The sequence below is a fragment of the Notolepis coatsorum genome (assembly GCF_963971535.1).
Source record: "Notolepis coatsorum genome assembly, chromosome: 3".
Taxonomy (NCBI): Eukaryota; Metazoa; Chordata; class Actinopteri; order Aulopiformes; family Paralepididae; genus Notolepis; species Notolepis coatsorum.
Genome location: NC_140167.1, coordinates 186302911 through 186374999, shown reverse-complemented (window position 1 = coordinate 186374999; position 72089 = coordinate 186302911).

Here is a 72089-nt window from a genome sequence, read left to right as displayed (position 1 = left end):
GAGGGAGAGAAATGGAGAGAGAGAGAGAGGGAGATAAATGGAGAGAGAAAGAGAGGGAGGGAGAGAGAGAGGGAGAGAAATGTAGAGAGAAAGAGAGGGAGGGAGAGAGAGAGAAAGAGAGAGAAATGGAGAGAGAAAGAGAGGGAGGGAGAGAGAGAGAGAAAGAGAGAGAGAGCAAGAGGGAGAGAGAGTGCGAGAGAGGGATACTAATATGAAAGCAGTGCAACACTGACAGATGGTATAAGTACGATAAATGCATAACAACATGAGAGAAAAGAAAAATAGAGGGAGAGAGAGACACATACACACAAACACACACATGCACACACACACGCACGCACACACACACAAACAAAGACTGAGCTTCTGGCTTCTCTGCACATTACTCAAATAACAGGAAATGGTTTTAAGGGCTTTTTTCCCGTTGGGTTCACTCTGATTCCCCCCTTTTCACTTCATTTAACTGAATTAATGAGCAGCTCCGGCCAGACCGCGGAAAATCACCATCTTGGGTACCAGTGTTTTTTTTTTTTTTGACGAGGGATCGCATTTGTGTTGCATGACAGGTTATGGGGATAATTTGATTATGAATAAGCACACTGACTGACTGTTGTTACCTTTCAAAGGGAATCGAATCAATGTGATTTTCCAAAAGCTTTATTCTCGCTAAGAAATAAGTGAGCTGATAAAAAAGATAATTATAATAAGACAAAAAACAGGAGATGAAAATCTAAACATCACCCCCCCCCCCCCCCCCCTACATCTGTGCATTCCAGTCTGGACATTGATAGCCGGGGCTGTGAGTTTTATGAATGAACGTGCGTCGATGTCTCCGCAGTACTCACGCGTCCCAGTCATGTGGGCCTGGGATACTCCGCTCTCTCTTCCCGCGCTGATGTGTAAGAAACTCAGTGGGACAGACATGGCCTCGCAACACGACACTGGCGGACTGAGAGACACCTACGACATCAGAGCAGACCCAGAGCTGCGTACACACGGTTCATCTCAGGCCAGGGAAGACCTGCACGCGGCGCAGGATTCCCTCTGAGAGCGTGCGGTGTGACGGTGGAGTATATAGGCAGTGCTCCTATAGCAGGCTACGTCTGTAGGCTGTGACGCCAACAGAGGATGGAGAGTATTCAAATTACCCATTTTATTTAGCAGGCTGGCGATGAGAATATGCTTGCTTATTGCCATATGTCGCACATCCCTCCCGATTTATGAATAGATATGAGTTCATTCATTATTCATGGCCGTGCTGGTGTTATTACCATTTTTCTTCCCCGTCAGGCCTGCCGCTGACACCATAAGCATTATGAAATCACACTCCGCCCAAGGCAGCGCTGCTGCTGTGCAGAATGGTCACAATTGACTAGTTAGCAAGGGCACGCAGTACACTGGAGACCAGCACTAAATGCCATACAAGTGACCCGTGAATTTTTAATACAGGCAAGAAGTGGGACAGTAAGATAAGTGACAAGGGAGAAAAGCAACCGGGGGAACTGGATCTCACCGAGGCCTCCTCTGTTCACGACTCCAGCTCAAGTCTCATACGGTGCTGCTGCTTCCCGGGAACCCGACGTCTCATCGGTTCAGCCCAGGAGAACATAAGCCTCGGCCCCTGCCGCATGGTAAATGGACTGCATTTATCCAAAGCGCTTTACAACTTCTGCCTCACATTCACCCATTCACTCACACATTCACACACCGGCGGGCGGCAAAGGCAACCATGCAAGGTGCCGACCTGCTCATCGGGAGCAGTTAGGTGTTGAGTGTCTCGCTCAAGGACACTTCGACACGTTTCCCGGGAGGAGCTGGAATCGAAGGAATCAAAATGGAATCTTCCGATTACCAGAGGACCTCTGAGCCACTGTTGCCTCCCACGACGCCATGCAGCTTCAAACCACGCCATGCACTCCGGGAACAGAATGGACTTCAGCCTCGTCCATGAGCCAACGAGAGGAGACGGACACGGTTTCAAAAGGAACGCACGGCCTCTATCGTTCCACTCTGACACAGCGAACAAGGCCCTCGCCACGACGACAGACTCGGTCAAGGAACGCACAGCCTCTGATGCTCCACTCTGACACAGCGAACAAGGCCTCGCCGCGACCACAGACTCGGTCACGGAACGCACGGCCTCTAACGTTCCACTCTTGACACAGCGAACAAGGCCTCGCTACGACCACAGACTCGGTCACGAAACGCACGGCCTCTAACGTTCCACTCTTGACACAGCGAACAAGGCCTCGCCGCGACCACAGACTCGGTCACGAAACGCACGTCCTCTAACGTTCCACTCTTGACACAGCGAACAAGGCCTCGCCGCGACCACAGACTCGGTCACGGAACGCACGGCCTCTAACGTTCCACTCTTGACACAGCGAACAAGGCCTCGCCACGACCACAGACTCGGTCACGAAACGCACGGCCTCTAACGTTCCACTCTTGACACAGCGAACAAGGCCTCGCCACGACCACAGACTCGCCACGACTACAGACTCGGTCACGGAACGCACGGCCTCTAACGTTCCACTCTTGACACAGCGAACAAGGCCTCGCTACGACCACAGACTCGGTCACGAAACGCACGTCCTCTAACGTTCCACTCTTGACACAGCGAACAAGGCCTCGCCGCGACCACAGACTCGGTCACGGAACGCACGTCCTCTAACGTTCCACTCTTGACACAGCGAACAAGGCCTCGCCACGACCACAGACTCGGTCACGAAATGCACGGCCTCTAACGTTCAACTCTTGACACAGCGAACAAGGCCTCGCTACGACCACAGACTCGGTCACGGAACGCACGTCCTCTAACGTTCCACTCTTGACACAGCGAACAAGGCCTCGCCACGACCACAGACTCGGTCACGGAACGCACGGCCTCTAACGTTCCACTCTTGACACAGCGAACAAGGCCTTGCCACGACCACAGACTTGGTCACAGAACGCACGTCCTCTGACGTTCCACTCTTGACACAGCGAACAAGGCCTCGCCACGACCACAGACTCGGTCAAGAAACGCACGTCCTCTAACGTTCCACTCTTGACACAGCGAACAAGGCCTCGCCACGACCACAGACTCGGTTACGGAACGCACAGCCTCTAATGTTACACTTTTGACACAGCGAACAAGGCCTCGCCACGACCACAGACTCTGTCAAGGAATGCACAGCTTCTAACGTTCCACTCGGACATGGCGAACAATGTCCCGCCCAGAACTCATTTGTCTGCATAGCTTATCAAGACCTATTCATCACCAATACAGTAATTACCAGACCGAGCCTCGGGACAACGAGATAACCTCTCCTTCCTCCCCCCCTCCTCCTCTTTCCTCAAGCGACGGTCAGCCTGTAAAGCTAGGATGTGTTGGCACCTTTATGATATAAATACCGACGACACCCTGGGCATAAGAGACTGTCAGCGGAACATTTGTTTTTCATTTTTCACCCCCCCAAAGCGGTTCGAGCCAAGCGAGGGAAAGGAGACAAGGCGTTAAGAATGTACCCCAACACTTTACAGTTTTGCCCCTTGGTGAATTTTGGCAGCTTAACAGATGGGGTTCCCTTTTATTTAGTGTCGGAGCATCGTCAAACATTCCCTTCAGCGAGCTCTCACCTCCGCACATGCTTGGTCGTCTGGCAACACATTAAATGCATACTGTAAACACGCAAATAGCAATTAATTCACACATCCGCCTTAGACGCGCACGTGCGTGGGAGGGGGAATGTAGTAGGTACACGGCGGCTGCTTGCCGCTCAAAAGCGGTCCTGAAGATGCCCCAAAAAAAAGCCCCGTAGGTTCATCTGTAAGCGACGTCGTTGAGAACTTCTTTTTCTAACCGAAGAAACACTCACAAGTGCATGTCAAATGAACGGACTGACAGGGGATGTCAGAGGTGCGTGATCTGACCCACGCATAAGCTGTTACGAGCCCCCCCGCCCCTCCCCTTCCATCCTACCGTAAATAGATCAAAGCACATCTGTTTCCGCGACCAGCAGCCACACATCTATAATTGCGGGCCGGGCTTCTAATGGCTCAGAGCGACCCGACCCGATCGGACACTAAGCAGTTCGGACACACGGGAGATGCTAAAGCGAGTACGAGTGGAGCTCTATACCGTTAGTAATCACCGGGCAGGGAGTTCTCTGGAGCCACGTCTGTGTCTCTCCGGCCGACCTGAAATAGATATCACAACTCCGGCCTGCGGACAGAGAGAGAGAGCCAGAGGGGTCAGAGCTGACCGCACAGCTGGGGTTGAGGAGCAGGGATAGACCAGGAGTCGGGGGACGGGGATCGGGGGGTGTGGGGCGAGAGGGAGAGCGCTATGGGAATAGAGCCGGGGCTATGGGAGATCTGGGATTATGGGGATTTGTTGATGTTGTTATGTCTGGACACGGAGATGTGTACAGGAGGATTCGGGGGGAAATGGTTTAGTGTTCTGGAGTAAAAGATTGGACCGGAGACACAGGGAGGTACACCTGGGATAAGCAATAGCTATGGGTGAAGGCTCGGCCCGTCTTGGCTGAGTGGAATGGGTACTGGAGTGACCGGAGAAGCCTCAAGTTGGCCAGTTGTCACAGCGTGATGCTAATTCGGCCTAATGAGCATAGTCCTGTCACCACACATCTGCCCCTCGTACACTTGTATGATCTGGCAGCCCCATAACTTTCTGGAGTCACTTCCAGACACTGGAACTTCACCACATACTGCAGCCCCACTGCATTCACACTGCTTACTGGGGCAACCAAGACAGAGAGAGAGGCAGAGGGGGAGAGAGAGAGGGAGAGAGAGAGAGAGAGAGAGATAGATAGAGAGAGAGAGAGAGAGAGAGAGAGAGAGAGAGAGAGAGAGAGAGAGAGAGAGAGAGAGAGAGAGAGAGAGAGAGAGAGAGAGAGAGAGAGAGAGAGAGAGAGAGAGAGAGAGAGAGAGAGAGAGAGAGAGGGGGGGGGGAGAGAGGGAGATAGAGAGGGAGAGAGAGAGAGAGAGAGAGCGAGAGGGAGAGAGAGGGATAGAGAGAGGGGGGAGAGAGAGGGGGAGAGAGAGAGAGAGGGGAAGAGAGAGCGAGAGAGAGAGCGAGAGGGAGAGAGAGAGGGAGAGAGAGGTAGAGAGAGAGAGAGAGGGAGGGAGAGCGAGGGAGAGAGAGAGGGGGGAGAGAGCAGAAGTTAACCTCTTGACCAACAGACTTGCACTGTAAATTAATTTAGTAAAATCAACACAAATGTAAAAATATTTAATCATGCTTTGTCATAATCATTCACATTTTATTGTACTACTACTACATATCACTGCAGCCCAATATAAAGGATGAAGGAAAACAATTCTACCACTACGTGAAGATTTTGAAGATTTATTTTCAATTTACATTGAAAAAGATGTAGGCATTATTACATTATATGGAGGCGGATTCAAGCCAGCTAAGCTAAGATAAGATAAGATACAATATTCTTTTATGGATCCCCTTGGGGAAATTCGGGTGTCATAGCAGTATGGGGGAGAGGAGGTACAGGTATGGTCAGGGTAATAGAAGAAAGACATAAATATAGGCAATACAATGTAATCTGAATATACAAAATATAAAAAGCTAGCTTTTTAGTCAGTACTGTAACATTGTGGGGAGCGCTTTGAGTCTTGAGTCTAGACAAAAGCGCTATATAAATGTAATGATCATTAATTCATTAATTTAGCTAACTGTCTGAAGCTCCTAGTCAACTGGTTTGGAAAGAAATATTTCACATAACATGATTTCACATAAAACTAGAAAGGTACATTCAGTGGAGCGCAAATTGCCGCCAGGCGGCACGATATATCTTAAGTCAAGTCAAGTCAAGTCAAGAGTTTTAATTGTCACGGCATACAGGTATACAATGAAATGCGGCTGGTCTTGCCCGCGACGATGTGCAATACAGTGGTACAACATATAATAGAATCCAATAAAAATACAGTGGTACAACATATAATAGAATCCAATAAAAACAACAGTGCAATAAACAGGTACATGGTGTGCCATCTCGGTATCTGTACATAGTATTTACAGAGCATATAGGACATGCTAGGTAGCTTTAGTAGTGCAATACACTGTTCCTGATGTTATACTAATTTAAAGTGGCCTTTCCTCTGGCCATAAGTGTGCGTGTGTGCGGCATGAGTGTTAAAGTGGCTGCTAGTGTGTGAGCGTGCTCAGCGTGCGTGTCGTGTATGTGCTTGTGTGTGCTTGTGTGTGGATAGTTCAGTTTCTGTGTCTTTCAATGTTCATTGTTCAAGGCTCTGATGGCCTGGGGGAAGAAGCTTAGCCTAAGCCTCTCCGTCCTAGTAGCTGGGGTTCGCAGGCGTCTGCCTGACCTCAGCAGCTGGAACAGGCTGTTATTGGGGTGGTGGGGGTCTTTCATTATCCTGCAGGCTCTGGATTTGCACCTCTAGTTGTATAGAGCCTGCAGGGGAGGTAGCGCAATACCCGTGGTACGCTCGGCTGAGCGCACCACTCTCTGTAGGGCCTTCTTGTCCTGTGCCGTGCTGTTCCCATACCAGGCAGTGATGTTTCCGGTCAATCTTAGATCGTGAGTGTATTCTAAAGGTTTTTCTCTGGTTCCATAGGTTATGGTACTGGCCTGCTTTGGTTTGCATCATAAAGGAATTGGCAAATGCCTGCCTGCTATCAGAAATGCAAGCTGAGGCCACATTGAGACACAAAAAGGATCTCAATTATAATTCCAAGTAAAATTTTCAAGTTTTGTTTTATTTGTCACATATAAAGTACATGTACATTACAGTGAAATGCTTGGTTCTGTATGAGCCTCCTGATAATTGCTTCATACAAAAAAAGTAAAAAGAATAAAGTCCAAACAGTATACAAAATATACAATATACAAACTAAAGTACAACCTAAAGTACAGAATGAAGTACAAAATGCAAACAATGAGTTTGCACATTTACATTTAGTCATTTAGCTGACGCTTTTATCCAAAGCGACTTACAAGTTCTGTAGGACAAGTCATCAGGAAGGGCACAACTCTATCAGCTGAGTAACAATGTTCATCAAAGTGTTGAGTGCTACAGTGGTTAGTTTATTAGGACAAGTGCATGACAGTAAGGTTAGTTAGGGTTAGATTTTTTTGTTTTGTTTTTTTCATTTCAGATAATGGTTGAAGAAGTGCGTCTTTAGTCAATGATGAAAGATTGGACGGGTTTCGGCTGTCCTAACTGCGTGTATGCTTTCTACAACGCAGTTGGGTTTCCGGGTTCCTCTGATTGGCCACTAAGCCCACGTGACCCTACGCTATTACGCCCCCTTATCGCCGGCAGTTATCGCTTACGCCCGCGCATGCGCATGAGCCGCAACAAGCCCCTCAGCCAGCCAGCAAGCTCCAGTTAACCTAATTTATACCGTAACGAATCATTAAAAAAATATACCCTTAACTGGAATATGTTGTTTCTTTACACATATGTTGGATTATGTACAAATCTAATCATGACATTTAAGACATGCATGACATACAGATATATATTATATATATCTCTGACTCTGAGCACCTGAAGACTGTGCTATTAAACCAGGAAGTGCAGCACTATGTCAGCAGAGTAGAGCCTCCACTACTGCAGTGCAACACACAACTAACACAAGACTAGAGTGAACAAAAACATCATTGAATGCTCGCGTGTGTTGTTCATTGGATTTGTTTTGGATTATTTGGCCACCAAAACAACTATCAAAACGTACACATCGATTTATCATCGATTACTAACTTCCTCATATGAAATCCTCCACCTAGACTCAGTCTGGAGGAGGGATATACCAGACCTGGAAATAGATTTTGATTGGCAAGAAGCCTGGGCAAATGTTCGACTTGCATCACGGAACCCGGACCATCAACAAATCAATCTTAACTATATTCATAGGACATACTTGACTCCTATAAGACTGAACAGAATGGGTCTTAAACAAGACTCCAAATGCTCCTTATGTACAAATGGGGACGAGGGTACATTTATGCACATGTACTGGGACTGCCCACCAGTTAAGATATTCTGGAAAGAAGTGACCCAGCAATTATCAAATCTCTTAACTCTGAATATACCTGTACACCCCCTGTATTACTGTTGAATGATGTTTTTGAGTGTGCAGTACCTATACAGCTAAAGAGATTGGTTTTATCTGGTATCACAGCGGCTAAAAATCTGATAGCATCACGATGGTTTCAACCGGAAAAAATTTGCCGGAAGGTCTGGATTCTTACATATCTCGATGTGATTTATCTAGAAATATCTACAGCAAGAATTTTGGGTCTCAGTGAATCCAAAATTACAATGTGGTTAGAAGTGGTGGAGAGAATAATTGTAGTGCCTGGTTAGGAGCGAATGATAATGGATGGATTATCCAAGGGGGGGCCCGGGGGGGGGGGGGGGGAGCGAGCGAGCGAGAGCATATGTGTGTAGGGTATTAGATAGCAGGTATTAGGTGTATATCTTGTATAAGACATTTATTTAAATGGTGATTTCATTGGATGTGCACTGTTAATTTATGCTTGTATATCAAATTTTATGTTGTCATGTTTGTTTATGTGTTTGTTTAAAAAATAATAAAAAAAAGAAAATACAAAAAAAAAGAAAAAAAGAAAAGAAAAGAAAAAACGTACACAGACCGCGGTCTCACGTTGACTGGCTTGTGTTGTCGCGCTGTGTGCAGACACTGGATGAACCCGCCCACCTCTACCTTCGATTGGCTTACCATGGCATTTTACTCAACCTCAGCCAATCGCGCGCTGAGGTTGGCTGAGAAGGACTAACCTCGTTCCCAGCTTTATAGAATGCATAGAAACATAAAGACGGACAACACGCTCATAACAGACAAGCTGGATGTAGCCAATTACTTAAACATCTTCTTCACAAACATAGCCACAACACTGGTAAACAAACTACCCTCCCACTCAGGGCATTATGGGGTAGAACACATAGTAGCATACTACAAAAACCTAGGGGTCCACAAAGACGACTTCAAACTTGAAATGGTAACAACCGATGAGGTACTCAAAAAATTGAGCGCCCTCCAACCTAACAAGGCCACTGGCCATGACAACATCCCCTCCAAATTCCTCAGAGACGCAGCAGCCGCCATCACCCCAGTCATCACACACATAATAAACCTCTCTATAAAACAGGGGCACGTCCCCAAGGACTTCAAAATTGCGAGAGTGACCCCTCTGCACAAAAAGGCCAGCAAATTAGACCCAGGCAACTACCGCCCTGTTTCTATTCTTACCTCCATCTCGAAAGTCATGGAGAAAATAGTCTACGAACAGGTCGAAAAGTACCTGGCGGAAAAAAATCTAATCTACGAATTCCAATCTGGCTTCAGAACGTCCCACTCCACTGACACATGCCTCCTCTATTTGAACGACCACATCAAACAAGAGGTGGACGCGGGCAAATACTGCGGCATGGTCATGCAGGACCTACAAAAGGCCTTCGACACTGTCAATCACTCCATTCTAATGGACAAGCTAAAAGCAATTGGTTTTGATAGCTTATCAGTGAGCTGGATGCAATCCTACCTGGAGGGGAGAGAACAGATGGTAGAGGTAAACGGTACTCTACCCCCCCCCCCTCACAGTGAGCTGTGGTGTTCCACAAGGAAGCATACTAGGACCGCTACTCGTCCTAATTTATGCAAATGACATGTCGTCATCCTGTGACTGCAACTTGTTCCTGTTTGCGGACGATTCAGGCCTGCTGGTCTCTGACAAGAACAAGTTGCAGGTTGAAAAAACCCTCAGCTCGGAACTAGGCAAAATCTGCATATGGCTCGCTGATAACAAACTATCATTACACATGGGCAAAACAGAGTCCATTCTCTTCGGTTCAAATAACAAACTCAACAAGACCGACGGCTTCTCAGTTACAGTGGGTGACAATATTGTCACAAGGAAAGACGAAATTACCTACCTGGGTTCCATCCTAGAGGCAAATCTTTCCTGTGACAAAATGGCATCCAATGTAATCAAAAAAGTCAACCAACGAACTAGATTCCTGTACCGGATCTCCTCTCTGGTAAACAAGAATACCCTGAAGACTCTGGCAGGAGCACTCATTCAAGGGTACTATGACTATGCGTGCACCTCATGGTACCAAAGCACCTCAAAGGCGCTTAAAACAAAATTACAAACATCACAAAACAAACTGGTCAGACTACTACTTGACCTGAACCCCAGAACCCACCTCACCCCTGCCCACTTTGACAACCTAGGATGGCTTAGAGTAGACGACAGAGTACAGCAACTTGCAATGGGCCTGGTCTACAAGATACACTATACGACCGGGGTGCCCATGTACATGTCAAAATACTTCCCAAAGGTCAGTGAATACCACAACCACTACACCAGAGGAAGCTCAACAAATCATGTTAAACCCAGATTCGGCTCAAACAAGGGACTAAACACGTTTCGCAATTATGCCACAACAATGTGGAACGCCCTACCCAAAGCTGTAAAGGAATGTGAATCCCTGCCCACATTCAAAACCGCTCTTAAAGAGCACCTACGGGAGGCTGCAATTCGAAACTGGCCACCGTAAATGCCCAAAACCCCCACCACCTCCTAATAGACAGTCTCCTCCCCACCGCATGTATATATTCCCTCCCCGCCGTATGTATATTTCTCTCCCACCCACCCCCCCCTAATGTACAGTCCCCTCCCCATCATATGTATATACTCTGTCAGGATCTAGGGGTAACAGTACTGTATATTGGAATACCATTTATGTCACAAATGTATCAGTACTAAATACCTATATGTCCCTATGCCATAAATGTCATGTATGTTGTGTATGTCATAAATGTCTATATGAATTGAAAATGGGGGACCCTGATGGAAACAAGACAAAAACGTCTTTCTCAGGTCTGCATCCCCTTAACAATTGTATGTATTGAGCCGTACTGTATTGTACCCATTCTGCAATCTGTTTCATTCATTCAATGCCTCTCGGCGCAGAGATCTTTCTGATGAAGCCCGAGTCGCACGATTTTTTATTGGTTTGTCATGACAAACCAATTACATAATCCAACATATGTGTAAAGAAACTGGAAACATATTCCAGTTAACGGTATATTTTTTTAATGATTCGTTACGGTACTACTCTGCTGACATAGTGCTGCACTTCCTGGTTTAATAGCACAGTCTTCAGGTGCTCAGAGTCAGATATATATATATATATCTGTATGTCATGCATGTCTTAAATGTCATGATTAGATTTGTACATAATCCAACATATGTGTAAAGAAACAACATATTCCAGTTAACGGTATATTTTTTTAATGATTCGTTACGGTATAAATTAGGTTAACTGGAGCTTAGTATTGCTGGCTGGCTGAGGGGCTTGTCGCGGCTCATGCGCATGCGTGGGCGTAAGCGATAACTGGCGGCGATAAGAGGGGCATAATAGCGCAGGGTCACGTGGGCTTAGTGGCCAATCAGAGGAACCCGGAAACCCAACTGCGTTGTAGAAAGCATACACGCGTCCTAACTGGGGTGGGCAGTTCATTCCACCATTGTGGGGTAAGGACTGAGAAAAGGCAGCTTCTCCTTGATGACCCTCCCGGAGCTTGGATAGGAGTGGGTCTGAGATGACCAGAAGATGAGTGTAGGGGTCTTGAGGGTGTGTATTTAGAGACCATTGACCGGAGGTAGGCAGGAGCGGTTCCCTTTGCCGCACAGTATGCCAGGTCGAGGGCCTTGAAGTGGATTTGTGCAGCAATGGTGAGCCAGTGCAGGTCCCTAAGAAGTGGGGTGACATGGGCTGACTTTGGTAGGTTTGAGATCAGGTGGGCCGCTGTGTTCTGAATGAGTTGAAGGGGCTTGGTGGCAGTGGCCAGGAGGCCAGCAAGCAGTGTGTTGCAGTAGTCGAGGCGGGAGATGACTGTTGATTGGACGAGGAGTTGGGTGGCTTCTTTTGTCAGGAAGGGGCGGATCCTTCTGACGTTGCTCAGGAGGAATCTGCAGGTTCTGGTTGTCACGGCGATGTGAGCGGAGAAGTTCAACTGGTCGTCGAGGACAACACCAAGGTTCTTGGCGGTCGGGACACGGTCACAGCTGCATTCTCGACTGTGATGGAAAGGTCGGTCAGGGGGGAGGATTTGGCCGGCAGGTGGAGCAATTCTGTTTTGCTTAGGTTCAGTTTGAGGTGGTTGGTCGTCATCCAGGCGGAGATGTCGGACAGACAGGCAGAGATCCGCTCAGAGACGTGGATATCTGAGGGAGGGAAGGAGAGGAAGAGTTGAGTATCATCGGCATAGCAATGATACGAGAAGGCATGAGACGTGATAATGTTACCCAGAGATTTAGTGTAGAGGGAGAGGAGAAGAGGTCCTAGGACCGAGCCCTGGGGGTCCCTCTCCATGACACTTGGTAGGAGTGGTCATTGAGGTATGATGTCAGCCAGCGTCTATACTTTCCGTAGCCGCATTTCTGGCAAGACGCTCTCTGATTGGCAGACGCCTGTTTCTACACTGGTTAAGCTTAGGCACTCTTTCAAAGTTGGTTAAGGTTAGAGTTTGTCTTAGATCGTGACGGCAAGTTATTTCGACGGTTAAGCTTAGGCACTCTTTCGAAGTTGGTTAAGGTTTGTCTTAGAGCAGACCTGGGCATTGTACGGCCCCGGCCCGCGGGATGATTCTGACCGGCCCGCGAAAGATTACATGATAAAAAAAAAAAGAAAAAAAAAATTTAAATTTTTTCTTTTCATGTCAACGTTCACACACACAATGTACGCTTACCTAGGATTTGACTTGATTCAACAACAAAGCAGTCGGGGCAATGGCAAGCTGAAAACTGTCGAAAGTGTTTTTTTTCTTTTTACAACTGAATCTAGGTCGGCTTGAACACATCTGTGTAGAGCAGAGAGCAGTCAGAAAAATGCTCTTGCAGTATATTAAGACCTTCTCTGTGCTGGGTCCCTTAAGCATGTGTTCTTTACAGAGCCATGAGAATGTCTTGACTGGATCTGACACCACCCTCTTTGATGCCAGCCTGATATTGGTCCCCAACCAGTCCACACCACTTTTCCCCCTTGCCCCTGTTAGAAAAGAGAAATATTAAGCCGTGTGCAAGGAATACTATGAAAATGTGCCATTGAATAGCCTGTAGCTAGATATGACATTTGGACATGACATGTTTGTCCTCCATAGATACAGTACAGTAATTGATTGGAAATTGTATTAACAGATTGCAGAATGGGTACAATACAGTACGGCTCAATACATACAATTGTTAAGGGGATGCAGACCTGAGAAAGACGTTTGTCTTGTTTCCATCAGGGTCCCCCATTTTCAATTCATATAGACATTTATGACATACACAACATACATGACATTATAGTGTATCTTGTAGACCAGGTCCATTGCAAGTTGCTGTACTCTGTCGTCTACTCTAAGCCATCCTAGGTTGTCAAAGTGGGCAGGGGTGAGGTGGGTTCTGGGGGTAAGGTCAAGTAGTAGTCTGACCAGTTTGTTTTGTGATGTTTGTAATTTTGTTTTAAGCGCCTTTGAGGTGCTTTGGTACCATGAGGTGCATGCATAGTCATAGTACCTGTAACTGAGGGGTTACAAAACCCTGACTGTATTAAAGATTGTGATAGATTAAACCACTACTACATATTATTATTATTATTACTTGCCAGACAGTACAGTTAATTATGGCAGACACTCAGAATAGACGGCACGGTGACAAGGAGATATCATTTACAGTATTTATTATTATGCAGAAGATACAACTGTCAATTACTGGGTCGCTCTTTTATGGCGAATGATATTAGAAAGTCAGCAAGTAGCAAAGTCAGTGGGAATGAATAATTCCTAGGCTAGGTATACTAGACCAGACGCCGCCTGGCGTGGGATGGCAATATAGGGGGGCAAAACGAGGGTACAGCTGGAGACTGGTGATATCCTCCCAGAGTTGTAAGCTCCAGAGAAAGGAAGAATGTACGGATACTCAGGCTGTTCACTTGAAGAAAAAGGGGTTCTCATACGGATCCGGTCTTTATAATCCAAGTGCTCGGCAGCAAGGTAATAGCTGTAATCCAATGCCCGATAGCAATGATGATAGCCAGCCAGCTTCGTCCACGAAGCTAGCCCGTGGTCGAATCTTCAGGGTAGTTAAATCCAAACGACAGTGGGTATTAACGATGCTCTTCTCCACGGTACTACGTTTCCACAATCACTATAATCCAACCAATAATGGTTCTACAATATCGCCGCGGTAGGTTCCAATGCGCACATGTCCAATAGTTCTGCTACTAGGCCCACCTCGTGTGCTGGCACTAATTACTTTAAGTCCACACACACTTGCTAAGGTTCACGCTAGTTACTAAACGAACAAACTGCTTGTTAATGCTGCACACCGAACGAACTGCTGTAATACGATTCACACTAAATGACGACTCTTTACTTCACATTAAGTTAGGTCGAACTTGACTCTGCTATACGCTAGGTTCCACTACTGCTGTTGCATTACTCCGGACGAACTTCACGTTACTGCATTAGGTTGAACTTCACCGTTGTACTGACGAACGAACCAACCGCTTACTTCACCGAACTGCTACTGTTCGCGCCTTCCACCATATATATACTTAGAGGGCTTTCTAGTGCGCAGCCGAAGCTCTTGTCTGGGATCAATGTGCTGGCCCCAGGCATGTCCCAACATGTCCAGACTCGTCTTTGAACTTGTCTCAGGGGCGCGATTCTAGGCGCCGCCGACGTCAAGGGCATTATCCAATGAGGAAAGCGAATAATGCTATGATTCAAACGGAGGCTTAAAGGGATATAGCTTATATATATATAAATAATATACAAGTTATATAAAACAATAAAACGTAGATTCTCAATGTTAATCTGGCCCTTCAGAACAGCCGCCTCCTAATTAGTCCGCACCTAATTAGTAAAGGGAGCACAGATTAATATTAGGGTCCAGTCAACTTCTCCATACTTGTTGTGAGGAGTAGGGCAATCTACAAAGTCAGTGGGTCATGGTCGTCATCAGGGGAGTCAGGGATCTCCGGCAGCTCTATCAACTTCGCCACAGGTCGGGTGTAAGTCCGCCCTTGGACTATGACTTCTGCCGCTCTGACCTTCCCATCGGCACCAGTAATCACTCTGCTCACGCGGCCGGCTGGCCACGTAGCTCGGGGTAGTGACTGGTCTATTATCATGACGACTGTGTCCACCTTCAGGTTGTCCCTGTCCTTTACCCACTTCTGACGGGCTTGGAGGGATGGTAGATAATGGAGGAGGAAGCGGGTCCAAAACTGGTCGGCCAATACTTGGCTGTCTCCACATTCTCCGGCCGTTCATCTCATCTTGTCTGTACACCGCCTGTGGAAGGGCAGGGTCCAGCCGCTCCATCAAGAGATAGTTTGGGGTGACTGGGTCGACGTCTGCTACATCACTCGAGACGTAACCGAGGGGCTTAGAGTTCAAGACGCCCTCGATCTCCGTGAGGACTGTCATCAGGACTTCCTCAACCACGGTCTGGGCCCCAAGTACGGTGTACATAGCAGTCTTTATAGAACGGACTTCTCTTTCCCAGGTTCCCCCGAAATGAGGGGCGTTCGGGGGGTTGAACTGGAATGTGATCTGAGCGGGAGCGAGGCGGGTCTTAAGTTCTTCACCCATAGCCAGGAAGCTCTCTCTCAGTTCTCTGTCTCCTCCTCTGAAGTTTGTCCCTTGGTCGGACAACAACACAGATGGGGTTCCTCTCCGGGCTTGGAATCTCCGGAAGGACATGAGGAATGAGTCCGTACTCATGGTCTGGAGGATTTCAATATGAACAGCTCGGGTGGTCATACACTTGTACACAATGCCCCACATCTTCTCTGTCCCTCTTCCTTTCTTGACGTTGAATGGGCCGAAGCAGTCCACGCCCGTGGAGTGGAAGGCCCTCTCGCCGAGTCGGAGGCGGCAGGGAGGCAGGTCGGCCATCATCGGGATACTAGGCTGTGCTCTCCACTTGCGACAGGTTAGGCAAGTCCGTTGGAAGCGACGTACTGCTTCTCTCCCTTGGAGTATCCAGAAGCGTCGTCGGATCTCAGCGAAGACTCTCTCTGCCCCCGCGTGGTGCACCACCTCGTCGTACTTCTGGATGATCAGCTCGGTTATCTTGTGTCGGCTGTTGAGGACGATAGGATGCTTAGCATCGTCAGTCACGTCCGGGGCCCGTCTCAATCGACCACCCACCCTGATGAGGTGCTGGGCGTCGAGCTCTGGGGCCAAGGTGAGAAGTCGGCTGTCTGAGGGGACAGGCTTTTCCCCTGTCAGGCAGTCTAGTTCTTCTGGGAATGAGTCTCTTTGGGCTCTCCTTAGCAGAAGAAGTTCGGCTTCTTTGTAGTTCGATGCGTCAAGGTCTGTGGTGGGGGGGACCTCAGGGTGGTGCCACAAGAATGTCCTTTTCTGTGCACTCTCAAGAGTTAAGCAGTCGTCTAGGTTCGGGTCCGTTGGAGCCGGGGCGTGCGTCAGCCCACAGAACATAGACTTCTTGATCTCTGCCTCCTCTTGACTCGCCTCCCGTGGTGTGGGGGTAGGCCACTTCTCCTCCGGGAGCTTGAGGAACTCAGGACCGTCACTGTAAGGGTTAAGACGTGTGAGGTCGTCTAAGGACATCCCCCGTGTGATGACATCCGCTGGGTTCTGCTTGGTGTCAACGTATCTCCAACATGCTGATCCTACCAAGTCTTGGATCTCGGTGACTCGGACTCAGACGAAAACTTTGTATCGACAAGAGTCGGACTGGATCCAAGTGAGCACAGTCATAGAGTCTGACCACAGGATTGTCTTTCGCACCGTTATGGTGAGTTCACTTTGTATCAGCGTGGCGAGTTGCGCGCCTACCAGAGCTGCGCAGAGCTCTAGACGCGGGATCGACTGCTGCTTGCTATCCTCGAGCGGGCCAGGACGAAGGCTATATGTACTTCTCCTCCCTCTTCTCGGGCTCTCAGGTAAGCCACCGATCCGTAAGCCACTTCGGAGGCGTCACTGAAGACATGCAGGTCTATCTGACACGTCTCCAGCCGCATTGTGGGGGTAAGTAGCTCCGTCGAATGTTCACATCTTGGAGTGAGTCGAGTTCTCCCTCCCATTCTCTCCAGGTGGAAGCCAGGTGCTCGGGTATGGGGTCGTCCCAGCCCTGCTCCTTGTCCCACAGTTCTCGCACCAGCATCTTCGCCCGAGTGGTGTAAGGTAGGATACACCCCAGCGGGTCGTATTGGCTTCTGTATACACTCCGCCGAGTGGTCGGTAGAGGGGTCGACCTTCCCTGCTCCTTGGTCAGGGGTGTGTGCTTGTAATGGAGCGAGTCTGTTTTGAAACGCCAGACGAGGCCCAATGACATTTCCTGTGATTCACCTGGGGTGGTCGCCATCCAGGTCTCGCTGCTTGCTGCCTTTGTCTCTGGGGGGAGGCTGCAGAGTACGTGAGGGTCACTGCTGGCCCATTGCCTAAGGTCGAATCCGCCTTTGACCAGGGAGGCTCGTAGCTTCAGCAAGATGCTCTCAGCTTCTTCTGGCGTAGATACGCTCTGTAGGCAGTTGTCCACGTAGAAACTCCTTTCCACGCTGTGTCTGACCTCCTCGTCGGCTCCAGGGTCTTCGGCCACGTGCTTCTGTAGCGCGAACGTGGCGCAGCATGGGCTGCATGTGGTGCCGAATGGGAGGACCTCCCATTGATAGATTGAGGGTTGTTCATCGTCGATCCTCTCTCTCCACAGGAACCGCAGCAGGGGCTTGTCTTCCTCCATCAGTCGCACTTGTAGGAACATTCCTTTGATGTCGCCGCTGATGGCTACTTTGTCCTGGCGGAAACGTAGTAGTACGCCGAGGAGGGAGGGGCCGAGTGTCGGGCCGGGCAGGAGCAAGTTATTCAGGTTCTGTAGTCCGATCTGATAACTGCAGTTAAATATAATGCGGTTCTTGCCGTTGTGGTGGACCTTGTGATGGGGCACGTACCAGGATTCAGTCGTCTGGTCTGCCTCGTGGTTGTCGATTTTCTTTATATGTCCAGCCGTGATCAGCTTGTTGATCTCGGCGCGGTATATCATTGCTTGAGGGGGGTCTTTAGCGAGACGCCGCTCTGTGTTCTGTAGATAGCGTTGTGTCACTTCTTTTGATGCGTGCAGGGTGGGCATCCCCTCCCGCCTCAAGAGTGGAGTCGTGTATCTCATCACTCCGTCGACCTCGACCCTCTTGGTCTTCTGCTCGAGGAGAGCTATGGCGTACTTGTCTTCCTTGGAGCGAACTAGTTTACGTTCGTTCTTGAATGGCAGCGAGTCTAATGTCCATAGTCTCTCGACGTGCTGCAAGAGGGTAGTGTCTTTGTCGCTCACCTTCGTGTAGAGGCAGCGTGTGGACGTTGGTCGGTTGGAAGGCCCGGAGAGGGGGCCTTGGAGCGTCCAGCCCAGGCGGGTCTTGACCGCGGCTGGGCAGCCTCTGGGTCCGATGTGGACCGCGTCCGTTGGGACGATGAGGTCTGCGTGGTCGGAGCCTATGAGCAGGGTCGGTGTGGCGCCGTCGATGAGCGGTATAGGCAGTCGGCGTAGGTGCGCGTACTTTTCCATCAGCTGTGGGATGGGGTAGTCATAGCGTGACAGACCTATGTCGTGGCTTGTAAACGCCTTGGTGATGCTGTACCGCTTCTCGGGCTGCTCGACCGCTGCTATTGTGAATGAGACGTTTTCACCCTTTATTGTTTTTAGGTCTCGCCGAATGGTACGGATTGTCATTGTTTCCTTGGTACCCCGCAGGCTCAACTGAGCTGCGGCGGAAGCGAGGAGGAGAGTCTTTTCTGACCCGTCGTCGAGGACGGCGTAGGTGTCAAGGACCTTGTCCTCATAGCTCAGGAGCACTCGGACCACCTTGAGGAGCACTCGGGAGCTCCCGCTCTTCGCAGGGTCTATGTATAGGACGTCTGCTCTCGAGCTGCTTTGTGGTGCGGGTCTCCACTTGTTGCTCTCGTGTAGGACCTCCAGGTGGGCGCCGTCACACTTGCTGCATCTTTTCTTCAGGCGGCACTCAGCTGCCATGTGGCTGCGCGCGCAGCGGAAGCAGCGGCGGTTCGCTTTAATCCACTGACTCACTTCTTCAGCGGTCAACTTCTTAAAGGTGTCGCATTGAGATAGCCAGTGTTCGTGGTCACAATACTGGCAGGCGATCTTCCAATTTCCCTTCGCGGGGGGGGGTGTTATGGCTCTTGTGCCGCGGCACTGACTCTGCCTGGTGCATCACGGTGACGGACCGGCGGTTGTCGTTGAACCTTCTCGGTCCATCTTTAGGGTTAGAGCCACCCCACGCGAATGTGTCTATTCGTAGACTGCTGACCTCCCTGGCTAGGAAGTCAGCAAGGTCTAGGAGGGATTGTTCTGGGCCGTGGGGGTCACGGTGGTCTCTCTGCCGCCGAAAGCGCTCTTGGCGGGCTGGGGGGAGCTTCTCCAGTATCCGCTCCACGTTGGAGTTGGCGTATAGTTCATATCTCCCCTTCTCCTTCTGTGACCCGAGCATCCCTACCAGGGATTGTACTTTTATAGATAGGTCATCTAGGGCTCTATTGTCTTTAGCTGGGGGGAGGCGTTCAATCTCCCGTATCTCTTGAATTACATAGTCCCATTGTAACTGAGGGGTACAATTCCCTGACTGTATTACTAGATATGATACTTACTACCACTACCTTTGTACTTAATATTCGGCCACCCAGTACACGGCATAAATATATTATCATGAACACTCTCACGTAGATGAAACGGATCCAACACAAATGTACGAATTAGAAACAGGTCTTTATTTCTACACAGCGATGGTGTGTAGAATAAGCACTTAATCACTTAATTACATTTATGAATTGAAATAGTATGCACTTTTATTGCAAGGAGTATTCGTCGGTATATCAATAGAGAATGTCCAATCTCTGAAGGCGCAGGTGGTAAATATACGACCTGGAATAGTTAAGGAATAACAGCAATGATACTTTAATGATTATACTAGATACACTAGAGGGGGTTAATCCGGTCGCTTGTAAGCCGACAGGAGTAGGAGGGGGGGGGGGGGTAGAATCCGGCTGCCTCGTCCGGCCAAGGGTATCCCAGGTGAACCCACTGTAGTGCCGTTCAATGCGCCGGCGATCCTTGGACCACAGATGAAAGCAGGTGGACTCTTTGTGGGCCGGCTCTCTCCGGTCCACGGGGGAGAGACGTGAAGCGACCTCGTCTTGCAGAGCGTCTCCTCACCTTGCGTCCTCTCCAGGGGGGGGGGGTTCCAACACACGGCAGTGTCGGGGGTCTTTATCCATGGAATAATCAAAGTATCCAAAGCATAATCCGTGCCTGGGAAGGCGGGCTGTCGTCGGTAGAATAATCCGGTATACAGGTCCACTCGCTCGTCGGCTCTGGGGCTCCTCGGGTGCAGCTTCACATAGGGTCAACCACCCTGGGTAAGCAGCCAGTTCTCTGCCCGAAACGATGGGGTACTGACTACGGTAGTATTCTCACCGCACGAAGCACTATATATTAACAGACTATTATTAGCTTAATAGACTACGTCCAACTCGACGATATAGTGCCAAATATGACTATTCAAATATTAATATACACGATGTCTCAATACCGATGGTAGGCGAACTTGGCCTTACTCCCACACGTGGCGTCGCGGGGAGGCTTTACGTCGGTGACTCTATTGGAGGGTAAGAAACTGGACTGAAAAGGAAAGTCCTACTTTAGTAGCGCAGTATATATACGCACTATGAACAAATAGTCCCATTAGTGGTGCGGTAGCCAAATTCCTACGCGGAACTAGGACTTGTTCGTACATGTGGAGCGGTACGTTTGAACTGGGTCTGAGGGGTATGGCAGCCTGGCACCAAGGTCTCGACCAATAGTAGAATGGAGACTATTATGGGATGTTCAGTAGGCTAGAATGGATATTCAATGCATATTGTACAAGGAATATACAAGGGATATCAGGGAATATTAGAGAATATACAAATACAATTAAATATATATATATAAATAAATATATATATTCGGTTTAATCTGGCCCTTCACAACACCCATGTACGTCCATAACGCGCGTCGAGGGCCACCAGGGCATCAGAGTAGGGGGTTCTTGAGTTAGAATATGCCAGCGCTATGTTGTGCGCTCTGGGTACTTTAAGGTGCTTGAGGAGGATGGCATATTTGTAGGACTCGTCCTGTACTTCGGACATAATAGTCTCTAAACACATGCATAGTTCAGTATACTGTGCTCTGTCCTCACGCGTAAAGTCTGGGAATGTGGGTGTCCCAATGTAAGATGCCATGGATGGCTGTGACACCGATGCGCGTAGGGGGAGAGGCCTCCTTGGCGAGTCTCCCCGTACGTGGGGTCGTGGGTTAGTGCTGGGTGGGAACCAGAGGCCGGGCCCCCAGGTACTGCTCCTCGGTGCTGACTGTTGATTAAACTCACCCCTGGGTTGGGTCAGGGGTTCGTAACGCAGAGTCTCGGGCCTGAGGTCGGGGCTGTACTGTGCCTCCTGGTCCGAAATAGGTTCGTGCTGGTGGGCTTGATGTCCTCCCTCGTCCTCCGCTAGGCCTTGAAGTCTCTTAGTTAGTTTCTTGGCGACGTAGGCGGGATCTTCCCGTTGGCTGGGTCCCGTATAGATTGGTCGGGGAGGGGAAGGTGCCCTCGACCCGTGTCGTGATGATCTCCGGGAGCTCCTGGTGGAGGAGTGGGGGGTCGCCCTCTGGAGCACTTGCTCTATCATCTGCGCCTGCAGACGGTCTCTTTCCGCCTCACGCTGTGCATTGGCGCGGTCTCGCTGGATGTTTTCTTAAACCTGGAGGCACCTCTCTTCCAGTCTGATGGTCATCGCGGCGTCAGCCTGGAGGCGACTCTCTTCCAGTCGGAGGCGTTCGCGTTCACTCTGTAGGCGGTTACGCTCACTCTCTTGTTGCGCCTGGAGACGTTCACGCTCACTGTTACAAAGGGTCAGATTAAACCGAATATATGTATTTATTGATTGATATATATTGCATAATATTTGTATATCGTTTGATATCCCTTGTGTATTCTTTGTACATATACACGGAATATCCCTTTAACCTAGTATAGACCATAATATTTCGTTCTCTTATTGGATGGCGTGCCACCAGCGCCAGTGTCTTACCCCCAGAGTCAAGTTCAAAGCTACCGTCAAGACATGTCTGTACATGCCCGGTTCTGCCCAGGACTACGAGACAGAAATAAGGCTGGTACTAGTTTATTCGCCCAACATATAAATATGGCGCAGGTGAATACAGAAGTAGTTCAGTTCAGTTCAGTTCAGTTCAGTTCGAGTCTTAGTAACAAGTTGAAGCCTCACACTACGATACAACGTGCTGTGAAGTGGGCCCGTATTGCCCCAAAATAGAGTCTTGTTTTATCCTAATACGTTTGTTCAACGTATCGTTCGCTCCTTACTAGTAAAGCCTTCATCACGAGTCAACGACCAAGTGAAGGGAGCAACCGTGCGTCTAAATAGAGCACTTATAGCCGCGTGCGAATAGGATAGTAAAGGATCAGAGCTTGGTTGAATAACGTCAAGTTCAATTTAGTTAATGTGAAGTACCGCGCACCGGAGGATCTACACCGGTGAATGCAGAGCCCCTCTCCGGCTGGATTATTATTCTTATTGCTTTGAACCAGGCTGTTGGATCGGATAAGAGTCGTCTACACCCACTGCTGTGGGATCTACCGCGAGGAACATCATTCGAGCCCGTCTCTATTGGAGAGGCTGACCGGCTTCCACCTGTGCTGCACGCATACTGGGATTACAGCGGCTGCCTTTCGTCCGCTGATCCAGGGAGTAATACCGCCTCCCCGAGCAGGAGCTTATTGAGTCCCCGTGGAACCAGACTTTGCATTAGAGCATTTGCTCCCCCTGCTGGCTTACAACCGGTAGGAACCCCCCTACCAGTATCCCCTAGATATAATTCCTAGTATTCAGGTTGTATTCTTATCTCATGCGTAATATGAGAATGGACATTCATTATTGATTTGCCTACGCACATTCCTTTGCCATACAAGTGCATTCAAGTAAAGTATATTATGTATTCTTGCTGCTAATAAATACTTAAAGACAACTTTGTGTAGAACCGATTCATTGTGGGGAAGTGTTCTCATCATATACTCGTGTACGGTATGGCCAGTATAATGTACATAAGACGGTAGTGGTTTAATGATACCATACTTGATTAATACAGTCAGGGAATTGTACCCCTCAGTTACAATTGGTCCTTCGAGCCGGATAAGAATTAGCGTAATATTAATATAATATTAATATTAACATGGCCGATGATGAACACTCCACAAACGGTTCTCCCGAGCTAGAACGCCCGCAGCGCAGACGGCAGCCACCTCCCTATCTAGAGGCATACACTGTCAGTCCAATACCTAGCTTTAAAGGGAAGTTAAATACGGATAAAGTAACTAAAGCGGATAGTAAAATTATGTCCAACCCTACCGACCAGGCTACCCCGCCAGTAGAGACCCTAGTGGGTTCTAACGTAATTGACCAAGCTCACGGGGGGGACCAGGAGGGACATGACATGACTTTACCCCCAGACAACGCCAACGGGACAGTCCCCGGAGAGCTCCAGGATAAAGAAAGTGCTCCAGGGACGGAACCCGACCCACTACCAGAAGAGAAGCGCGCCCAGGAGACGGACCTCGGGGCGTGCCCGGAGAACAGATCTCCAACGAGTACTGCCGGGAGCCGATCGCCTCGACCGGCGTCTTCCCCCAGCGAGGCGGACAAGATGCTGGCGCAGGCACTCATCGCCACCCTGGCAGCCTCCACCGAACGCGATCGACTTCAAGCGCAACAGACGCGCGAGCGCGAACATTTTGCAGCCGAGCGAGAGCGCTTCCAGGCGCAACAAAGGAGTGAAGACGACCACATAAGACTGGAGACCAGACGCCTCCAGACAGAAGAGAACATTGAGAGAAGCCGCGCCGATGCGCAGCACGCCGCAGCCAATGCGCAGCGCGACGCCGCCAATGCCCAGCGCGAAGCAGCGCGCGACGCCGCCCATGCCCAGCGCGAGACAGAGCGCGACCGGCTGCAGGCGCAGCTGATGGACAAATTGATTACCATGGCGACACCCCCTCACTCCGCACGGAGCTCCCGGAGATCGTCACGACAAGGGTCTAGGACACATTCCCCTACCCGACCAAGCGACCCGGGACCCCGCCAACAGGAGGATCCTGTCCACGTCTCCGAACCCCCTCCCCGGCCGGTCCATACGAGACCCAGCAACCGGGAAGAACCGGACCATGCCGAGAGACTGAACAGAAGACTTCAGGTCCTAGCAGAGGGAGAGGAGGAGGAAGAGGAGGAATGTCAAGCCGACCAGCAGCAACGTACGCTGGACCAGGAGGCCCAGTACAGCCCCGACCAGCAGCAACGTACTCTGGACCAGAAGGCCCAGTACAGCCCAGAAGTCAGCCCCGAGGCCCTGCGCTACAAACCCCCGACTCAACTCACGGGTGAGTTTGACGCACCGCCAGCCCCGAGGAACAGCACCTGGGTACCCGGCCCTTGGTACCCACCAAGTACCAGCCCAAGACAACACGTAAGAGGAGACTCGCCTAGGAGGCCTCTCCCCCAACGCTCACCGATGTGCCAGTCATCCATGGCATCGTACCTTGGCACACCGACGTTCCCGGACTTCACACACGAGAACAGAGCACAGTACACAGAGCTACGAATGTGCCTAGAGACTATGCTGTCCGACGTACCAGATGAACCGTACAAGTATGCTATCCTACTCAAGCACCTGAAGGTGCCCAGAGCGCACAATATAGCGCTGGCATATTCCAGCTCTACTACCCCATACACCGCGGCTCTAGTAGCCCTCGACCAACGTTATGGACGCATATGGGACTACGTGATACAGGAGATAAGAGACATTGACCGTCTCCCCCCAGCCAGAGACAACAGAGCATTAGATGACCTCGCTATCAAGGTACAGTCCCTGGTAGGGATGCTGGGGTCCCAAAAGGAAAAAGGGATCTATGAACTGTACGCTAACTCTAATGTAGAGAGGATACTAGAGAAGCTCCCTCCCGCCCGACAAGAGCGCTTTCGGCGGCAGAGAGACCACCGCGACCCCAACGGTCCAGAGGCATCCCTCCTAGACCTATCTGAATTCCTCGCCAGGGAGGTCAGTAGCCTACGACTCGACACGTTCGTATGGAGTGGACCAAGCCCAAGACTCTGACCTTGGGGATCAACAGATAACCGCCGGTTGGTGACCGTTATGCACCAAGCCGAATCAGTACCGCAGCACAAGAACCACAACACCCCCTCGACGAAAGAGGACCAGTGGAAGACTGTAGCACCCACTCCACACACTTATAGCACACACCCACTTTAAACAAACACACTGTAGCACCCACTCCCCACACTTTATATTTATGGATGAAGGATTGCACTACAACTCGTACACCTTACTGTAAATTGTACCTAAAATTGTACCTCATCCCATTTCTGCTTTGCACTAGATAGTACTGTACATTAGTACACTGCATAGTATTGTGTATTGTATATTATATGGTAACTCAGAACATTGTACATATGTCTATACCGAACACTGTGACCTCATTTTCTTCTTCTAAATTCATGCTATATTATGTTATTATGTTATTTGATACTATCTTGTCTAGCACAGTCTCTGGAGCGTAACAGTAAGAAGCATTTTGTATGAAAGTATTCTGTACTTCTGTATGACAACTATTAAAGAACTTGAACTTGAACTTGAACATCGGCTGTACCAATGCGACACTTTCGGGAAGCTGACCACGGACGAGGTGAGTCAGTGGATCAAGGACCACCGCCGCTGCTTCCGCTGCGCGCGCAGCCACCTAGCAGCTGAGTGCCGCTTGAAGAAGAAGTGCAGCAGGTGCGGTGGCACCCACTTGGAGGTCCTGCATGACATCAACAGGCGTCAGCCAGGACAACAGAGTGGGCCCGTCGCGGTAATGTACCATGCCGAGGCGGTGGCACCAGTACCGAAGAGCCACCAGACCGCTCCCTACTGTACCTACTGCGACGGCGGACACTGGCTGGCACAGTGCGCCGAATATAAGACACTGAACCCCGTCCAGGTTGACCAGTGGCGTGAGGCGGCCCAGGCGGGCGCCGCTTACCGCGCAGGGGCGGCCCAGGCGGGCGCCACTTACCGCGCAGCACTGTGCGGAGCCCACCAGAAGACCACAGGACAACAGAGTGGGCCCGTCGCGGTAATGTACCATGCCGAGGCGGTGGCACCAGCACCAAGGTTCCACCAGACCGCTCCCTGGTGTCCCGACTGCTACAGCAGACACTGGGAGTCACGGTGCGACTCGCACCATATAGATTCTGTGTCACCACAGACAGGTGACAACCCCCCCGAGACAGGAGTGCTCCACATAGACCCCAAGCAGAGCGGGACCCCCCGAGTGCTCCTCAAAGTGGTCAGAGTGCTCCTGAGCTACGAGGACAAGGTCCTGGACACTTACGCCGTCCTGGACGATGGGTCTGAAAAGACTCTCCTCCTCGCTTCCGCAGCAGCCCAGTTGGGCCTGCGGGGTGTCAAAGATACCATGACCATACGCACCATCAGAAGGGACCAGAAGACCATAAAAGGTGAAAGGGTCTCCTTCAAGATAGCAGCGGTGGACCAGCCCGAGAAGCAGTATAGTATAACCAACGTCTTCACCAGCCACGACATAGGCTTGTCTCAGTACACCTACCCCATCCCACAGCTGATGGCCAAGTATGTGCACCTACGTCAACTACCTATACCGCTTATCGACGGCGCCACACCGACCCTGCTCATCGGCTCCGACCACGCGGACCTCATTCTCCCAATTGAGGCGGCCCACATCGGACCCAAAGGATGCCCAGTCGCGGTTCAGACCCGACTGGGATGGACGCTCCAGGGCCCCCTCTACGGACTTGACAGTCAACCCACGTCTACACGCTGCCTACACACAAAGGCGAGCGACACCGGCCACTCCCTCGTACAGCAGAGGCTATTGACATTAAGCGAGAGGCCCGTGAGAGAACCGTGGGCACCAGAGGGAGTTCGGAACTCCACCCCCCTCAGCTGCGCTCCAGACGTAGCTGACCTCGAACCCAGCACCCCAAGCGACTCCTTGACGGGGCGGCCGGCACCGGCCCCTCCTCAGACGGGGTACAGAGCAAACAAGAGAAACAGACGGAGGAGGAGGAGGCACAGCCAAGCACAGATCAAAGCAGTCTCAGGCCCGCCTCCTCCTAAGCCCCCCTTCATCCCGTCCAGTCGTCATGACCATAGACCAGTCACTACCCCGAGCTGCGTGGCCGGCCGGCCGCGTAAGCAAAGTGACCACTGGTGCCGACGGAAAGGTCAGAGTGGCAGAAGTGCTCGTCCAAGGGCGGACCTACAACCGACCCGTGGCGAGGCTGATAGAGTCGCCAAGGCTCCCCGACTCGCTTAATGACGACCATGACCCCTGACTTTGTGAACTGCCTACCCTCACAACAGACATTGAGTAGTGGACAGTGCGGTTAATCTGTCTCTGCTTAGCTAATTAGGTGGGACTAATTAGGAGGCGGCTGTTACAAAGGGTCAGATTAAACCGAATATATGTATTTATTGATTGATATATATTGCATAATATTTGTATATCGTTTGATATCCCTTGTGTATTCTTTGTACATATACACGGAATATCCCTTTAACCTAGTATAGACCATAATATTTCGTTCTCTTATTGGATGGCGTGCCACCAGCGCCAGTGTCTTACCCCCAGAGTCGAGTTCAAAGCTACCGTCAAGACATGTCTGTACATGCCCGGTTCTGCCCAGGACTACGAGACAGAAATAAGGCTGGTACTAGTTTATTCGCCCAACATATAAATATGGCGCAGGTGAATACAGAAGTAGTTCAGTTCAGTTCAGTTCAGTTCAGTTCGAGTCTTAGTAACAAGTTGAAGCCTCACACTACGATACAACGTGCTGTGAAGTGGGCCCGTATTGCCCCAAAATAGAGTCTTGTTTTATCCTAATATGTTTGTTCAACGTATCGTTCGCTCCTTACTAGTAAAGCCTTCATCACGAGTCAACGACCAAGTGAAGGGAGCAACCGTGCGTCTAAATAGAGCACTTATAGCCGCGTGCGAATAGGATAGTAAAGGATCAGAGCTTGGTTGAATAACGTCAAGTTCAATTTAGTTAATGTGAAGTACCGCGCACCGGAGGATCTACACCGGTGAATGCAGAGCCCCTCTCCGGCTGGATTATTATTCTTATTGCTTTGAACCAGGCTGTTGGATCGGATAAGAGTCGTCTACACCCACTGCTGTGGGATCTACCGCGAGGAACATCATTCGAGCCCGTCTCTATTGGAGAGGCTGACCGGCTTCCACCTGTGCTGCACGCATACTGGGATTACAGCGGCTGCATTTCGTCCGCTGATCCAGGGAGTAATACCGCCTCCCCGAGCAGGAGCTTATTGAGTCCCCGTGGAACCAGACTTTGCATTAGAGCATTTGCTCCCCCTGCTGGCTTACAACCGGTAGGAACCCCCCTACCAGTATCCCCTAGATATAATTCCTAGTATTCAGGTTGTATTCTTATCTCATGCGTAATATGAGAATGGACATTCATTATTGATTTGCCTACGCACATTCCTTTGCCTTACAAGTGCATTCAAGTAAAGTATATTATGTATTCTTGCTGCTAATAAATACTTAAAGACAACTTTGTGTAGAACCGATTCATTGTGGGGAAGTGTTCTCATCATATACTTGTGTACGGTATGGCCAGTATAATGTACATAAGACGGTAGTGGTTTAATGATACCATACTTGATTAATACAGTCAGGGAATTGTACCCCTCAGTTACACTCACCCTGGAGGCGGTCTCTTTTGGTTGAAGCTGTCAGCGTGGCGATCAGGGCTTGCGCTAGTCTCTGGTCGGCCTCGCTTGGGGATGACGCTGATGAGGGTGATCTGGAGTTGACAGGACTTGGCGTTGACCTGTTCTCTTTACGCGCTCCGAGGTCCATCTCGAGGGCGCTGCTTCTTATCTTCTCCCGCGCTCCGAGGTCCATCTCTGAGACGCGGTACTCTTCTCTTTGCTGCGCGCCGAGGTCTATCTCGGATGCGCGCTCTTTATCCTCTTGCGCTCCGAGGTCCATCTCGGTGGCGCTGTCTTTATCCTCTGGTGCTCCGAGGTCCATCTCGGTGGCGCTGTGGTCTTTGGGCATAGTCACGTCATGTCCCGCTTGTCCCCCCCCGTGAGCTAAGTCAGTTTCGTTTGAACCCGCTGGGGTCTCTACTAGTGGGGCCGACAAGTCGATAGGATTGGGCATGCTTAAACTATTAGTTTTATCCGTGCTTAACGTCTTTTTAGATAAGCTAGGAAGTAAAACGAAAGCGTAGTCCTCCAATTGTGGAAGGGGCTGACGTTGGCGCCTAGGGCGCGCTAGTTTGGGAGAGCCGTTTGGAGAGTGTCCGCCGCTGGCCATATTACTATTAATATGATTAAGATTACTGATACCCTCCGGCTCGAAGGACCAATTGTAACTGAGGGGTTACAAAACCCTGACTGTATTAAAGATTGTGATAGATTAAACCACTACTACATATTATTATTATTATTATTACTTGCCAGACAGTACAGTTAATTATGGCAGACACTCAGAATAGACGGCACGGTGACAAGGAGATATCATTTACAGTATTTATTATTATGCAGAAGATACAACTGTCAATTACTGGGTCGCTCTTTTATGGCGAATGATATTAGAAAGTCAGCAAGTAGCAAAGTCAGTGGGAATGAATAATTCCTAGGCTAGGTATACTAGACCAGACGCCGCCTGGCGTGGGATGGCAATATAGGGGGGCAAAACGAGGGTACAGCTGGAGACTGGTGATATCCTCCCAGAGTTGTAAGCTCCAGAGGAAGGAAGAATGTATGGATACTCAGGCTGTTCACTTGAAGAAAAAGGGGTTCTCATACGGATCCGGTCTTTATAATCCAAGTGCTCGGCAGCAAGGTAATAGCTGTAATCCAATGCCCGATAGCAATGATGATAGCCAGCCAGCTTCGTCCACGAAGCTAGCCCGTGGTCGAATCTTCAGGGTAGTTAAATCCAAACGACAGTGGGTATTAACGATGCTCTTCTCCACGGTACTACGTTTCCACAATCACTATAATCCAACCAATAATGGTTCTACAATATCGCCACGGTAGGTTCCAATGCGCACATGTCCAATAGTTCTGCTACTAGGCCCACCTCGTGTGCTGGCACTAATTACTTTAAGTCCACACACACTTGCTAAGGTTCACGCTAGTTACTAAACGAACGAACTGCTTGTTAATGCTGCACACCGAACGAACTGCTGTAATACGATTCACACTAAATGACGACTCTTTACTTCACATTAAGTTAGGTCGAACTTGACTCTGCTATACGCTAGGTTCCACTACTGCTGTTGCATTACTCCGGACGAACTTCACGTTACTGCATTAGGTTGAACTTCACCGTTGTACTGACGAACTAACCAACCGCTTACTTCACCGAACTGCTACTGTTCGCGCCTTCCACCATATATATACTTAGAGGGCTTTCTAGTGCGCAGCCGAAGCTCTTGTCTGGGATCAATGCGCTGGCCCCAGGCATGTCCCAACATGTCCAGACTCGTCTTTGAACTTGTCTCAGGGGCGCGATTCTAGGCGCCTCCGACGTCAAGGGCATTATCCAATGAGGAAAGCGAATAATGCTATGATTCAAACGGAGGCTTAAAGGGATATAGCTTATATATATAAATAATATACAAGTTATATAAAACAATAAAACATAGATTCTCAATGTTAATCTGGCCCTTCAGAACAGTACCCTTGAATGAGTGCTCCTGCCAGAGTCTTCAGGGTATTCTTGTTTACCAGGGAGGAGATCCGGTACAAGAATCTAGTTCGTTGGTTGGTTCGTTGGTTGGGATCGTTGGTTGGGATCCAATGTACAGTCCACCCAACCCAATACATACTGTACTGTAGTCAGAAATAAAACGTTACCAAAAGAATAATATTCTAATGATATTCCTACTCTGCAGTAGTTGCATTTATTTTAAAATATGATTATTCGATCCACAGGACAGCCTGATCACAAGAGTCGACGGCCCAGTTTACATTTTAACATAGATAAATGCCTTGTATTTTCAATTCATCATAACATATATGACATACACGACATACAGATAGACAGTACTGCTACTGTACTGTACATCTATCCAGCTAAATGAACGTTAGCTAATGTTACGGCCAGCCTTGCGGTCGCATTCTATTTTCGAGGGACCATAACCATAACCTTAACTTGACATGCTATGCTTCATATGCTTTATTTGCGCAGTTGCTAGTGTTAGTTGATTAGTTGATTGTCGTTCTGACATAACTGCAGTAAACAAACGAACGGTAAACCTAAGTTATCTTACCAGTTAATTCACTACACGATCCACCAGCCTACTCACAACTGGGTTCCATCCAGTTCCATTCCCCCCAGAGCCTAACTAGAGCCACATTCTGTGAATCAGAGGCAGAGTAGGGGCGGGTCTTCGGTGCCAGCACGTTGGGTTGTCTCGTAAAGAATAATACTGCACTGTATCTAGATGATTATCCATAAAAAACGCACGTTAATCGAAAATACCACACCATTACTGTACCAATGACAGTCAAATAATCTACAGAAAAGCATTACATTGCAAAATAATATGTCCATGTCTGTAGTGTGCACACACACACACACACACAGCGGTGCGCTGGATGGATATAATTCCAACTTGACTTTGACTTTGCGCCTCCTGGCGGCACAAAACAGAAGCCACACCCATGGCCGTTGGAATGGCGGTAGGAGGGACCTCAATTTGCAATGCTGTAACTGTAGGTAGATTACATTTTTTTTATTTGCAATTCATTTCAAGGCAACTAGGCAGCAACAATCTCGAACACATGAAAACCCTGAAAGAAGTCAAACCATCAGCTGATCACCGGCACATGTACTCATCCATGTTAGGAGCACTGCATGATGAATTTTCAAGGCGTTTTCAAGATTTCAAAAAGGTTGAGGATGAAATGCAGCTGGTTTCCTCTCCCTTTACCTGCAGTGTTGATAGTGCACCCACTGATGTTCAGCTTGAACTCATTGACCTGCAGTCTGATTCACTACTGAAAGAGCACTTTAAGTCAGCATCACTGCTAGAGTTCTACTCTGCTCTCAAGGAGGAGAACTTTCCAAACATGAGGAGACATGCTCAGAAGATGTTGGTTCTCTTTGGATCCAAATGTGAATAGACATTCTCAGTCATGACGTTTACCAAGTCCAGGTACAGATCCTCTCTCACTGATGAACATCTGGCAGCTGTGCTTCGCATCTCCACCTCAGACATGCAACCTGACTTTGATGGACTTGTTAAAGCTCAACAGAGACTGGATTTATCACACTGAATGAAAAAAAAAGAACTGAAGAACACTAAAATGTGGAAATATAACAAGTGAAATGGGACACTTGATATTTTTTTTCTTTTTTTTGCACAGTTCTGAAAACATTAAATGTTTAATATAGGCATGTAAAGTAAAATAAGGCTACAAAACTGGGACACTTTTCTTTACACAGTTCAGTGACATGTCTTGTTTATTTTGGCTATAAGATGATGTGATGTCTTTAGAAAGCTAAGAAAATCCTTGTTTCAATAGTATATGAAACTCAAAATAATAACTTTATTTGTATAGCACTTTTTCATACATGCCCTTTGTTATTAATGTTTCACATTTTGTTTATCATTTTGGAAATAAATTCTATTTGAATAAATGATATTTTTGAAAGCTAACCTCACCTTTTAATTGCCAAATAATAACATACACTATTACCAGGGGTCAAAACAATGCCATTTACTGCTTTTTATATAGAAATAAAATGTATATTATGCATAATTGAGTTTGGAATTTTGGCCCGGCCCTCCAACATATTTTCAGTTGCTCATTCGGCCCCCCGGGAAAAATAATTGCCCACCCCTGTCTTAGAGCATGGCGATAGAATGCCAGGTAGTTTGCAGGCTGTTCGACGCGGAAATGGGCAAAGACACAGCTCGTCACGCGATTGGGCAACAGTGGCCAAATCAGAGAGTGTCTGCCAGAAATGCGGCTACGGAAAGTATAGACGCTGTCAGCCATGTCAGCGCAGAGCCAGCCACTCCCATTCTTGCAAGGAGGATCTGATGGTTGACTGTGTCGAAGGCTGCAGATCAGAATCAGGACAGAGGAGAGGCCTTTTGCTTTTGCTAAGTGAAGTGCCTCTGTGACCGCAATGAGGGCCGTTTCTGTGGAGTGGCCAGTCCGGAAGCCTGACTGATTAGGGTCTAGGATGTCATTCTTTAAGAGATAAGCAGTAAGTTGGTTGGATACAGCACGTTCAAGTGTTTTAGAAAGGATGGAGAGAAGAGAGACTGGTGTAGTGGTGTACTAAACAGAGTTCAGTGTAAACATTCATCTTCAGTCGTACTATAGAGCCCTGTGAGTGAGGATTTCTGACCAGAGCAGCTGCCTTGTTTCACACAATGTTGTAAGAGATTTGCTGAATAAATAATTTTTTCTGTGCATATATAATTTTTATGCTAGGTTTCACGCAAGCATTTCCTGGTTGATAAGATGATGACAGTGGCCTAGTACAGGAACTTGCAACAAATTGCATTATGCAACGACAACTCACATGAGTGCACACAGGTTCCCAGTGAACGTTATAGTGAATGTAATCTCTCAATGGACAATGATGGAAATGTATTCAAATTCCATACTTGTCATTGCCCGATTCGAAAAATATTCAAGGTTTAAGGTCCCTGGCCTGCTTTCAGCCTATGAGCAACGTTTGATCCAAATCGGCCCTGTAGTTTGTGAGATTAGCTGCAGAGAGACTCACGCACAGACAGACACTTGTGACCAAACACATAATCTCTTTCCAGCCTGGTGGAAATAACTCTTAGCATGCGCCGTCCCACATATGGGAAGTTTTTTGGACTTTTGGCAACCGGAACTTTGGTGACCCCTAGTGGCTTGGGTGTGCATATTTTGTAATACAATATATATATATATATATATCGAATTAAAGCCCCATTTGTTGCCTGGGATAGCCCTTTGTGGATTGCGCAAAATACCACTCCCGACTCAGGCTGCAGTAGTTCCATCAATCTAGATCCGATCTCGAAAATGATTGTGGATCGTTGTAGCCAATGAGTGTGGCTTTCCATGTGGATCTAAATAAAAAAAACACAAAAAAACAAAAACATGAAAACAGGAAGAGCAAAACAGCCGAATGAATTGAAGTCTATGAGAAAACTGAGTTTTTCTTTGTACACAGTTTACCAAAATCACTCCTAATCACTCATTTCTGAATGGATCTTTATGATTTGGATATGTACTACATAAGGCTTCAGGCTATGGCTCCGTCTGGATTTGTAAGCCATAGCACCTTCTGGGGAAATACTATCTCTGGACTACTAACTACTACAGAAAAACTTTTCTTCACTTCCGGTATGCCAGCAGAGAGCACAGATGCATAAGAAGCCGAGCTCCTGGGCAAAGTGAATTTCAGACACTCAAGAACTCAAAGTAAACATTCAAACAAGACAGAAAGGTAGATGAGTGGGAGAAAGAAAGAGAAGAACCGAAAAAAAAGGAAAAAAACATTCAATAACTCGGAAAAACGAGACGACGAAAGGACCCGATACCGAAGCTAACGCTCCCAGCGTGCAGTCGGGACACGAGCAGAACATGGACCAGGTGGGCATAGTGGAAGCGATAAAATAACTGAGAACCGACTTAAAAGAAGAGCTCAGGAGAGTTAGCGAAGACATAAAGGCAAAGCTCGATACTATCGCCTTTGAGATACAGAGCCTAAATCAAAGAGTGGACGAGGTGGAGAGCCGAGTGGACAAAATGGAGGACTGGATGGTGGAGATGTCGGATGCACTCAGAGCGAGCCTAGAGGAACACCGAGTCGCACAGTACAGGTTGGTGGACCTGAAATCCAGGGCGAGGAAGAACAACATCCGCATATTCGGGATGGAGGAGGGAAGGGAGGGGGACTCGGTTCCAAAGTTTATCGAACAGTTTCTCATAAACAAGCTATCGTTCCCACCGGACATAGAATTCAAGCTGCAAGGGGCCCACCGTGCACAGGCAACGAGACCGTCAGAAGGCGCTGCGCCAAGGCACATTATTGTTATCTTCCAGGAATACCTGACCAAGGAACTGGTGCTGAGAGAAGCGTGGAAGAAGGGAAATATACAAATGGGCAACAAGACAATCTATATAGACCATGACTATGCACCTGAAGTCGCGAAGAAACAAAGGGAGTACAACTGTATAAAAAAAGCACTAAAGATAAAAGGAATCCGCTTCCAGACTCCATACTACAGCATGAGGATCCACTGGGACTCCGGAGTCAAGACCTACACGAGCGCAAACGAGACGCACAGCGAACTGAAGAGGCGAGGCATCACGGTGGAAGAAATGGAAGGGGAAAAGGAGAGGGATGGAGGAGAGGGAACGCGGAGGAGAGGAAAGCGGGACCAGGCACCGGCATCAACACCAGGCAGGCAGACGGGTCGAGTAGCAGCACTGAGGGCAAGAGAGAAACTCAGCGAATACATACGTCGTAAATAACAATGAGTGGAATCCTACGGACCGGTCATGACGGCCGTGGTAATGTTCAAATAAGCGCCCGGGAGGAGCGAGGTCATTTTTATTAGCGTAGGTTTTCTTTATTGGTTAACGTTGGATTAAGGGATGGGGGGGTTTCAGTTTGTCACCTCGTCTTACACCCTTAGCGAAGGGCCCTCTCCCTACGAGGGGCTTTCCCTCGCACATACCAACGGGATAAGTACCGAAGAGGAGTGGGTGTTCCCCCCTCGTTTGGAGGTCACTATGTGTGCTAAATGTTACATGTTTAATGTCGGGAGAAAATGTATGGTAAGGGGAGCCGCTAATGTATGCAAGAACTGGAAAAGGAATGTCGGGAAAAAATCAGAAGAGAGAAGACACAAGTGATCTTCCTGCAAGAAACACACATGTCAAAAATAGAGCATGAAAAGTTGAAAAAGTTTGGATATCGAAATACATTTTCTAGTTCTTGCAAAAATAATAGGAAGAGAGGGGTGGCAACCCTGATTTTCGAACTCTCTCAATTTTGAACTGATAAAAGAGAAAAAGGATAGAGAAGGGAGATACTCGATAGTTACATGTAAAATAGATAATGTAATTATGACACTAGTGAACACATACCCCCCCCCCCCCCCCCCCCCCCCCCCCAGAGCGACAGAAGTTTTTTCAGAATCTTATTTGACACAATAGCCTCTGAGGCGGAAGGGATACTGGTGGCCTGGATCAAGGACTATCTCACTGAGAGGCCACAGTACGTCAGACTAAAGGACAGTCAGTCTGACGTACTGGTGAGCAACACTGGCGCCCCCCAAGGAACTGTGCTGTCACCCTTCCTCTTCACCCTCTACACCTCAGACTTCTGCCGCAACTCAAGCGGGTGCCACGTGCAGAAGTTCTCAGACGACTCCTCCATCGTAAGCTACATCACCGACGATGATGAGGAGGAGTACAGAGCCCTGGTGGAGAGTTTCGTGGGGTGGAGCGACAGCAACCACCTCCAACTCAACACCAGTAAGACCAAGGAGCTGGTGGTGGACTTCCGGAGGGGCAAGAAGAGGCCCCCCCCGATTCCCATCTCCATCCGAGGGGTGGATGTGGAGATGGTGGACTCATATAAGTTCCTTGGGGTACACCTGAACAATAAACTGGACTGGTCGGATAACACAGAGGCCCTCTACAGGAAGGGACAGAGCAGGCTGTTCTTCCTGAGGAGACTCAGGTCCTTCAATGTGTGCAACAGACTGCTGCAGTCTTTTTACCAGTCTGTTGTGGCCAGCATCCTCTTCTATGCTGTGGCATGCTGGGGAGGCTACATCAACTCAAGGGACACCAACAAGCTCATCAAGCTGGTGAGGAAGGCTAGCTCCGTGGTGGGAGTCGAGCTACCTAGACTTGAGGTGATGGCAGAGAGGGGGATGATAAGGAAGCTGGCTGCCATCATGGAGAACCCCTACCACCCCCTCTACGACGAGCTAGTCAAGATGAGAAGCTCGTTCAGCCACAGACTCATTCCCCCCCGACACTCAACTAACCGCCTCGGACAGTCCTTCATACCAGCGGCCATCAGGCTCCACAACAGTGGGCAGCAACTAGCAGCCTCCAAGCTCCACAACAGGGGGCAGCGACAGCAACTGCTACCAGACATTGACCTGGGACTTATAGGAACCCAAGGAGGACAACCTACACTACCTTAGGCTTACTGCACCTTAGGTGGATACTGTGATACTGTGATACTGTGAATAATGTATATTCAGTGGATACCGTGATACTGTGAATAATGTATACTCAGTAGATAGTAAATTATAACACTACCTTAGGCATACTGCACCTTATGTGGCACTGTGAATAATGTGAATATTTCTTCAGCTAGTCAGATAGTAAATTATATTGACCATATTGACCAAATTGTTTACACTGCCTGTGTTGTTTTGACTACCTGTACACTGTGTTGTTTTTACTACCTGTACCGCCCCCCCCCCTCCCCCCCATGCTGCTATGATGCCTGAATTTCCCCAAGGGGATCAATAAAGGAATATCTTATCTTATCTTATGTGCAGGGGACTGGAATACTATATTGAATTATTCACTAGACACAACAAGTAAATCCAGACACAACTCTCAGAGATCAAAGGACTTGAATATCCCGTGATGCGGGAATGATGGAGGTATGGAGAAACCTAAAGGCAGGAGGAAGGGACTATACTCATTACTCTGCGACGCACAAGGTACACTCTAGGCTAGACTTCTTTTTAATAGATAAGAGAGAGAGACACAGGGTGGAGAGCTGCTCGATAGGAACGGCAGATATCTCAGATCACAATATGGTATATCTGACCATACACTTGAACAACAGAAAGCGAGACACGCTCTGGAGGCTGAACTTGGGGATTCTGAATGGGGAGGAACTCGTGAATCAGGTCAGGAGGGAGATAACCGAATCTATTAAAAATAATGTGGACAGCCGAGTTAAACCGACCATCCTATGGGACACAATCAAGGCAATTATGAGGGGATACCTAATCTCAAAGACTGCACACTTGAATAAGTATAGGCGAATGAAATATGATCAATTACAGAGAGACTTGATAAAACTCAAGCAACAGGTGCAGGGAGGGCAGGGGGGGGGTGACAGGGAACAGATGAAGGGGATACAATCACAGCTTGAGGAGATGGGAAAGGGAGAGATAGAGAAGAATTTAAGATACACAAAAAAAAAAACTTCTATGAATCAGACCCGAGGGCAACCAAGATCTTAGCAAAATGACTCAGGGCCCAGCAGAGTAGACACTTTATTCACAAGATCAGGGAATCCCAAACAGGAGAAGCGATTTATGAACCTGAAGAAATTCAACGTATATTCAAGGAATACTATGAAAAGTTGTACTCGCAACCCGAGATGGAAGACGAGGAGAAAATTGTACAGTTTTTATATATATAGGGAAAATAGAGAATAAAGCCTTGATCTCCCCCATCACAAAGGAAGAACTAGATATAGCCATAGGAAGACTGAAAGCAAACAAAACACCAGGGAGCGACGGATTTCCAAACGAGTGGTACAAAATCTTTAAAGAAGACCTGGCCCCAGTAATGCTAGATTCTTTTAACTGGACACTTGAAAAGGCAGAAGCCCCCCCGTCCTGGAAAGAGGCGGTGATAGCAGTTATACCAAAAGAAGGGAAGAATTAGGAGCTTTGCGAATCATATCGTCCCATATCGATGTTAAATGGGGATTACAAGCTGTTCACATCTATTTATGACTAGGAGAATGGAGGACATCCTCCCTGACCTGATTCACGAGGACCAGACAGGGTTCATAATAGGCAGACAGACACAGGACAATGTTAGGCGCACTTTGCATGTGATAGAACAGGTGGAAAAACAACAACTTAGATACAGAAAAGGCCTTCGACAGGGTCAGGTGGTCCTTCCTGTTTAGGGTTTTGGAAAGATTTGGATTCGACGAATAATTCATCAGCTGTATAAGAGCTCTATACGACAATCCAAATGCCAGAGTAAAGATTAACGGTAGCTTGTCGGACAGATTCAAACTGTTCAGAGGGACGCGCCAGCGATGTTGTGCAAGCCCCGCCCTCTTTGCGATTTTCGTAGAACCATTAGCCCAAGCCATTCGAGAAAGTAAAGAAATTAAGGGTGTTAGAATAGCAAGGGGGGAACACAGGATAGGCCTTTTCGCGGATGATATTATAATATACCTCCAGAACCCAAGTTTGACCTTCTCCAAGTTAATGACCATACTAGAGGATTATGGCTGGATGTCAGGATACAAGCTGAATGTCGCAAAAACCCAGATTCTCTTTTTTTGAAATTTTTTATTTTACCAGTGGGCAATGGCCACTAGATACATTTTTTGGTAACATAGAGTGAGCAGAAGTTGGGGAGGAAAGAGGGGGGAAGGAGAGAAAGAGGGAAGGGGAAGGGGTGGGGGTGACAAAAAGAGAGGAGAGAAGAAGAAAACATAAAAGATAAAATAAAAGACAAACTAAAATAAGATTCAATAATAAAAACAAGGACAAAATAAATTTTTAATTAAGATAAAAAAAAAGGGGGGGGGGGCATCACATAGGGTCAGACATAAGACAGAACATAAAACAATAATACAATATATCAGACAGGCTAGCGGTTGTTCCTGGGGAGGATCCTTTACATTAGATCGTTATTACTTTTAGCAGAAGTCAGATCGTGTGTGTTTGACGTATTCTGTCCATTTCGACCAGATCCGGTAGAACTTCTCCTGCTGAATTTGTATTGAAAATGACATCTTTTCCATTATGTAGATGTCATGAGTTACGTCTATCCAATCTTCTACTGTAGGTGCCTCTGGTTTTAACCATCTTCTTGTGATAGCTTTCTTGCTTGCTATCAGAAGTATCATTATCAATTTTTTGTCATTGAAGTCCCATTTTTCATAGGGAATATTTCCTAGGTATAGGGTGTCAAATTTGAAGGGGATGTCAATCTAAAAAATTACCAGGGTACCAGGGTTTGGCATTCCCAGAATATATGTGAATGATTGGCTTCGTTTAGCCCACAGGATCGCCAGCATTTTTCCCCGGTCCCCTGATGTTTTTTTTGCCATGGGGTGATAAAAAACCTTACTAGGTTCTTCCAGCCAAATTCCCTCCAGTTGTTTGAGCCTGTTGTTTCCCATTGTTGTGTACATAATCTGTCCCATACCTCTCCTGAGATTGACATATTGCATTCTTTTTCCCATTTCTCCTTTATGTACATTGTGTTAGTTGATTTTGATTTGGCCTGGCAGAGTCCTCTGTATATTCTGGAGACGATCCTATTACATTTTGATGATTTGACTGCTGATGTAAACACTTCCATGATTTCTTGTTCTCCCGTTCCTATTTCTCCCACAAAATTTTGATTGAAGTAATGTCGTACCTGCAGGTATCTAAAGAAATCTTTTTGCTCCAGTCCGTGTCTTCTCTGTAGTGATTCGAAGCTCTGAAACACCCCTTTGTGGACAAAAGTAGAATAATTTGTTAGGCCTTTATCTGTCCATACTTTGAATCTGCCATCTGATTTATTTGGGGGAAAATTGGAATCGAATGCACACCATCTCAACATTCTGAGCGGACCCTTCACTCCACACAGCTTGATCGTGTCCTGCCAGATTCTCAGTGCTACATTAATCCAGGGGTTGTTTTTTTCTTTCATGTTGTCTATTAATTTGTTATCTGCCACTATTGCTGCTAGTGGGACCCCGTCTGTCATTTCGCTTTCAATTTCCTTCCATCTTGCTGAGTACGATGGGGCGCACCAGCAAACTATTGGCCTCAGTTGGGCTGCATAGAAGTAGTCCCGTAAGCAGGGTAGGTTTATTCCCCCTTTTTCTTTTCTTGTCTGTAGCGTTTTGTATCTGATTCTGGGTTTTTTCCACTGCCAGAGGAATCTTGATATTAGTCTATCCCATTCCATGAATTGCTTAGTGGGTATCTCCACTGGGAGTGTCTGGAACAGGTATAGCAGTCTTGGTAAAATGTTCATCTTTATTGAGTCCACCCTGGAGGTTAAACTTAGGAAGGGGATGAGGCTCCATCTTAATATGTCTGACTTTAGTTTTTCATTTAAAGGGCCGTAGTTGAGATAAAATATTTTTGAGATATCCCTTGGCAGGTTCACACCCAGGTATTTTAGTGAGTCTACATCCCATTTCAGATTGTATTTCCCTCTAATATGGTTGGGAGGGTTGTAGTTGAACGTCAGAATTTGAGTCTTCAGGATATTTAATTTATAACCTGAAAGCGTCCCATATAATTCTAGTACGTTTTTTAGTTTTTATGTAATTTTAGTTTTGGTATTGTCTGTGTGGGTTGCGTTAGGTACACCATGACATCATCTGCAAAAAGGCTTAGTTTATGTTCTCCGTCTGCCATGCCCACTCCTTTTATGTCAACATTTTGTCGTATCCATTGGCTCAGTGGTTCTATAAAAAGCGCGAACAGTCCTGGAGAAGCCGGACAACCCTGTCTAGTCCTGCGTTCTAGAGTGAAGGATTCAGATAGGTCCCCATTAATTTTGATCCTTGCAGTTGGTTTGTCATATAGGGCTTGAAAGGTTGCTATTATGGACTCATGAAAGCCAAATTTCTCTAATACCTTATATAAGAAGGACCACCTTACCGAGTCAAATGCTTTCTCTGCATCTAAATTTATTAGGGCTGCCTCTATTCCCGTTTGGTTGATGTGTCTAATAATGTGTAATGATCTTCTGATGTTGTCTTGTGTCAGCCTCTGTCTAATGAATCCTGTCTGGTCCAGGTGTATAAGGTTGGGTAGGATCTTATCTATTCTTTGTGATATAATAGATGTAAACAATTTATATTCCAAGTTTAATACACTTACGGGGCGGTAGCTGCCACATTCCAGTTTGTCCTTCCCTTCCTTCGGGATGACTGAGATTATTGCTTCTCTCCAGGAGGGGGGGATTTCTTTTTTTTCTAGTACCCAATTGAATGCCTTCAATAGAGTTGGGGTCAGTTGGTCTCTGAATGTTTTGTACCATTCTGCGGTGAAGCCATCTGTGCCCGGGGATTTATTTGTTTTTAATCTAGAAATTGCAGTGTGTAAATCATCTATTGTTATTTCGTTTATCAAATTTTTATTTTGCTCTACTGTGACTTTGGGTAGGTCTAGAGAGGAGAGGAATGTCGCGATCTGGAAGTTGTTGTCTATTTTAGGTTGGGAGTACAGAGTTTTATAGAAGTTTTCGAAGTTCTGTTGGATTTTGTCTTGCCTACATTCAATTGTTCCTGTGACGGGGTTCCTTATTTTATATATTGCATTATCTGCTTGTTGTTTCCTTAATCTGTATGATAGGAGTTTCAGTGATTTCCCACCCACCTCATAGTGTCGTTGTTTTGTGAATAGTAGTTTTTTTTGTATTTCTAGGTTGCTTATTTCATTTATCTTGTTCTATATGTCTTTCATCTCTTGTTTCACTCCTTTGTCTAGATTGTGACTATGTTGTCTTTGTAGGTGTTTTAATTTGATCTCTAGGTTGTGTAATCTTTATCCTCTAAGTTTCTTTAAGTGTGATGTAATGGCGATGATTTTACCTCTTAGTACCGCTTTTAGCGCATCCCAGAGTATGGTTGGTGCCACCTCGTCATTATCGTTTATTTCTAGATAAGTTTCTATTTCCGTCTTCAGGGATTCTTTAGTTCCTGGGTTATTCAGTATTTCTGAGTTCAGCCTCCATAGTGTAGACCTTGGCTTTCTGTTGAGGTGTACCGACATATATATAGGGCTGTGGTCGGAGAGAGCGATCGGGTCTATGTCGCATTTATTTATTCTGTGTAGGTCTTTATTGTAGGTGAAGAAATAATCTATCCTTGAGTATACTGCGTGTGGGGAAGAATAATGTGTGTAGTCCCTGCTGGTTGGGTAAAGTTCTCTCCATACATCTATAATTCCCAGTTCTTTCATTAATGCATTTATTTTCCTAATTATGGGTCTTGTCTCTGTGTTGCCACTTGAGGCATCCAGCCGCGGGTTTAAACGTACATTGAAATCCCCACCACAGATATCCTAGATTCTCACTTACAGTACAACTTCTCACCCAGTAGTGGAATGAGGAATGACTACAAACTGAACTGGGAAGCTGAATCAATAACCTACCTGGGAGTGATTATCACCAAGGATATGCGCAAATTAGAAGCGGCTAACTACAATAAGATTAATGATAAATTACAGAAGGACTGGTCGAGATGGGCTACACACATGATGGATTTCAGTACCAGAATAGAAGTGATCAAAATGAATATTCTGCCAAGGCTGTTGTATCTCTTCCTCTCACTACCAGTCAAGGTCTCCGACTCACAATTCATAGCATGGGACAGACAGATCTCTAGGTTCATATGGCCGGGGGGCAGACCTAGGGTGAAATTCAAAACATTGCAAATTGAAAAAGAGGGAGGAGGCCTGACACTACCTAATCTAAAGGAATACTACTATGCAGCCCAGCTGAGGTATGCAGTTTACTGGTGCTCAAGAGCATACAGGGCCAGGTGGAAGGACATAGAGACCCACCTAGGACGTGTCCAACCTCAGGCCAGATTGGGTGGGAAAGAACACACAACAAAACAGGGAAATAATTCAATAGTGGACCACACATAAGTGGATTAGTCATAAATGATATAAGTGACCACTTACCTGTTTTTGTTACTTTTGATTGTCAATTGAAGAGAACAAAGGAGGAGAATGGGTACAGATATAAAAGGTTAAGAAGGGATGATGCTGTAAACATGTTCAGGAATGATCTTTTGAATGAAGAATGGAAGGGGGTCTATGTAGAGGACGTCAATGCTGCAATATCTCCACAATAGGCAACAATATGTGCAGTTGGCAGATGTCAAATCTGAGCTCATGAAAATTGAATGTGGGGTACCGCAAGGTTCGGTTTTGGGGCCCAAACTCTTTCTTTTATATATTAATGATATTTGTGATGTTTCAAAACTATTACAGTTTGTCTTGTTTGCTGATGATACAAATTTTTTTTGCTCTGGAAATAATTTAAAGGAACTAGCTGAATATATTGTGTATGAAATGACAACGCTAAAGAAATGGTTTGATGTAAATAAGCTATCACTGAATCTGAAAAAAACTAAATTTATGATTTTTGGCAATTGAAAACTAGATGAAAACATAGTACTGACCATAGATGGAGTTGATATAGAGAGAGTTAATGAATTTCGTTTTCTTGGTGTGATTATGGATGATAAATTAACATGGAAATCGCACATAGCACACGTTAAAAAAAAAGATGTCCAAGAGTATTTCTGTTATGAATAAAGTAAAGGATGTGTTAGAGTATGAGGCAATGAGAACACTCTACTGCTCACTCATCTCACCTTATATCAGTTATTGTGTTGAAGTATGGGGGAATACTTATGGGACTAATATAAAACCATTATATATACTACAGAAGAGGGCTGTACGAATCACACATAAAGTGAGTTCTGTATCACACTAGCTCACGCTCAGCGTTTCATGCATATATCTCGCTTCAGCATATATACACTGAATAATTTCACAAATGTACCTTTAAATGCCAGCATTCATCTGGCCACACCCCCATCCGCTTACCTATATAAGCAGGGATGGTGCCACACACTCATCTCCTTCTCAAATTTCATCACAAGCAACGTGTTGCTCATATGCCCACTTGACGTGGAGAAAAATATTTGCTGGAAAAGCAATGTTTACGAGGAGAGGAAGAACAAGGAGATACGTTGACATCATATCTTTATTTTCTCTCTCACTATTTTCGAGAAAATACGGCGATGTTGTCTTCGTCACTGGAGTGTCTGGAAGATGGTGATCATTCTAAAACCCTCCACCGGTTTTCGTATTGGGAGCACGCCGCTGCATGCTTCTCAACTGCAGTTCCTTGTTGTGTTGGTTGGGGTGAAACCTTTCAGACCACAGCTGAACTGTAGGACGCGCCGCTGTTGTGAGAAGTGGTGGGTTTCAGGTTGGGTGAGTACTGTTGCTGGCAGGCTTCACTTGTCTGTTAGTGCTATGGGAGCTAATTGACAATGTTTATGAAAACCGGCCCCAGGCTAGGGTCCTTTGTTCAGCCTCCTAGGCGACAGAAGACCTTGGTCTGAAGACCATTGTAGTTTTAACTAGTGGGCCGCGACCATTAACACTGGTGATCCCTGTGTTTTCTGGACGAGTGGGTATCTCTCTGTCACCGTGTAGCCCCTTCTTTCATATCCAAATGAGAGTATTCCTTCACGAGGAGATATGTGCATAAGATGTTCGATAGCGGAAGATCTATGTTCAAGTCAGCTACACAGGCCAGTTTGGTATTGTGCTGACTCCGTCGGGTGTTGGTAAAATCACCGTTGTAAAGCTGTGTTGACATCTTGTTTCTCTTTTCTCTTAAAAAGTGAGGAGGGTTTCAGAACGGCGGCCTGTCTGGGTGAGTGTTATATCATTGTGTACAAGTTCAGGTGATAGCTGCTTAGCTTACGGTTAGCCAGTCAGCTGTTAGCTGCGGCGTTAGCCTGCTGGGATCACTGTGTGGCCTACAGAGGTTGGGCCTACTGTTAGCCAGTCAGCTGTTAGCTGCGGCGCTAGCCTGTTGTGATCACTAGGAAACGTTAGCTTGCTGCTATCGGACAAGGCCAGCGCGGGGTAGCTCCGGCTACTCGCGCGCCGCCGCGAGCTCCCCTCTGGTCGCGTGCGCCGTTCGCTCGGCGTCTCGCGAGCAGGGGCAGTAGCGACCAACGGTTGGAGCGGCCGTTAGCTTAATGCTACTCTGTTGAACGTGCTTTGATTATAACATGTTTTACACTCTTGACTACGACGTCATCTTTGACAGGGGATGTTCGTCGACCCTGCCCTGAGCCAGGACGGCAAGGATTGCGTCAACAAAACGGACCGTAGCGACGGGTGGAGCGGCGACGCTGCCCAGATCGAACAACACAGGATGGCTGTGTTTCTACGGTGTCTTGAGACTGCACTTCGCTGATCTACGCTCCGGGTAGGACAAAGGTTTGACCAGACCTTATACGCGTCTTCCGGCTTTACCTTCTACATGTTTTGTAAATAACGCTGTTTTCCAAAAACGTGTGTTGCTGCAATGCATTTGGGATACGACGCGAGTTTTGTGTGAACTGTCTTGTCACTGGTAATTAGCTTCTCCGGGCAAATCGGGTTGTTGTTACAGATGTGAAAATGATCTGGTTGTTGTGTGAGAAACATCATGTGTGTTGTTATGTACCGTGTACTCACAACTAAGGTAACTAACCTATGAAGCTATGCTTAGTGACAAATGAGTGAAAGAATATTCTTTTCTCAGCCTGTGATGACAATGAACAGTGTGTTCACATATTAACAGGTTCCTGTTTTAACTGGCCGTATTAAGGGTAAAGTAGGAGGATTGTGTTTTTCCCCACGGTTCCCTGGGGACTTCTTCATCCTCCTATCAGACATGTTGTTGCACTACATTGTGTCTTTGTGTGGTAGGGATGCGATGCAACCCTTAGCTTGATTGCTGAGGTTGTGCTATGACTGCTGGAGAAACTTTATTTTCCTAAAAGAGTTTCCCTGGTCCCACGGCCTGGAATATTGGGCGTGTGCACCGCAGAAATTCCCCCGCCATAGAGTACATCACCGTGCGCGTCTCTGTTGGTAGGACTTCCGTGTGCTGTTCAGGTCCATGTGATGGATCTGTTTCGGGGGGGTGGTCAGGGCTCCTCCTCACCAAGCGCCTATTCGGGCCTTCTGTGAGTTCGGACTCCTCCTTCCATGTGAGGGAGCCTCCATCAGAGTACAGAGCCTTCCTCCTCAGATTGTCAAAGTGAGTGGACCCTCTAGAAGGTGTCCTATTCTATTGTTTATGTATTCGATTCAATTCGATTATTGAGTGTGTATGGGTTCAGTGCCTCTTCCCCGGAGAGCCCTAAAAACCAATTTTCTACATGGCTCAAGGTGCAATATATTCGTTTCAATCTGTACAGCTCGCGTGGGAAGTCTCTCTGGGGATTCCCGTCTCCTTCCTATGGGAGGGTGGTGGGATGTAAAAATGTGAAACAATGAGAATCCGCGCTGCCAGGTGAAAAGAAGCAGTGATTGGCTGGATGTGTGTCGGAGGAAGCACGTGGTAGCCTCCACTCTCCCAGATGATCTGATTGTGGGGGGTAAGTGCGCAGCGACCAGGAAGGGACTGGGAATTGGCATACGACTAACATTGGGATGGGAGAAAATCGGAGGAAAAATGGAGGGGGAAAAAGATCAAAAAAAAAAAAAAAAAAATAGTTGGAGTTAGGAAGTGTCACACCCCTCTTGTCGTTCCCCTGGGCGCCTTGGGGATTCAATGACAGGTCTAAATAGCCTGTTCATTGATGTGGGTGTGTCCCGACGCACGTATAGTGCTAGCTCGCTATAAACAGGCGACTGACTGGCACGCCTTGGTTGCTTGAGGTTAAAACAGCGTTTTTATAGAGCAACTGAGATGGAGGTTTTTCCTCTTCGGACGACCACATCCCGGTCCGGGTGTCACAGGGTTAAGCACTATGGAGACCCTGGTTGGGTACGTTTTTACTCAGCACTGTCGTAATGGCTTACGGCCATGCCAACCTGTACACGCTCGATCTTGTCGGATCTCGGCCGCTACACAGGTTGGTCCTGGTTAGTACTTGGTTGGGAGACCGCCTGGGAATACCAAGTACGGTGTGCTTAGGGGCTGGTTCTCCATTCTTTTTCGCTCCTCTCTCACGCATGGCGAAGAGGGGCCTGTTGGGGTGGTCTTTGACCTCCTCTGGTGACCCTGTGCTTCCCGTATCGCCAGGCCCGGTCCGAAGTAATGTTTCGTCGACCCGTAGGCCTGGGTTAACCCTTTTTTGAAAACTGAAACACTTGTACTGCGGTATAGCCGGTGTATACCCGCAGGTGTGTTTTGGAGTTTTTTCTTGAGGGGTTATAGGAACAACCACCGCGTTGGGTAACGCCAAGGTGGTTGATTCCCTGGTGTGTTGGAGCAGTGTCAACTCCCGGGTTCACCGTTTGAGGGTGCCCCTGCACATTCATGACGTCTGCCAATCGTGTCAGCCTTCTCTGCCTCAACCCCTCTGGGTGGGGGTTTTTAAATGGAGGCTTCGTCATGCAACACCGCCAGCTTACGCTCCTTCCGCCGGGGCGGCTGTGTTCAGCTGTCCCCTCTGGCGCCTGTCTCGTCCGCAGTCTCCAGGCTAGGGTTAATAGCCTGTTGCCTGGTTTTTTCCCGGTGCGCTGCCTGCTTCCGTTGGTTAACCTTTTTTGTGTGCTTACGGCCATGCTGACTGCCTGTTCTGCAGGGTCAGTGTGCCAGGCGGTGTACTATTGGGGGGACAGGGCCCGCTCGGCTGAGGGGCCTTTGTCCGAATACGCTGGCGATGTGGGGGGCGGGGTCACTAAGTGCCCACCTGGTGGGGTCTTGATGCTGGCATCATGGACTTCTCCGGGCCCCCGTTCCAGGGGGTCCAGTCCCTTTGGTGGGTCTGGGTCTTCCTTCGCGCTCCGCTGCTACGGCCTTGCCACAGGGTTGGGTTTACCCTTGACCCCGTGATTCTGGGGGCAGTAACGAGGTTTATCCCTCCGTTCTATCCCGGGTGGCATGCGGGTTGTGCGTGTGTGTAGTCGTGGGGTCAAGCCACGGTCTGCTCACCCTGTGCGTTGAGTTGCTTGAGTGCCTCTTCGCACGGTCGGGTCCGTCGCCCTCCCGTGAAGCCACCAATAGGGGGGGTGCCCTCCATTAGGGTGGGTCGGGGGGGCTCGGCCCTCCCTGATCTGATGGTTGTGGGGGGCCTCAGCAGGGTACATTTGTCGAGCTTCTAGCTCCCGCTCAGCTCCTATTATGCATGAAACGCTGAGCGTGAGCTAGTGTGATACAGAACGTTCTGTTAACACTTAGTGAACGCTCAGCATCTAGACGCCGCTGCGGCCCTTGATTTTTCATTGTGGTGAAATTTGTTGGGAAGGAGTGTGTGGCACCATCCCTGCTTATATAGGTAAGCGGATGGGGGTGTGGCCAGATGAATGCTGGCATTTAAAGGTACATTTGTGAAATTATTCAGTGTATATATGCTGAAGCGAGATATATGCATGAAACGCTGAGCGTTCACTAAGTGTTAACAGAACTTGGTTATAGTCATAACCTAACGTTATCGAGAACACACAAATATATATAAATATATATATAAATTGGTGAATTATATGAATGTACTGTTGGACTGTGGTAATTCCATGTACGAATAAATAAATAAAAATAAAATAAATAAATAAATGTGATCTGAATAGTGAGATATTTTCTTTTTTTCTTCTTCTCTTTCTTTTATTCTTTATTCTTTATCATTATTATTATTATAAAAAAAGTTCTTGTTTAACTGTGGATTGTGTGTTTCTTTTATAATGGTATAAATTATTATTTGTGTAAATTAGGTTGTACGCCGACCATTAAGTAAATACTTGTTAGTTTAGGAATAAGGGGCAGGTAACTATAAGATTTATTCTTCTTCCTGCTCCTTTTGTCCATGGAATGACTATTTATGATTGTGTACTGAAGAAACTATGATTGTATGATTCCATGTGGCAAATAAAAACTCTGAACTGAACACACTGATGGTTTGGAATGAGGTGGTCAGGAAATACAAATCAAAAGAAGACAGTAGACTTCTGATTTGGCCTTCCCAGCAGTGGCGTCGCGTGGGTAAAATAACAGGGGAAGCCAAAAAAAAATTATTAAAAAAAAAATTATTCAATATTTTTATTAATAATTTTTTTTTTTTTTTTTTTTTTTTTTTAAAGTCAAGCAGTCACCATGTACACTACAGTATGGCTCGGCGGCCAGTCAAACGTTATTTTTATTTATTTAACAGATTGCAGAATGGGTACAATACAGTACGGCTCAATACACATTTACGATGAATTGAAAATGGGGGACCCTGATGTAAACAAGACGAAAGTCTTTCTCTGGTCTGCATCCCCTTAACAATTGTATGTATTGAGCTGTACTGTACTGTACCCATTCTGCAATCTGTTAATAAAGTTTTCATTCATTCACACACAATTGTATAAGGGGATGCAGACCAGAGAAAGACGTTTGTCTTGTTTACATCAGGGTCATTAATACTGCTGGAGCATTGGTTAATTTTTGGTCCGATTTTTCCTTGCGCGATTTTGCGCGCCGCGTGGGAGCAAATTCGAGACACATATTCGGTTGCAAAAAGGTGTCCCACGGTCTCCTCTATGGCCGTGAATATTTTCACGCGGATCGGAATCACGGCGCGCCCGTGGGACACTTTTCCGTTTCGGCGAGTTTATTCCACGCTTTCTGTTTTCCTTTTCTAAGCATTTTAGGGGCTACATGTGAATCAGTAAAAGTTGCGGGACGCCCAGATGTTTCCACGATAGAAAGCTCGCGTGGATCCCATAATAGGCTCACTTAATACAGCGTTTTTAAAATCACGCGACATTTTCAGGGTCGCGAGCCGACCTTTTCCCCTCGTTTTCGATGATGGAAGTGATTTAGGAAAAGCTTCGGCACGCCGAGAGGTCCCCGTGGATTTAATCTCGCGAGGATCGGGGCAATATTCGGCCCGTGGGAACAGTTACGGGTTAATACAATGTTCAGAGTGCAGAGGGGAAAATATGGCACCTGCCCCGCCTCCAGGTGGAACATTATGCTGAACGTCTTCCTCCCAGCTCCGTTTTAAACTTTTAGGGTGTGGCCAGTGGCAGTCAGCTCGAATCTGATTGGCTAGGATCGGATTTGGAGTTTGGACTCACTCTATAATGCTGGAAGCCTGGAGAAAGAGACCTACCCACTCTGGCAGGAGCACTCATTCAGGGGTACTACGACTATGCTTGCACCTCATGGTACCAAAGCACCTCAAAGGCGCTAAAAACAAAATTACAAACATCTCAAAACAAACTGGTCAGACTACTGCTTGACCTTACTCCTAGAACCCACCTCACCCCTGCCCACTTCGACAACCTAGGATGGCTTAGAGTAGACGACAGAGTACAACAACTTGCAATGGGCCTGGTCTACAAGATACACTACACGACCAAGGTACCCATGTACATGTCAAAATACTTCCCAAAGGTCAGTGAATACCACGATCACAACACCAGAGGGAGCTCCACAAATCATGTCAAACCCAGATTCGGCTCAAATAAGGGACTAAACACGTTTCGCAATTATGCCACATCAATGTGGAACGCCCTACCCAAAGCTGTAAAGGAATGTGGATCACTACCCACTTTCAAAACCTCTCTCAAGGGACACCTACGGGAGACGGCAATTCAACACTGGCCCCTGTAAATATCCTAACCCAATCATTCCAACCCCCTCCAATGTACAGTCATTTACCTAGTATGGTTTTGTCAATAGTTCAATGTACAATTGTGTCTGTTTGTACAGTGTCTCCTCCCCCCCCCCCCTCAATGTACAGTGTTACTTGTTTATACAGTGTGCCCCCCGCCCCCCCCCCCCCCCCAACCACCTCCAATGTAAATTACCCAGTATGGTTGTCAATATCCCAATGTACCCAACCCCCCCCACCCAACCTCCAATGTACAGTTTCTACGTCAAATGTATATACTCCCTTTTCTTGACTCCTTCTGTATCACAAACAGTACTGTATTTGCAAATCTAGTATGTCATAAATGTATAGATGTAGCAGTACTGACTATCTGTATGTCATGTATGTCATATATGTCTATATGAATTGAAAATGGGGGACCCTGATGGAAACAAGACAAACGTCTTTCTCAGGTCTGCATCCCCTTAACAATTGTATGTATTGAGCCGTACTGTATTGTACCCATTCTGCAATCTGTTAAATAAAGTTTTCATTCATTCATTCATTCTCTCCTATACTAGCTGCAGTAGTGAGCACAGTCTGACAGTGTGTTAGAGGGAGTGAGAAGGAGAAGAGGGAGACATTTAAAAAAAAAAAAAAAAAAAAAACACAGATGCACAGATGAAAATGAATGTAAACTATATTAAAAAAAAATTATATTTTAATTTTTTTATTTTTTTCATATTTCATATTTCATAATTTGATATGAAATTTATAGGGAGGCATGGCTTCCGTTGGCTTCCACAAGGATTCGCCACTGCTTCCCAGACGCGTCTATATTAATCCCAGCCGAAGAGTGCAAGAGCGCTTCCGCATTCTTTGCCGCGCATGCGCATGAGGTCCTCGCTTAGTTCAGACGCCCCATTCAACACGGTTAATCACAAACTCGAAACTCCGTTAAGCTCCAGAGAGAGAGGCTGAAAACCCACAGTTCTTGCCCGACGGATGGGAGCCGAATCGCGGATCCGAGTTTTCTGATGAATAGCCCCAAAACATGGAGGTCGCGAACGGCGCCGGCTTCGCTGACCAGAGCTCTCTCAGATTCAAAGTTTTAATTGCAGCCTGGAACATACATGTTTCGGAACCAATGTGTAACTAGACAGTTACAATATAACATTTATATTAATTAACCCAGTTAATGCCTTAAGAGAAAGAGTCTGGTGGTCAATTACTACGGAAATGTTGTGTCTTACTAATAATAACTAATTCCTTGGTCAATAGAAGTCTCTGTGATACTTTCTGAATATGATTTGGGAATGGGCAGGGTTATAATAGAAGAAAGACAGTGTAAACAATATAATTAACTCTGAATATAATAATGACGAAAAATAAACAGGATACACATCAACAAGGTGCATGAGATGAGGTTATATGTAGTGCACCTTGTTGTGTATCCTGTTTATTTTTCGTCATTATTATATTCAGAGTTAATTATATTGTTTACACTGTCTTTCTTCTATTATAACCCTGCCCATTCCCAAATCATATTCAGAAAGTATCACAGAGACTTCTATTGACCAAGGAATTAGTTATTATTAGTAAGACACGACATTTCCGTAGTAATTGACCACCAGACTCTTTCTCTTAAGGCATTAACTGGGTTAATTAATATAAATGTTATATTGTAACTGTCTAGTTTGTAGTTACACATTGGTTCCGAAACATGTATGTTCCAGGGGACCCTGATGTAAACAAGACGAAAGTCTTTCTCTGGTCTGCATCCCCTTAACAATTGTATGTATTGAGCTGTACTGTACTGTACCCATTCTGCAATCTCTTAATAAACTTTTCAATCAATCAATCAAAACCAGGCTGCAATTAAAACTTTGAATCTGAGAGAGCTCTGGTCAGCGAAGCCGGCGCCGTTCGCAACCTCCATGTTTTGGGGCTATTCATCAGAAAACTCGGATCCGCGATTCGGCTCCCATCCGTCGGGCAAGAACTGTGGGCTTTCAGCCTCTCTCTCTGGAGCTTAACCGAGTTTCGAGTTTGTGATTAACCGCGTTGAATGGGGCGTCTGAACTAAGCGAGGACCTCATGCGCATGCGCGGCGAAGAATGCGGTAACGCTCTTGCACTCTTCGGCTGGGATTAATATAGACGCTTCCCAGACCCCAGGCTTCAGCCCGGGAGCACTGGACGCCACTTTTGACGGGTGGAGGGATAGAGGTATAACAGCCATATGTACACTCTTAGAGAACCATACCTTCATGTCTTTTGAGCAATTTAAGAGAAAATTTTACTTGGGAAATGACAATTTGTTTAGATATCTACAGCTGTGACACTTCTATGATACAGAAGTCAAGAATGGGATATCAGTAGGTGGTAACGGGGTGGTGGCAATGATGGAGATAGCGTATACGCGAACTCCAGTGAAAATAGTATCGGAAATGTACAAAAGTTTACAAGCTCGTAACAACTGTGATTCATATAATGTGAAGAAGAAATGGGAAAGTGAACTGAGTATAATCTTGACGGAGGATGATTGGCATTCTATATGTGAGACACAACACTCATCCACTAGCTCTAGTCTAGAGGATGGAGAGAATTCAGTTGGAAAAATTTGATGAGATTTTTTATCACACCGCAAATTAACACTTTAATCGCCGGAAACGCCGAAACTCGTCATTGCCCGCCATGCTCATTCTGCCGAAGACGCCGTAACACGTCTTTGATATCAATATTTCAAAAATCTGTGATCGAAATCATATTTCTCCTCCGGGGACCTGAGATATACTGCTGAGCTCCACTCAACTCTCTAACGGTTCAAGAGCGCCATCTGGTGGCCGATCGGCAGATCGCCCAACAGGAAGTCATGTGGATGAAGTGGTGCTCATCCATATTTCGTCCGGGCACTCGCTATCATTAGCAGGACTCCATCTTGACACAGTGAACACCGATCGGTGCAAATAACTCGACAAACAACATGATTTGGACATATATACTATTATACAACCTGGAGATGGATCGGGTATTTCGACATCCCATAATAGGAATATCTCTGCTCCACGCTCATCGCCCAACGGCGCGAGGAAGATACGGTAAGATCCAGCATTATTTTCCAACGTGTTCTTTACTAACTGCTCTGATGATCATATCACCCACACTAGATGAATGATATAACGTTGCCCACGGAATTATAAACGACCCCCCGCCCATCCGGTCCACATCAGATGATACGTAGTAACTTCTAGAACCACGTCCAGTTGAAATTTTTTATCTTGCGCCGATTGCTATCAAACTGTATTTCATCATCAATATAATGCATTTGGAGCTATAAATCACGTTCTGGAGAAAGCTGCAGAAAACGATAAAAACATACTTATACTTTAGACCGTATTTTAGTATGAATATGTGAATGAAAAAGTATAACGTTGCTACACCCTGAACAATAGATATAGGACATTGAATGGGCCATAATAATGTCAATTTAGCAATACAATTTAAAAAGTTATAGCCCTGCAAAGAAGGGGAACTTCTCCATAGACAAATAGAGATGGCGAGGGATGGTAAATTATGAATTTAACCATGGTGATCAAAGTGTTAAGAGTAAACAACTAAAAGGGCAACAACCCTGCTGGAGACAGTGTGGACAGATGAATGCCAACCACTCTCACATATTCTGGTTATGTGATAAAGTGCAACCATTTTAGAAGAGTGTTACACAGGAAATGTACAGAATTCTTAGCTATGAATTCCCCATGGAACCCCATCTGATATACCTGGGTCTGATCACAGAGAAGACCATACACAATGAAGACTTGTATCTGTTCAAAATCATGACAATAGCTGGTAAGAAGGCCATCACAAGGAGCTGGCTCAAAGAAGCCGCTCCAGACAAAGAGACATGGAGGGGCATAATGGAGGAGATAAGCGAGATGGAAAAAATGACATTCCTGCTGAGATTGAAGGCCGAGACATACGACAGACGCTGGTCGAAATGGACATCATATGAGCCGTCAGACGGTTAAAGACTGCCATGACACAATCAAAACAGACCTGACATATCAAGAGCAAATACAGCTCGCTCCCCCCCCCCACCATACAACACTGTCTTGTCCTGTGAGTCCTGTTTGTCCTGTGGTGGTGGGTGTCATATTACTAATGTAACTGTATGTTTATGCAATAATTTGAAAAATAAAGAGTTGTAAAAAAAAAGTGAATTTTCTTCAGAATGTCATCTTTCAAAAGAGATCAGGCTCATCCAATCAATATTATAACATTTTAAATGTAAGGATAAATTAAACTATAAAGCCTTGTACATAATTTACTGCTCACTTATACTTCCTTACATATCTTACTGTGTGGAAATATGGGGGTCGACATTGAAAAATACTGTAAATCCGATAGTCTTACTGCAAAAGCAGGCCATTCGGAAGCTTGGTTATGACCACACAAATCCATTGTTTATAAAGTCTCATGTTATGAAATTTAATGATTTGGTTTATTATAAAATTATGCAAATAATGTACAGACCTAAAGCAAAGTTACTCCCGGACGGTGTGCAAAGGTTTTTTTCAATACATGAAAGAAAATATGATTTGAGAGATATTTGTAAATTTACTGTTCAAAAAGCTAAAACAGGGATTAAAAGGAGGTGTATTTCTATTATTGGGGTTAACTTGTGGAACAATGCTGATATACAGTTAAGAATGAGTAATTCGCTTTTGGTTTTTAAGAAAATGGTTTGTATAGCTATTTTTGAAGACTACAAATGTAAATAATACTTTTATTTTGTTATTTTCTTTTAGAATACTGTTTGGAGTCTTAATTTTGTTAAGAATATAGGACAGGCATGTATAAGCATTATGCGTCAATCTGTACCTTTTCAGTCACTGCCAAATCAAATATTGTTAAATGATTGTGTATATTGTATTGTGTGAGATGATGACTGAATAAAACTACTACTACTACTACTACTACTACTACTACTACTACTACTACTACTACTACTACTACTACTACTACTACTACTACTACTACTACTACTACTACTACTACTACTACTACTACTACTACTACTACTACTACTACTACTACTACTATCTTTCTCACATGCAAGGTTCCATCATCAAGCATATCCATTCAATTTAACTATACAAAGTCCGGCCTCATGGGTCTCACCAACTCCCGCCATCTCCCCTGCATCTCTGCAAACCTCTCCCTCTGTATCTCAATGCATACGTCAATCTTTCCATCACATAGATCTCTTGGATCACCTTTCCTCAAACCTCTCCCTCTGTCGTCTCAATGTATTTTTGGTTTTGGTTAGCCCTCCCAGGCACAGTTAGACAATTCCTAAACTTGAATTTACATCGGTTTGTGATAGATTATTAGTTACTGGATATGTCAAAGTACCTCATATACAATATGTGTGGGATTATCATCATTATTATTGGTCCCTGCCTGCTTCAAGATGTCTACCATCATCCCTGTACCAAAGAAACCCTCCCCAACATGTCTCAATGACTACAGACCGGTGGCACTCACCTCTGTGGCCATGAAATGTTTCGAGAGGCTGGTCAAGGATCACATTTGTGCCTCCCTCCCCAGTGATATGGACCCCATGCAATTTGCATACAGGCCAAACAAGTCCACTGACGATGCGGTATCCCAAGTACTGCACAGCACCCTCTCTCACCTTGACCGCCAGAAGGGGGGCTATGTGAGACTGTTGTTCATTGACTACAGCTCAGCGTTCAACACCATAGTCCCTACCAGACTGGTGGACAAGCTGATCGAGCTGGGTCTGAGCTCCGCTCTGAGCGCCTGGATACTGGACTTTCTGAGCGAAAGGCCCCAGGCGGTCAAGGTGGGGGGTCAGACCTCCAACACCATCACCCTGAGCATCGGGTCCCCCCAGGGCTGTGTTCTGAGCCCCCTGCTGTACTCACTATACACACACGACTGTGTGGCCAAGTTCAGCTCCAACTCCATAGTGAAGTTTGTGGACGACACAGTGGTGGTGGGGCTGATCTCGGACAATGACGAGAAGGCCTACCGGGAGGAGGTTGAGGTACTGGAACGCTGGTGCCAGGACAACAGCCTGCTCCTGAACATTGGTAAAACCAAGGAGCTGATCGTGGATTATAGGAGAGGACAGCAGGAGACACACACACCACTGAGGATAAACGGGGCTACCATGGACAGGGTGAGCAGCTTTAAGTACCTGGGGGTCCACATATCAGAGGATCTGACATGGTCAACACACATAGACTCAGTCGTAAAAAAGGCGAAGCAGCGCCTCTACCACCTGAGACAGTTAAGGAAGTTCAGAGTATCTGGGAAGATACTCCAGTCCTTCTACTCCGGAGCTGTAGAGAGCATCTTGACTGGAAACATCACTGCCTGGTATGGACAGCACGGCACAGGACAAGAAGGCCCTACAGAGAGTGGTGCGCTCAGCCGAGCGTACCACGGGTATTGTACTACCACCCCTGCAGGTTCTATACAACAAGCGGTGCAAATCCAGAGCCTGCAGAATAATGAAAGACCCACACCACCCCAACAACAGCCTGTTCAGGCTGCTGAGGTCAGGCAGACGCCTGCGAACCCCAGCTACTAGGACAGAGAGGCTTCGGCTCAGCTTCTTCCCCCAGGCCATCAGAGCCCTGAACACTGAACTCTACACACACAAGCACACATGAGCACACACACGACACACACACTGTACACGCTCACACACTAGCAGCCACTTTAACATGAGCAAGCACACACTCATGCTGCACGCGCCCACACTTATGGCCACTAAGGAAAGGTCATGTTAAAAATAGTATAGCATAACCTGAGATTGTATAAAATATGTAAACAACTATGTACAAATACCGATATGCCCTACTATGTTACTTGTTTATTGCACAATGTTGTTTTATTGGATTCTATTATATGTTGTTACTACTGTATTGCACATTGTTGCGGGCAAGACCACCCGCATTACATTGTATACTTGTATGCCGTGACAAATAAAACTCTTGACTTGACTTGACTGATTGTTATTATTCTTCATATGGGAGGTCATGCTGCCTTCACCATTTCCTGGATTTTGCTGAGCAGGCGCCCAGACCTAACCTGTAGGCGTCGCTGTCCACAACACCAGATTACCACCCATGACTTCCATCCCCCTAACTCAGCCAAACGAGTTAGTATGACGACCGGCCCAAGCCGCAGGGCAATGCTGACTCCGGGAGTCGAGACCGCAGCCTCTTGCATTGGTGACGAGCGCAATCTCCGCTACACCACCCGGCCGCCCTTGTACAGCAAATCTTTTGAGTTGAACTTGAACTTGAAGAAACAAAATAATTTTCAAGGACTTTACTTACTTGGGATTAGAAAATGAGAGTGTATGATATTTAGCCTATGTTGTGGGCAATATAGAACCGCTGACAGATTAGAACTATCATCTATTGTTCAAAAATTATGAATGAATGAAACTAAATCTAATACATTTCAATTGACCCCCCTTTTTAATTTTTATTACATATTATTTAACCAACCATCTCCATATCCGGACATGGGTGATGAAAAAAAAAATTATGAAAAAAAAAATATATATATATAGAATATGAGCCAGTATTCAATACACAAATTGTTATGCTCCGTCAATTGACGGATGTCCCAATGTCCAACAACAATGTTTAATTGATTCAAATCAGTACTTACACGGTCGCATCATGCTCGCCTCAAAACGCACTCTACCTCACTGTTTCCTGGGACAAAGTCACATTTTGACCCGTTGGCTCTATTGCCCTTTCCCAATTTTTGACCAATCCCATTAAGCCGTCTTTGGGACTTCTGGAAAGAGATGAACATCCTCTTAAAAAAATTAATGAATGGGACCAATCTGCATGACAACAGTGACTCTCCATGCAGCGTCGACGCTGCATTCGTGCATTCGCTACAATAGTGTTGTGTTAAAAATATACTCATTATCCCTTATATCACAATCTATTTTCCCCAAATACATCACTTGTAATGGTATTTCTACTTCTAATACTTTTCCCATGTACTTGTGTCCATAGAGGGAGAATGGATGAACAATCCCAGAATAGATGATAGTGGTTAGCATTTTTATTCCTGCATTGCCTGCAGCAGTCTATCTCCAGCTTCTCTATCTTTATATTTTTTCCGTGAAGGTGTGTTGAATAATCTAATCAAATTCCCTCCAAGTCTGGGAGTTGGTCGTTTTCCATTGTCTACATATTTTCCCCTTTTCTTCTGTCGTTATAGTAAAGTTCACTTCCCGTTCCAACTTCTCCTTGATATATGCTGTATCTATCAAATTTTTTTTATCTACTTTTTCTCCTCCCTTTTTCTGTATTTTTCTCCCATCCCAATTTAGTCATTATGCCAATTCCCCCCTCGCCTTCCTGTTCGTTGCGCGCATTTGCCCCCCACTTGCCGGTCTAGGGAGTCCTGAAGTCTATCACATGCTTCCTCCGACACATGTGGAGACAGCCAGCCGCTTCTTTTCACCTGACAGCGAGGACTCTCACTGGGGAGGTGTAACGCGTGGGAGGATCACACTACCCTCCCCAGTTTCCTCCCTCGCTGTGCAGGTGCCCTGACCGACCTGTAGGAGTCGCTGTTTACAACGACCAGGATACACCCCACAGGCTTCCCACCCGCTGACACTGCCAATTGTATCAGTATGAACGACTGACCCAGTCGGAGGTACCGCTGACAGCCGGATTCGATACCAGTGTCTCTTGCGGTGGTAGGCAGACGTTTAGTCCGCTGCGCTACCCGGGCACCCCCTGTATCTATCAATTTCAAGTTTTGTAAAACATTACCTTTGCTATAATCCTTCTACACGGTTCTGAATTGTATGCTGCCATGAATACCTTCAATATGCTTTCTATAGAAATTATAATTTTCCAATCCATGTCCGCCCCTGCCCCCTGTTCGGGATGAAGTCCAGGTTGTGTGCACACCATCTCAACACCCTTCCCACCTCCCTCATGTCTCTCATCTTTAATATTTCATTCAGGGGCGTGCACAGATGGGGGGCTTGAGCCCCTGCCCTTTTGCCCCCTTTTTTTCAAATATGAAGATGGAAATGTATACTACTATCCACAAAAAATACCGTATCAATTTAGAAAGTACCCTGCATGCCCCACATGCCCCAGGCTTGAGCCCCTGCCCCCCAAATTGTCTGTGCACGCCCCTGATTTCATTCCAGATCCTGATCCAGATCAGTGGCAATTTGATCCATGGGTTTTCTCAGTCAGACTCTTCATTAGGCCCCAGTTTCCTTTCCAACCAATGCCTGTATCGGCACTCCTCTATCCAACTTTCTATGTCCTTTCATGTTGCATTATACTCAGGATTACACCAACACACCAACGGTCTTAGTTGGGCTGCATAATAGTAATCTTTAAGGCAGGGGAGCAGCCATTCCCCCTTTTATTATTGGACAATTTCAGTGTTTTGAGTCTAATTCTAGGTTTTTTTCCCCTGCCTGAATCATGAAATAATTTGGTCTCACTCAGAGTTTCTCAGTGACCTCCACAGGCAGTGTTTGGAAGAGATACAATAACCGTGGTTAGACATACATTTTTATTGAGTCTATTATAGAGCTCAGGCCCAGGAAATGCAGCAGGTTCCATCTTGCTATATCTGCTTTAATCCTTAATATCCATAGTCAATTTTGGATAATCTTTTCAAATATTTTGATATATCTTAATATTTAATTGACTCTGCTTCCAATTTGATGTCGTATTTGTTCCTTATTCCTTGGGAAGGTGAGAACTTGACTTCTTTTAACATTCAATTTGTACCCTGATAAAGAACCATATATCTCCAGGCTCTTTAGGAATGAATCAATTAGGGAATCAATACACCATCCACGAATAAAGATATTTTCTGTTTTTATGTTATCCCTTTGATGTTATTATTCTGTCTAATCCATTGGTTTAGAGGTTCAATAAAAATCACGAAGAGGAGTAAACTAGTTGGACAACCCTGTCGACAGACCCTTTCTAATATGAATGATTTTGATAAGTCCCAATTAAAATGTACCCTTACTGATGGTTTGCATAACATCTGAATCGTCCCAATTATACTCTTGTGGAATCCAAGTCTTTGTATTGTATAGAAATCTCCATCTAACTGAGTTGTAACTGACCGCCAAGGGTAAAGATGCCTATCATCTTTATTGTCAGTAAGCTTTAATTTACATTGGTCTAGATCAGGGGTCGGGAACCTATGGCTCGCGAGCCATATATGGCTCTTCTGGTGACAGGTGACTGGATGTAGCCAATTACTTAAACATCTTCTTCACAAACATAGCCACAACACTGGTAAACAAACTACCCTCCCACTCAGGGCATTATGGGGTAGAACACATAGTAGCATACTACAAAAACCTAGGGGTCCACAAAGACGACTTCAAACTTGAAATGGTAACAACCGATGAGGTACTCAAAAAATTGCGCGCCCTCCAACCTAACAAGGCCACTGGCCATGACAACATCCCCTCCAAATTCCTCAGAGACGCAGCAGCCGCCATCACCCCAGTCATCACACACATAATAAACCTCTCTATAAAACAGGGGCACGTCCCCAAGGACTTCAAAATTGCGAGAGTGACCCCTCTACACAAAAAGGGCAGCAAATTAGACCCAGGCAACTACCGCCCTGTTTCTATTCTTACCTCCATCTCGAAAGTCATGGAGAAAATAGTCTACGAACAGGTCGAAAAGTACCTGGCGGAAAAAAATCGAATCTACGAATTCCAATCTGGCTTCAGAACGTCCCACTCCACTGACACATGCCTCCTCTATTTGAACGACCACATCAAACAAGAGGTGGACGCGGGCAAATACTGCGGCATGGTCATGCTGGACCTACAAAAGGCCTTCGACACTGTCAATCACTCCATTCTAATGGACAAGCTAAAAGCAATTGGTTTTGATAGCTTATCAGTGAGCTGGATGCAATCCTACCTGGAGGGGAGAGAACAGATGGTAGAGGTAAACGGTACTCTATCCCCCCCCTCACAGTGAGCTGTGGTGTTCCACAAGGAAGCATACTAGGACCGCTACTCTTCCTAATTTATGCAAATGACATGTCGTCAGCCTGTGACTGCAACTTGTTCCTGTTTGCGGACGACTCAGCCCTGCTGGTCTCTGACAAGAACAAATTGCAGGTTGAAAAAACCCTCAGCACGGAACTAGGCAAAATCTGCATATGGCTCGCTGATAACAAACTATCATTACACATGGGCAAAACAGAGTCCATTCTCTTCGGTTCAAATAACAAACTCAGCAAGACCGACGGATTCTCAGTTACAGTGGGTGACAATATTGTCACAAGGAAAGACGAAATTACCTACCTGGGTTCCATCCTAGAGGCAAATCTTTCCTGTGACAAAATGGCATCCAATGTAATAAAAAAAAGTCAACCAACGAACTAGATTCCTGTACCGGATCTCCTCTCTGGTAAACAAGAATACCCTGAAGACTCTGGCAGGAGCACTCATTCAAGGGTACTATGACTATGCGTGCACCTCATGGTACCAAAGCACCTCAAAGGCGCTTAAAACAAAATTAAAAACATCACAAAACAAACTGGTCAGACTACTACTTGACCTGAACCCCAGAACCCACCTCACCCCTGCCCACTTTGCCAACCTAGGATGGCTTAGAGTAGACGACAGAGTACAGCAACTTGCAATGGGCCTGGTCTACAAGATACACTATACGACCGGGGTGCCCATGTACATGTCAAAATACTTCCCAAAGGTCAGTGAATACCACAACCACTACACCAGAGGAAGCTCAACAAATCATGTTAAACCCAGATTCGGCTCAAACAAGGGACTAAACACGTTTCACAATTATGCCACAACAATGTGGAACGCCCTACCCAAAGCTGTAAAGGAATGTGAATCCCTGCCCACATTCAAAACCGCTCTTAAAGAGCACCTACGGGAGGCTGCAATTCGAAACTGGCCACCGTAAATGCCCAAAACCCCCACCACCTCCTAATAGACAGTCTCCTCCCCACCGCATGTATATATTCCCTCCCCGCCGTATGTATATTTCCCGCCCACCCACCCACCCCCTCCTAATGTACAGTCCCCTCCCCATCATATGTATATACTCTGTCAGGATCTAGGGGTAACAGTACTGTATATTTGAATACCGCTTATGTCACAAATGTATCAGTACTAAATACCTATATGTCCCTATGCCATAAATGTCATGTATGTTGTGTATGTCATAAATGTCTATATGAATTGAAAATGGGGGACCCTGATGGAAACAAGACAAACGTCTTTCTCAGGTCTGCATCCCCTTAACAATTGTATGTATTGAGCCGTACTGTATTGTACCCATTCTGCAATCTGTTAAATAAAGTTTTCATTCATTCATTCATTCATTCATTCATTCATTCATTCATTCATTCATTCATTCATTCATTCATTCATTCATTCATTCACAGCATATGGCTCCCAGAAATTTGTGAGTAATTTTTTTAATACTTGTGATATTTCTTAATAATACTGTGTCATTTTAAAGTAAACAGAAATTAGTTTTGAAGATACAGCTAATAGTATCTGTAGCTGAAGATATAGCGAGCAGAGCTGGCGAGGGAACACAAGTGGACAGAAATGAAAAATCTTCAACCTGAAGACCAGCTGATTCTTAAAACTTGGAACGAGCTTCCTGTGACATACCACACAATGCAGCGTGAGTATTGCCGTATTGACCATGTTTGGCTCTACATATGCATGTGGGCAGTCATTCTCGCATATGAGGAACATTAAGACCAACCTACGCTCACGTTTAACTGATGGAAGCCTCAACGCCTGCATGAAGCTCAATCTCACCACGTGTGAACCAGATTACAAGGCCATCAGCAAAACCATGCAGCACCAGAAGTCGCATTAAAAGTAAGACATATTTAATTTATTATATGTTAAAAATACTATATGGCTCTCAATGAAATATATTTAGAAATATTTGGCTTTTATGGCTCTCCCAGTCAAAAAGGTTCCTGACCCCTGGTCTAGATGATCGACTTCTCTTTATTAGCTCAGAATACTGAGCTTTCTATTTAAGAAAAGAATATTTCAGAGCCACTTGTGCATTTTCATTTTGTGTCCACATGGGGGCAGAGCTCGTCTTGCCTATAGTATAAAGGTCACAGCATCCTGTGTGTGGACAAGGCAGGAAGTAACTCAGAGACAACGTTGGAGCAGACAGCGAATTATGTAGAATATAAGGACCTTACTTCAGTAAATAACACCCCTTGGTAAAGCGGAATAAGGTACGTCGAACACTAGGATGTATTATTGTTATTATTATTATTACTGTTGTTGAAGATGTCTATATTTATGTGTGGTAAACATGTAAAGTGGTGCACTCACTGATTAGGTTCTAATCAAAGGCACCTGCTGCCGAACAAGTAACATTACTATTTATCATTATTTTTCCCTAAATGCCTTTATTATGGAAGACGAGTTCACCCTTAATATCTTTAGAAGAAAATGCATGTACAATGAAGACCATACTCTGAAGAAAATACATGTATGTTGAAGACCTCACTCTGAAGAAAATACATGTATGTTGAAGACCTCTCTCTGAAGAAAATACATGTATGTTGAAGACCTCTCTCTGAAGAAAATACATGTATGTTGAAGACCTTACTCCGAAGAGAATACATGTATGTTGAGGACCTTACACTAAAGAAAATACATGTATGAAGAGAAGGAAGAATGAACCTACTGAGTTAACCCTATGCTGTCTGGTATCCATCCCAGCAATACCACGGACGTGTGGCAACTTCTGTATATCTAATTACCCTTATGCTGTCTGGTATCCATCCCAGCAATACCATGGACGTGTGGCAACTTCTGTATATCTAATTACCCTTATGCTGTCTGGTAGCCATCCCAGCAATACCACGGACGTGTGGCAACTCCTGTATATTTAATGAATATTATGCTGTCTGATATCCATCCCAGCAAGTGGAACTCTTAAATACCATCTATTTATTGATATTTTGAGTGTGTGTGATCAAGCACAATGTCGGCCCAAGAAGACGATGCTGGCAACCTCTTGGAGTTGGAACAGAACAGGACAGGTGCTCGCCAAAGAACTCTAACCGAGAAAGGAAAGGAAAATCGTGAAGTGGAGGATAAGAGGAATGAGAAAGCTTTTAACAAAGCTTATCAGAAGTGGAAGAAGATAGCCAAGGAAGCAAGAGGGAAACTAAGAACCTTCTGTCCAGCAGAAGAACTTGAAAGACTAAAACAAGACATTCAAGCAAGTTGTGACTTAGTAAGAAGTTTGTATGAGTCCATTTTACGCAACCTTGCCACGACTCCCGAGATCGCAAATAAAATGGACGCCTGTATTCAGCTGACGACAGATACCCAAGAGCTTTTGTGTAAGCAGCTGGAAACAAAAGAAGAAGATTTTAATGAAAGACTTGAGAAGGAGAGGGTGAGAATAGCTCTGAACAAAGAGGAGTACAGATCTGTATATGGTCACACAAATACTGAAACAATTCACTCTCAACGTTCCAAGGCATCAAACAGGCGGAGGGAAGCTGAACTCGCGGCTAAAGTAGAAGAGGTAAAGGCCATTCAAGTGATCCAGGCTCAGCAAACCAGTCTCCTCCAACTAGAGGGGGAAGAGGCAGCCATGCTGGTGGAAATGGAGAAGATGAAGGTGCAGAGTCGACGTAAGCTGGAGGAGGAGAGGATGAAGTTACAGCAGCTACAGGCAGAGAAGGAAGTCCAGGTAGCAGCAGCCCGAGTGAGGGCATACAGTTCGGGAAGTGATCTAGACAACGAAGAAGAAGAAGTCACTGACCATGAAATAAATACTGCTCACCAAAATCCTGAATATAGTGCTCCGCTACATCCTACATCATTCCAACGGCAAGCATCTCCCAGCGCGACGGCAAACCAAGAGGCCTTCAGTCTAGCCGAAGCAATCACAAGTGCATTAAGCATGAATCGCCTACCTACACCAGAACCAACAATATTCAACGGTGACCCTATGAAATTTGTTGATTGGAAAATGACCTTCATGACCCTGATACACCGAAAGCCTCTCCCAACAAGTGATAAGATGTTTTATCTGAAACTGTACCTTACTGGAGAAGCTCGTAAGTCTGTGGAAGGATTCTTTTACAGAGACTCAGAAGAAGCATATAAAGGTGCCTGGAGAGTGTTGGAAGAGAGGTATGGGAACCCCTTCATTATACAAAGGGCGTTCAGAGACAAGCTAATGAGATGGCCTAAGATAAACACAAACGATCCTCTGGCGCTCCGAGAGTTTGCAGACTTCCTACAGGGATGCACAGAGGCAATTCCACATGTCCGAGGGCTGGACATCTTGAATGACTGTGAAGAGAACCACAAACTGCTCAAGAAACTACCTGAGTGGATTGTGCGAAGATGGAGCAGGATCATCGTAGAAGAGCTAGATAAATCTGGAAGCTATCCAAGTCTTGCACACTTTTCAAAGTTTCTGAACAAAGAGGCACGAATAGCTTGTAACCCCATCGCTACCCCACTACTGTTGAACTCCAGAGCCTCAGACGAGAGGTTTCCCAAGAGAGCCAGAGCGTTGAATACAAGCACTCACATAAAGAGCAACATCGTGGAGACACAGTATTCACCCTATAGAGCCAGACCACCTTGCCCAATCTGCAAGAATGAGAATCATGGCATTGCTACATGCACTAACTTCGCATCAAGGTCTATAGAGGATAAGAGAACGTACATCTACCAAAATCACCTCTGCTTTGGATGTCTGAGGAAGGGACACTCCAGCAAGGACTGTAAACGGCGACATACCTGCAACACCTGCAACCGTCGTCATCCAACGTGTCTGCACGAAGAGAGGTCACAAGCACCAGAGACAACCCAGAGTGGCACATCAACTGCAAACTACCGGAGCCAAGACGTCCGCAGAGTCGTGTCTCACACTACTACCCGATGTGCTTCTGCCACCTCCAGCATTGTCCCAGTCCTTGTGTCTTCAGTTCAAGAGCCACAGATAACGGTGCTCACTTACGCACTACTTGACACACAGAGTGATACAACGTTTATCTTAGAGGACCTGCTTAAAGAGTTAAGTGTGGAAAGTCAACCTGTGAAGCTGAGACTCAGTACAATGACTGCTGTAAATACAGTTATAACCAGCAAGAGTGTCAGCGGCCTACAAATCAGAGGACTCCATTCTGCAAACAACATCAGAGTGCCACAAGCCTACACTCGTAGCTTCATCCCAGTGGACAAATCCTACATTACTACTGGTAAAACAGCGCTACAGTGGCCTCACCTCAAGCATCTCGTAAACAAGTTACCATCACTTCTAGACTGTGAAGTGGGTATGTTAATAGGATGTGATTGTCCCTCAGCGCTAGCTCCCCTCGAAGTCATCACAGGCTGTGAAAACGAACCTTTTGCACAGAGGACAGAGCTTGGCTGGAGCATAATAGGCTCATCTAACCCTCATCTGGACCGACAAGGGAGCCAGAGCTTTGTACATAGAGTGTCAGTAAAAGAAATACCAGCCCGTCTACAACAGATGTCCTTAAAGTACTTGAGTCGGACTTCTCTGAAAGGAACTACGAGGACAAGTACGTGTCTCAAGAAGATGTTCACTTCATACAATTCCTCAGTGAGAACATCAGACAGAAAGAAGATGGACACTACGAGATGCCTCTACCTTTCAAGGGTAGCAGCCCACCATCCCTACCAAACAACAAGAGACTAGCTACAGTTCGCCTCCAGTCTCTAAAGAAGAAGCTAAAGACGGATAAAGAGTATCACGAACGCTATAAGGCTTTCATGAAAGACATCATCGAGAAAGGTGACGCAGAACTTGACCATACCACTTCATATGGAGAGACCGCTTGGTACCTTCCTCATCACGGCATTTACCACCCTCAAAAGCCTGGCAGGCTAAGGGTCGTGTTTGACTGCTCAGCTAAATTCTGTGCAGTTTCCCTAAATGACTGTCTATTGACCGGTCCCGACTTAATCAACTCCCTAATAGGTGTTCTATGCCGCTTCAGAAAGGAAGACGTGGCCATAATCTGCGACGTGGAAAGAATGTTCCACCAGTTCTTCGTCCACCCTGACTCTCGAAAATACCTCAAGTTCCTGTGGTGGAGGGAAGGTGATTTGGAAACGGAACCACAGGAATACAGGATGGCAGTTCACCTCTTTGGAGCTGCTTCGTCGCCTGGATGTGGCAATTTCGGCCTAAGGTACATGGCACACCAACATAGAGAAGACTACCCAGCAGCCTCAGCCTTCATTGAGAAGAACTTCTACGTTGATGATGGGTTAGCCAGCGTTTCATCAGTCGAAGAGGCCAAGAAACTGATCATCGAGGCACAAAAATTGTGCAAACGAGGAGGCCTACGCCTCCACAAATTCAACTCTAACCACAAAGATGTCCTCGACTGTGTGAAACCCTCAGAAAGAGCAACAATCACTAACCCTCTCGAACTTAAGCTGGAAGCGACCCCAACTGAGCATGCATTTGGCCTTCAGTGGTCTATAGACAACGACACCTTCAGCTTCAATGTCAACATGAAAGACCAGCCTTCAACCCGTCAAGGAATCCTCTCCATCGTCGCCTCTCTTTATGACCCACTCGGGTTTGTTGCCCCATTCACCCTAAGCGGAAAACGCATACTCCAAGAACTATGCCGCAGAGGCATAATATGGGATGATCCACTGCCAGATGACTTAAAGCGACGGTGGGAGGAGTGGAAGATCGGGCTATATAACTTAAAGGAATTCACGATCCCTAGATGCTACCACCCACATGACTTCGGCAACATCATCAAGACGGAACTGCATCACTTTGCTGATGCCAGCAGCATGGGGTATGGCGCTTGTTCCTACCTCAGGTACAAAAATGACAAAGATACAGTACACTCCAGTCTTGTGATGGCCAAAGCAAGAGTAGCACCCACAAAGGTCTCAAGCATCCCACGACTAGAGCTCTCAGCGGCAGTGGTCGCAACCAAATTAAGTGTGTTGCTGAAAAGAGAACTGCAGATGAAGATCGATGAAGAATTCTTCTGGACAGATTCACAAGTAGTTCTGGGCTACATCAATAATGAGGCAAGAAGGTTCCATGTGTTCGTCGCGAACAGAGTCCAACTGATAAGAGAAAACACTGACCCAAGTAAATGGCACTATATCGAAACAGCAGAGAACCCGGCAGATCATGCCTCCAGAGGCCTTCAGGCATCTCACATTCCTTCAACAAACTGGATGTCAGGTCCTACATTTCTCTGGGAGCAAGAAGTATATCCCAAACTGAATCCCTTCGCAGACCTACTCGTCGGCGATCCTGAGGTTAAGGCTGTCCAAGCTTTCACAACCAAAGTTAACAATTGTACAGACATTCTAATTCGCCTAAATCAGATCTCTTCATGGTCAAAGATCCTGAAAGTAGTTGCAAGAATCAAGAGGCTGGGATCGGGAAAAGTACACAACACCGAACTGGTGACAGTCGAAGAACGAGAAAGAGCTGCCAAAATAGTGATCAAGCTCGTCCAGCAGCAAGCCTTCTCTCAGGAAATTAAGAGATGCCAGGAAGGAGATGCTCTTCCAAGTTCAAGTGCTCTTCATTCCCTTGATCCAATTCTGCATCGAGAACTTCTCTGTGTGGGTGGAAGATTGAGACGCTCATCCCTCAGTCAAGAAATGAAACATCCCATCATTTTGCCAAAAGACAACCCTATCACCAAGCTAATTACGGCTCATCACCACGCTCAAGTTTGTCACCAAGGCCGAAGTCAAACTCAAATGGAACTGAGAGCAAATGGATTCTGGGTCATTGGTGGGAGCAAATTAGTAGCCAAGCTGATTCACAACTGTGTACGATGCAGGAAACTCCGACGACCTACTGAAGAGCAGCAAATGGCTGAACTCCCTAAAGAGCGTATGGAAGACTCACCGCCTTTCTCATACAGTGGCATGGACTGCTTCGGCCCCTTCCTGATTAAAAAGGCACGGAAGGAGTACAAAAGGTATGGCCTGATACTAACTTGCCTGGCTTCACGAGCTGTCCACATCGAGATGCTTGAAGACTTATCAACAGACTCATTCATTAACGCCTTGAGATGCTTCATCAGCCTCAGAGGAGCTGTTCGGCAACTTCATTGCAACCACGGTACTAACTTCGTGGGAGCTAGAAACCAGTTTAAAGAAGCACTCAAACAATGTGACGCCAGTTTACTGGAGATCTTTCTAGCAGAGAAACAGTGTGAATTCGTCTTCAACGCTCCATCCGCCAGCCATGCAGGTGGTGTCTGGGAACGTCAAATCAGGACAGTAAGAAATGTGCTGAACGCCACTATCGCTCTGTGTCCAGGCAGACTTGATGACGCCTCCCTTAGAACACTCTTCTATGAAGCTACAGCTATTGTAAACAGCCGACCACTGACAGTAGATGGTATCAACGACCCTATGGCGCTAGAACCCTTAACACCAAACCATCTCGTCATGATGAAGTCTAAAATCGCTCTTCCACCCCCTGGGAGATTTGTTAAAGAGGACATGTATGCAACCAAGAGATGGCGCAGAGTCCAGTACCTAATCGAACAATTCTGGAGCCGCTGGAAGAAGGAATACCTCCTGAACATTTCTACACGCCAGAAGACGTACCACGGCGTAACCTCAAGGTGAACGACATAGTCATCCCCAAGGACAGTAACCTGCCAAGAAGCCAGTGGCAACTATGTCGAGTCGTCGAAGCCACTCAAGAGAGCGACGGTCTAGTACGTCGAGTAAAAATACAGACTGGGGAGCGAAAAGATCACTCTACCTGACCTTCAGTCCTCGAGCGACCGATCCAGAAATTGGTACTCCTCCTCGAGAGTAATTAGTATAGAGACACTTGAGTTGTAGTGTTGTATTATTTTGATCTGTTATGTGAAATCTAAAATGAAATCCTGTATGACTAAATTAATTGTTTTGTGCTTATCCGTCATAGCAGGATTTGGTGGGAGTGTAACTGACCGCCAAGGGTAAAGATGCCTATCATCTTTATTGTCAGTAAGCTTTAATTTACATTGGTCTAGATCAGTGGTTCCCAAAGTCGGGGTCGCGACCCAAAAGTGGGCCGCGAGCAGCCACGGATGGGCCGCGAGATGATTTAAAAAAAAATAAAAAAATAATCATTTTTTTTATTTTTTATTTTTTTATTTTTTATTTTTTTATTAAATTTTTTTTTGTCAGGCCACTGAACTTAGAAGCAGGCCAGGACAGTGTTTCTAGTTGTATTCTAAAATTCTATTCTATTGTATTCTAAAATGTGACTATATGGTTTTATATTAACTTAATAAATAAACAAAAACGAAAAATCTACTTATTTCAACGAACATTTCAAACTAAATAACAGATTATGCACATAAAACGCTGAAAACAACCGAAGCAACAATAGTATTTTAATGAGGCTATTATTATTATCATTATTATTTTGCAACAAGTTAGCCCTC